The sequence below is a fragment of the Pelophylax lessonae genome, assembly GCF_965119305.1.
Source record: "Pelophylax lessonae genome assembly, chromosome: 5".
NCBI classification, from domain to species: Eukaryota; Metazoa; Chordata; class Amphibia; order Anura; family Ranidae; genus Pelophylax; species Pelophylax lessonae.
In genome coordinates this window covers 48,550,791-48,622,879 of record NC_138772.1, presented here as the reverse complement: position 1 = coordinate 48,622,879, position 72,089 = coordinate 48,550,791, and the positions used below count along the sequence as shown (strand labels likewise).

Sequence of the window (72,089 nt, the reverse complement as noted above, 5' to 3'; positions counted from 1 at the left end):
GGGATAGTCTGTGTTGGTACGTGTGAGAGAGATCCACCTTTCCAAGTTGTTGGGGTTCATCTCATACTTCTGAAGGTTTGAGGGTGCTGCCTGTTCCATACTCCCCCTACTCCTAGCCTTTTAGGGGTACAAACAATAGTAATTGGGGCCTAGTGTGGTTGTGTACGTGTGATATACATACACTTTTTTGGGATCATATTTTCTATTCCGCTATTTAATCAAAAACCTTTGGGGATCAGTTAAATTGGGGGATAGTCTGTGTTGGTACGTGTGAGAGAGATCCACCTTTCCAAGTTGTTGAGGTTCATCTCATACTTCTGAAGGTTTGAGGGTGCTGCCTGTTCCATACTCCCCCTACTCCTAGCCTTTTAGGGGTACAAACAATAGTAATTGGGGCCTAGTGTGGTTGTGTACGTGTGATATACATACACTTTTTTGGGATCATATTTTCTATTCCGCTATTTAATCAAAAACCTTTGGGGATCAGTTAAATTGGGGGATAGTCTGTGTTGGTACGTGTGAGAGAGATCCACCTTTCCAAGTTGTTGGGGTTCATCTCATACTTCTGAAGGTTTGAGGGTGCTGCCTGTTCCATACTCCCCCTACTCCTAGCCTTTTAGGGGTACAAACAATAGTAATTGGGGCCTAGTGTGGTTGTGTACGTGTGATATACATACACTTTTTTGGGATCATATTTTCTATTCCGCTATTTAATCAAAAACCTTTGGGGATCAGTTAAATTGGGGGATAGTCTGTGTTGGTACGTGTGAGAGAGATCCACCTTTCCAAGTTGTTGAGGTTCATCTCATACTTCTGAAGGTTTGAGGGTGCTGCCTGTTCCATACTCCCCCTACTCCCAGCCTTTTAGGGGTACAAACAATAGTAATTGGGGCCTAGTGTGGTTGTGTACGTGTGATATACATACACTTTTTTGGGATCATATTTTCTATTCCGCTATTTAATCAAAAACCTTTGGGGATCAGTTAAATTGGGGGATAGTCTGTGTTGGTACGTGTGAGAGAGATCCACCTTTCCAAGTTGTTGGGGTTCATCTCATACTTCTGAAGGTTTGAGGGTGCTGCCTGTTCCATACTCCCCCTACTCCTAGCCTTTTAGGGGTACAAACAATAGTAATTGGGGCCTAGTGTGGTTGTGTACGTGTGATATACATACACTTTTTTGGGATCATATTTTCTATTCCGCTATTTAATCAAAAACCTTTGGGGATCAGTTAAATTGGGGGATAGTCTGTGTTGGTACGTGTGAGAGAGATCCACCTTTCCAAGTTGTTGAGGTTCATCTCATACTTCTGAAGGTTTGAGGGTGCTGCCTGTTCCATACTCCCCCTACTCCTAGCCTTTTAGGGGTACAAACAATAGTAATTGGGGCCTAGTGTGGTTGTGTACGTGTGATATACATACACTTTTTTGGGATCATATTTTCTATTCCGCTATTTAATCAAAAACCTTTGGGGATCAGTTAAATTGGGGGATAGTCTGTGTTGGTACGTGTGAGAGAGATCCACCTTTCCAAGTTGTTGGGGTTCATCTCATACTTCTGAAGGTTTGAGGGTGCTGCCTGTTCCATACTCCCCCTACTCCTAGCCTTTTAGGGGTACAAACAATAGTAATTGGGGCCTAGTGTGGTTGTGTACGTGTGATATACATACACTTTTTTGGGATCATATTTTCTATTCCGCTATTTAATCAAAAACCTTTGGGGATCAGTTAAATTGGGGGATAGTCTGTGTTGGTACGTGTGAGAGAGATCCACCTTTCCAAGTTGTTGGGGTTCATCTCATACTTCTGAAGGTTTGAGGGTGCTGCCTGTTCCATACTCCCCCTACTCCTAGCCTTTTAGGGGTACAAACAATAGTAATTGGGGCCTAGTGTGGTTGTGTACGTGTGATATACATACACTTTTTTGGGATCATATTTTCTATTCCGCTATTTAATCAAAAACCTTTGGGGATCAGTTAAATTGGGGGATAGTCTGTGTTGGTACGTGTGAGAGAGATCCACCTTTCCAAGTTGTTGGGGTTCATCTCATACTTCTGAAGGTTTGAGGGTGCTGCCTGTTCCATACTCCCCCTACTCCTAGCCTTTTAGGGGTACAAACAATAGTAATTGGGGCCTAGTGTGGTTGTGTACGTGTGATATACATACACTTTTTTGGGATCATATTTTCTATTCCGCTATTTAATCAAAAACCTTTGGGGATCAGTTAAATTGGGGGATAGTCTGTGTTGGTACGTGTGAGAGAGATCCACCTTTCCAAGTTGTTGGGGTTCATCTCATACTTCTGAAGGTTTGAGGGTGCTGCCTGTTCCATACTCCCCCTACTCCTAGCCTTTTAGGGGTACAAACAATAGTAATTGGGGCCTAGTGTGGTTGTGTACGTGTGATATACATACACTTTTTTGGGATCATATTTTCTATTCCGCTATTTAATCAAAAACCTTTGGGGATCAGTTAAATTGGGGGATAGTCTGTGTTGGTACGTGTGAGAGAGATCCACCTTTCCAAGTTGTTGAGGTTCATCTCATACTTCTGAAGGTTTGAGGGTGCTGCCTGTTCCATACTCCCCCTACTCCTAGCCTTTTAGGGGTACAAACAATAGTAATTGGGGCCTAGTGTGGTTGTGTACGTGTGATATACATACACTTTTTTGGGATCATATTTTCTATTCCGCTATTTAATCAAAAACCTTTGGGGATCAGTTAAATTGGGGGATAGTCTGTGTTGGTACGTGTGAGAGAGATCCACCTTTCCAAGTTGTTGGGGTTCATCTCATACTTCTGAAGGTTTGAGGGTGCTGCCTGTTCCATACTCCTCCTACTCCTAGCCTTTTAGGGGTACAAACAATAGTAATTGGGGCCTAGTGTGGTTGTGTACGTGTGATATACATACACTTTTTTGGGATCATATTTTCTATTCCGCTATTTAATCAAAAACCTTTGGGGATCAGTTAAATTGGGGGATAGTCTGTGTTGGTACGTGTGAGAGAGATCCACCTTTCCAAGTTGTTGGGGTTCATCTCATACTTCTGAAGGTTTGAGGGTGCTGCCTGTTCCATACTCCCCCTACTCCTAGCCTTTTAGGGGTACAAACAATAGTAATTGGGGCCTAGTGTGGTTGTGTACGTGTGATATACATACACTTTTTTGGGATCATATTTTCTATTCCGCTATTTAATCAAAAACCTTTGGGGATCAGTTAAATTGGGGGATAGTCTGTGTTGGTACGTGTGAGAGAGATCCACCTTTCCAAGTTGTTGGGGTTCATCTCATACTTCTGAAGGTTTGAGGGTGCTGCCTGTTCCATACCCCCCCTACTCCTCATCTAGCCTTTTAGGGGTACAAACAATAGTAATTGGGGCCTAGTGTGGTTGTGTACGTGCGAGATACATACACTTTTTTTTATCATATTTCCTATTCCGCTATTCAATAAAAACCTTTGAGGATCAATTGAATTGCGGGATAGTCTGTGTCGGTACGTGTGAGAGAGATCCACCTTTCCAAGTTGTTGGGGTTCATCTCATACTTCTGAAGGTTTGAGGGTGCTGCCTGTTCCATACTCCCCCTACTCCTCATCTAGCCTTTTAGGGGTACAAACAATAGTAATTGGGGCCTAGTGTGGTTGTGTACGTGTGATATACATACACTTTTTTTGGATCATATTTTCTATTCCGCTATTCAATAAAAACCTTTCTAGGGCAAGATCTTAAATTACAGAAATATGAGGAGACCGTCAAATAAGGGCCGTGGCCTGGGTCGTGGTGCTGCTGGTAGAGCTCCTGTTGCAAGGAGAGGACATGGTCGATCTGTGCCAGCTACACGCACAAGTGAAACACCTTCCTCAAGTGTGAGTAGGCGACAGAACCTGCATCAGTATTTGGTAGGGCATCAAACGCCCCTAGAAGTGATGAGGCCAGAACAAGTTGAGGCGATAGTAGATTGGTTTGCTGCTGACAGTGCCTCCAGTTCCTTCACATTGTCTCCCACCCAGTCTACTGCAGAAAGGTCAGAGTTGGCACCTGCAGCCAATGTCCAACCGTCTTTCACCTCACCCCCTTGCAAATCAGGCCAGCAGTCTGAGCCCCAAGCCATACAGCAGTCTCTTATTCTTTTTGAGGACTCTGTCAGCAGGGTTTCCCAGGGCCATCCACCTAGCCCTGCCCCAGAAGTGGAAGAGATTGAGTGCAGCGATGCCCAACCACTTATTTCTCAAGATGAGTACATGCAAGGATCATCGCAGCACGTCTCCGATGATGACGAAACGCAGGTGCCAACTGCTGCGGCGTTCAGCATTGTGGAGACCGACAAGGAGGGCAGGGGTGAAGACTGGGTGGAAGATGATGTGGAGGACGATGAGGTCCTCGACCCCACATGGAATGAACGTCATGCAGGTGAACTGAGTAGTTTGGAGGAAGAGGCGGTGGTCGCACAGAGCCACCAGCACAGCAGAAGAGGGAGCAGGGTGCAGAAGCGGAGCGGCCGTGCCCTAGACACTACGCCCGCTACTGCCCAACGCAGCAAGGGAACGAGCGCACCAAAGTCAGCTCAAAGGAGTTCTCTAGCGTGGAAGTTCTTTAGAAAATGTGCTGATGACAGGACACGAGTGGTTTGCACCCTGTGCAATCAGAGCTTGAAGCGAGGCATGAACCTTCTCAACCTGAGCACAACCTGCATGATCAGGCATCTAAGTGCAAAGCACGAGCTGCAGTGGAGTACACACCTTCAAAACCAAGAAACGTCTCTGGCTCATCCTGCTTCCTCTTCTGCTGCAGTCTCGGCCGCTCCAGCCACATCTGTAGTGATACCGGCACCTGCCACCCCGCAAACAGACGATCTGTCAGCAACACCACCACCTGGGTCACCAACAACCATCTCCACAATGTCCCGTGGAAGCGTTCAGCTTTCCATCTCCCAAACACTTGAGAGGAAGAGGAAGTACCCCCCTACCCACCCGCGATCCCTGGCCCTGAATGCCAGCATTTCAAAATTATTGGCCTTTGAAATGCTGTCATTCCGTCTGGTGGAGACGCACAGTTTTAAAAACCTTATGTCGGTGGCTGTCCCACAGTACGTCGTGCCCAGCCGCCACTACTTTTCCAGGCAAGCCATCCCTTCCCTGCACAACCAAGTGGGGGAAAAAATCAGGTGTGCACTGCGCAACGCCATCTGTGCCAAGGTCCACCTAACTACGGATACGTGGACCAGTAAGCACGGTCAGGGGCGTTATATCTCCCTAACGGCACACTGGGTAAATGCAGTGGCGGATGGGCCTGAGGCGGATAGCAATTTGGCGCATGTCCTTCCACCACCGAGGATTGCAGGGCGCTTCAGTTTGCCTCCTGTTCCTAACTCCTCCTACTCCGCTTCCTCATCCTCTACCGCCTCCTCATCCGGACAGCGTAACACCTTCACCACCAACTTCAGCACGGCCAGGGGTAAACGACAGCAGGCAGTTTTACAACTTGCCTGTTTGGGGGACAAACCACACACCGCGCAGGAGTTGTGGAGGAGCATGGAACAGCAGACAAATGAGTGGTTGCTGCCAGCGAGCCTCAAGCCCGGCCTGGTGGTGTGCGATAACGGGCGAAATCTCATAGCAGCTCTGGGCCTAGCCGGTTTGACGCACATCCCTTGCCTGGCGCATGTGCTGAATTTGGTGGTGCAGAGGTTCCTTAAAAACTACCCCGATATGTCAGAGCTGCTGCAGAAAGTGCGGGCCGTTTGTGCGCACTTTCGGCGTTCTCACCCTGCTGCTGCTCGCCTGGCAGCGCTGCAGCGTAACTTCGGCCTTCCCGCTCACCGCCTCATATGTGACGTGCCCACAAGGTGGAACTCCACCTTGCACATGCTGGAAAGACTGTGCGAGCAGCAGCAGGCCATAGTGGAGTTTCAGCTGCAGCACGCACGCGTGAGTCGCTCTGCGGAACAGCACCACTTCACCACCAATAACTGGGCCTCCATGCGAGACCTGTGTGCCTTGTTGCGCTGTTTTGAGTACTCCACCAACATGGCCAGTGGCAATGACGCCGTTCTCAGCTTAACTATCCCACTTCTATGCCTCCTTGAAAAAACAATTCGGGCGATGATGGAAGAGGATGTGGCACAGGATGAGGAGGAGGAGGAGGATGAAGAGGTAACATTTCCAAGGCTTTCAGGGCAGTCATTCGCAAGGGGCTCCGAGGGTGGGTTCCTGCACACGCAAACGCCAGGGACGCAATTGTCCAGCAGGGGCACAGTTCTGGAGGATGAGGAGGATGAGGAGGAGGAGGAGCTGGAGGAGGAGATGGAACCATGTTCACAGCAGGGTGGCACCCAGGCCAGCTCATGGCCATCACTGGTGCGTGGCTGGGGGGATACAGAGGACACGGACCATACACCTCCCACAGAGGACAGCCTTTCGTTGCCTCTGGGCAGCCTGGCACACATGAGCGATTACATGCTGCAGTGTCTCCACAACGACCGCCGAGTTGCCCACATTCTAACTTGTGCTGATTACTGGGTGGCCACGCTGCTGGATCCCCGTTACAAGGACAACGTACCGTCCTTAATTCACTCACTGGAGCGCGATCGCAAGATGCGCGAGTACAAGCGCACGCTGGTAGACGCCATGCTGCTGGCATTCCCATCTGACAGCGGGGCCACAGTGGAAGCACAAGGCAGAGGAGGAGGAGGAGGAGGTCGCCAACGCAACCAGGGCACCGCCAGCACCTCAGAAGGCAGGGTTAGCATGGCCGAAATGTGGAAAAGCTTTGTCAGCACGCCACAACAAACAGCAGCACCAGCAGCTCAGATGGAACGTCTTAGCAGGAGGCAGCATTTTACCAACATGGTGGAGCAGTATGTGTGCACACGCCTACATGTAGTGAATGACGGGTCTGCCCCCTTCAACTTCTGGGTCTCCAAATTGGGCACATGGCCTGAGCTTGCCCTTTACGCCTTGGAGGTGCTGGCGTGCCCTGCAGCCAGTGTATTATCTGAACGGGTATTTAGCACGGCTGGGGGCGTTATAACAGACAAGCGCAGCCGCCTGTCCAGAGACAATGTGGACAAGCTCACGTTCATTAAAATGAACCAGGCATGGATCCCACGGGACTTTTCCGTACCTTATGCAGAATAGCAATGGATACCGACCTTACCCACCCATTGTTCCATTTTTGCTCTTTCTCACTCTTTTGGGGTGTACCCTCATTTAAAATTTGTGAAAAGAAGCAGTGTTGGCTACCTCGTCCTCCTCCTCAGGGCCAGATTAATGTAGGGGCTATTGGAGCTGCAGCTCCAGGCCCCTACCTTTTATATAGGCCCCGGGTTGGCCATATTCACTGTTACCGCTCTTCTGTCACTTGTAAACACAGAAGTCTGGCTTCTATGCTCGCTTCCCCAGGCAGCACCCTCAGAACCTCCCCACACAGCGTGAAGGCCGGACAAGGAGGGACAGTTGGCGATGCATGGATGTGTTTATGGGCTTCAGAGACAGCATCCCATGTTGAATTAGGCATGCATGGCTGCACCCTTCCTCCTCTGGGTGCATGGCAAGGCACGGCCCTAAGGCCCTTCAAAATCCTCAGCACCAAGCCCATGATGCTGTTAATCCGGCCCTGGTCCTCCTCCACCGCCGCTTCCACCTACACCGCCCATAGGTGTGCGCAGCCTATTGCATTAAGGTGTGCACCCCAAAGTTGAAATACACATGCATGTGTTTGCCAGCAGGGAGAGTAATGTATCGGGGCCATGTACCTGTAGGCAAGGAGAAATAGAGCAGAGCAGGTCCCAGGGAGATCTTTCCCATCTCCTCACTGGCAATGCTATGTGCCCTAGGTGATTAGGGTGTGCCCAGGCACACCCAGCACACCCTGTGCGCACGCCTATGTCACCGCCACATCCACCACCACCTCAACCTCCCTCCTACTCCATATGGGCCTCGTCCTTCAGAGATGAAGAAGAACATTGTTTTATTTTTCTGTTTTTTTTTGTTGTTTTAAGTTATTTCCCTATCCACATTTGTTTGCAGAGCACTTGCCATGCTCTTAATTACGTTTTGCTGCCATTTGCAGCACTCTAGCCCTTTCCTTTGGTGTTTTAGAGCCATTTTAGTGCCTTAAAGTTCGGGTCCCCATTGACTTCAATGGGGTTCGGTGTCCGGGAAAAGTTCGGTAAAAGTCCGGGACACGGACCCGGACTTTTTTTTAAAGTTCGGCCGAACCCGTCGAACACGGACATCTAGGTGTCCGCTCAACCCTAATCATGATCCTTATTCTAAGCAGAAAAATTGTGATTCTCATTTTAGCCAGAATCGTGCACCTCTACTGTATATATAAACAAAGAGGGGTAAAAAGGCTGAAGCTACACCTCGTTACTAGGTTTAGGGGAGAATATAAATATTCCAAGTAGACCCACACCTAAAGTTAACTGTCACTTCTCAAAATAATAAAAAAAAGGAGAGAGTGTGATCCTCTAGCCTAGTCGCAGCATGTATTTAACCACTTCCCGACCGTCATATTGTAAAATGACGGCCACAAAAAGTGGTTGTCCCATCCTGACTGGGCATCATATGACGTCCAGCAGGATAAGCCGCTCAGTGATCGGTGGTGCGGTCACTCTGATACACCGCATTTCCGATCCTGGTAAAGAGCCTATGACATAGGCTCTTTACCATGTGACTAGCTGTGTCCAATCACAGCTGGTCACATAGTAAATAGGAAGTGCAGTTGATCGGGTCTCCTCAGTTCGCACCCGACAGGCGCGAGTAGAGGAGAGCCGCCGATCGGTGGGGGGGGGGGGGGTTGGGGTCTGTGTCTGTGCAGAGCATTGATTACCAGTGCAGACCCATGGGGGATGCCACTAGAGCCACCAGGGATGGCCCAGGGGTGCCAGTCAGTGCTCAGGGAGCTCGTTAGTGCCCTCCTCATCAGTGCTGCCCATCATTGCCATCTATCAGTGCCACCCACAAGTGCCCATCATTGCCATCTATCATTGCCACCCACCAGTGCCCATCATTTCCCATCAGTGCCACCTATTAGTGCCCATTAGTGCTACCTATCAGTGCCCATCAATGCTGCATATTACTGCTACCTATCAGTGCCACATATCAGTGCCGCCCATCAGTGCTGCATATTAGGGTCTCATCATCAGTGCTACCCCATCAGTGCCTCATCAGCGCCTGCCAGTGCGGCCTCATCAGTGCAGGAAAAACTTATTTATTTACAAAATTTTATAACATACAAAAAAAACATTTTTTTTTTTCAAACATTGTTTTTTTTTTTATTTGTTTTGCAAAAAAGAAAAAACCTTGCGGTGATCAAATACCACCAAAAGAAAGCTCTATTTGTGGGAAAAAATGACAAATTGGTTTAGGTACAGTGTTGCATGACGGTGCAACTGTCATTCAAAATGCAACAGCACTAAAAGCTGAAAATTGGCCTGGGCAGGAAGGGGGTGTAACTGCCCTGTATGGAAGTGGTTAAAGAGGACTATAGGTCCACAAAAAGTTTTGTTAAGGGGGAATATTCTGGTATATCTAATTAATTGCTTGATAGTTCAATTGAGAGAACAAGCAACTGTGACCGTTTATTATTTAAGGCATGCCTTGGAACTGTAACAGTTTTAAGAAACCGTTAAATCAGTGGGTTTAGAGCCGCTTTAGGCTCCATTCACACTTGTATGGCTCCAAAGTTGCACGGACTTTGGAGTGCAACTTTGGATGGGTGCAACCTGGATACGACTTTGACCGATGAGAATGGACAACTGTTGCACACAAGTTGCATTGTATAACATTCAGGTACAACTTTTATGGAAGTCGGACCAAAGTAGTGCATGAACTATTTTGAAGCTGCTGCAACTTTAAGTCGTGCATATATGAAAGGTTATCATTGGAAAACATGGGGAAAGAAAAGTTGCAGAAGTCACACAAGTAAGGCCCCTTTCACACGGGCTTTCCAATCAGGTCCGCCTGCCAGTTTTTCCAGGCGGACCTGATCAAATGCTCTATGCATCCCTATGGAGCAGCGGATATCAGCGGAGACATCTCCGCTCACACCCGCTGCTATCCAATCCTATCTGTGAATTTCAGACGGATGGAAACCCTATTTTCCATCTGTCTGGAGGATCGGATGAGAATGGACAGACTGTCTGTTTTCATCTGATCTCCCATAGAGGAGAGCAGGGATCTGACAGGTCTGTCTCTGCACAGTGAGAGGAGATGGTCCCGTCAGCCGCCTGTTCAGCGGGGATCGGCAGATCGATCCCCCACTGAGCAAAAACGGAGTACGCCGGGTGGAAATCCCGTGTGAAAAGGACCCCAATTGTCTCCTCTTGGATTCACTTCCAATAAACTTTTTAGTGTTTACCATTCATTCTGGAGTCCTCTACATTGACTATATGCTAACATTGCTTATCACCATCGACACTAGTGGGTTCTTTCAGTGCTTTTTTCTGTGGTTAGAATTGTCTTGACTGTTCCTATTAGCACCGCTCCTGGTTTTGTTCCATTTAGCGGCTCTATGGCCCCTTGTCGAATTTTGGGCTTCAATCTGGAGAGAGTGACAGTCCTGGTTGTTTAGCGCCAGACTTGTTTTTTGCTCGAGTGGGAATAAAGCCTTAATGAATGGTGTGTCCAATATTTACCTCGCCATGAAAGAAAAAAAAAAAAACAAAGCTTAGACTTCAGTTCAGACAACTTTATTTTCTATTGAAAACATCCTAAAAATCGCATAACACAAAACCTAAAACAAACTTTACAACACATGAAGTGTATCAGCCAAAATGAAAAAAACAAAAAACAAAAATATATGTTATGCAAGATGGAGGCAGACATAGGATGCTGGATGTAATACCTTTAATAAATAAAAAAACATGAGACACATCTGGTCATAAAATAATTAAAAGCTTATTTGGAAAAAAAAAAAAAAAAAGATAAAAGTTACATCATGGGGCACTAAAAAGGCCTTCTGAAATGACAATAGTATTGAATGAGCAAACGTATAAGGCTTTTTTGTGAACTGGGAAATATTAAGTTTGTAATGGTTCCATAACTTAGCTAGTTATGAATGAAAAATACAGTAATGCGATTATTAGCAACCCACATTATTATAGCTGCTGCAGAACTACAACTCCCAGCATGCCATGCTAGCTGGAGGAAAGACATGGTGGGGCCTACGTATTCTACAACTGCTGGTGAGGCGCAGATTGCTCTACATATGGATAGTGTATAGGGAAGAGTCTATTCAAACCCTGATCACAGCTTATAAGTGACATTGATCTATTCTATATACGTTAATATCAACTTTCTAAATACTGTTCCACTCCATGAACCTTCGATATCGGAGTTACTCTCAGGCAGCCAATGAGAGAGCCAGATCATAGTGATGTTCAGCTACAGTTTAAAGAACTACTAAACACCGAGCACAGGGTTGTTTAATACGACAGAGCAGCTTGTAGAATTTACAGACTTGTTTTATTTTACATGTATAATGCCTATATGAGTCTTTAAAATATACCTAAAATAAAAGAACAAACATTTTTACAACTTCTAAGTCCTTTGATTTGGTGGCGGCATTCATTTTCTGGTTATAGTCCAAATCAGAAGAGAAGCCTGGGGTGACAACACTGCTTCTCCATAGACACAGTACAGGGGGATACTGTCACTGGGGGGGGGATCAGTAAGCAAAAAATAAAAAAAAAAAAAAAAAAAAAAGAGAAAAAAAAATAAAAAAATAAAAAAGGAGGAAAAAAAAAAAACAAACAAACAAAACGAGAAAAAAAAAAAAAAAAAAAGAAGAGAAAAAAAAAAAATTGTCTATCAGGGGCAACAGCTATAATGCTGCCTCCTTAATGCCCGTTTGTTTTACAATCCCAACGAGGATTTTACATTATATTAAAAGTGGAGCTCCACCCAAAGGATTCCGCTTTAAGCATCCCTCCCCTCCCCATGCCACATATGGCAGGTCATTTTTTTTGTGGGGGGCGGGTACCTAGTTTTCTTAAGTACCCTCTCCCACTTCCGCTGTGATCTGAGCGGAATTTCTTCTCTCCCCCTCCCTCCCTGAAATCTTCTGGGACACGTCACAGGTCTCAGAGGATTGCCTGGCTTTTAAAGAGGTGCAGCGCGACTCGCACGTGCGCACCCGGCTGTGAAGCCGCAAGCTGTCACAGCCAGGTGCCCACACTTGTAATGAAGGGGAGAGGCGAGGGAGAGAATCAAGGACTCAGGCGGCCGCATGGCTGAATCCTGGGACAGGTAAGTGTGTGTTTATTAAAAGTCAGCAGATACACTTTTTGTAGCTGCTGACTTAACACAAAACTACTGAAACTCCACTTTGAATAAACCGTGCCACGCAACATAAAGCACCACATATGTGCAATCTTAGCACTAGCAACATCATTCCTCCTAAAGACCATGCAAATACTGTGTAAAATATAAATTTCTGCAAAAAGAATGTTGTATATAGGTGTTGATACTCATGTTATATGTGCAAATATCATAAAAGTATAATATGAGTATCAACACATATATACAATTATTTTTTGTTTTTTTTTTTACTACACAGTATTTGCATGGTCTTCAGGAGGAATGTTGTTGCTAGCAGTAAGATTGCACATATAGTATGTGGTGCTTTATGTTGCGTGGCACAGTTTATTATATAATATTTTGTAGCACGCAGGTGTAAGTGTGAACATTTTTGTGTGCCAGCAGCAACACTTTGTATATATACGATATTCATTTTATTGCACTTTAAATAGGTTTATTTGCGCTGGAGTATTTCATATAAAATAAAGGATTTTACATTGAAATATTAAAGCACTTGGAATACAGTTGCGGTACAATCCTATTGACTTTAGTGGGCGCCTTTGCTAACCAGAATGCCTGCTAAGCGTGACATGCCAAGTTAAAGCGTTTGTTACCCCAACAATTCATATGCCTGATATGTGCCTGCTGTACTGTGTACTTGTATGAGAAATTATCCTGTTCTCTTTGTATTGCTTCCTTTGTGTGAATTCCCTGGTGTTCCTGCCAGTCCCTCTGATTATCTATTTAAAAAATGACCACACTAGGCATGAGAGCACAACGTGGTCAGTTTTCTAGCCGTGTTGGAACTCCCCCCTCCTCTCCTCCAATGATCATACTTGTGCCGACACGCCCCCCCGCTGTACAGCCATTCACTGGCAAGATCAGTGTACTGCTGCTTCTCCTCCCCCCAGCTCTTATGCCGCTGAGAACAGAGGGAATGTCATCACTTAAAAAAAAAAAGGGGAAAAGAATGTATTTATAATTTTTTTTGTTATATATCTATACAAAAATGTTTTGCCTTTCATTTCTATTTTAAACCGAATGAGTTGTTTTACAAGTTGAACATTTGCAATCACTTTAAATTTGCAGCACCACAAACTGAAGCATCATGGCCGTTGCAACGTTAAAGGATCTGAGCATCCACCAAGCAATTCTGGAGGATGAAGGGCGATAAAAATGTAGATCAACCATCAGGTTTTACGGTCCTTTTGCCCCCTGTTTGAACTTAGCCATGCAGCCACCACACCTAAGGACTGATTAGTTGCAATGTTGTACATTTTTGTTCTTAAGGATAGACAGGCAGAAGAACCCCAGGCACAAATTTCATTTTCATTATTGGTCATTTTTTTCCCCCCCAGAAAGCTTAGAACCTCTGTTGGGTGTTTATCACAGTCTGTGCCCTTTGCAGGGGAGATCTCCCCTCTTCTTCCTCCTCCTGGATATCATACAGGAAGTGAAGAAATCTTAAGCTTTAAGAGTGGTCATTATAACAGAATGCACATTGGGAATTTCTCTTTTTTGTTCACCAGGAGAGTAGAGAATAAATGTGCTCAACGGGGACACAGGCAGTGGCAACATCATAAGAGCTTCACAGCTTTCCCACCAATGGCTACTCAACCTGTGGCCTTCCAGCTGTTGTGGAACTACAAGTCCAATGAGGCATTGCAAGCTGCTGACAGTTACAAGCATGACTCCCAAAGGCAGGAACATGCTGGAGGGCCACAGGTTGAGCACTCATGGGCTAGGGCAGGGGTCTTAAAACTATGGCCCTCCAGTTGTTCAGGAACTACAATTCCCATCATGCCTAGTCATGTCTGTGAATGTCAAGAGTTTTACAATGCCTCATGGGACATGTAGTTCCCCAATAGCTGGAGGGCCGTAGTTTTGAGGATCCTTGGGCTAGGGTTTCGTATCAATGTGGTGTCACTTGATTGCCAATAAATATATCAAGAAAATTCATGGTAACATTAGCCGGGGTGCAGTCATGCTAGGCTTCAACAGGCTTACTGCTTTTCTTAACAGCAACAGTGCCAAGCATTTTAAGTACACCAAAGGAGGAGGTATACTGTAATACAGAATCTTCAGCTCAAGTAACTCCATTGAGAGGCTTAGGGCTTATTCACACTAATTCAGAGACCCATGCAGCGTGTGTTTTTATGTGCCAGATGTTCCATGCAGCTGCCGCTACCTGTTAGACAGGTGTCGCTGCATAACTGCTCCCGCACACCTGAGCGCATACATCTATAGGGGAGGGGACACATGCACGGCCCTGGAAACAGAATGGACCTGGCAGTGACTGCACAGAACATCGGTCACTCCCGTGTACACATAACCACATGCTGTAGGGGCCTCCGCAACCATGTGAATGAGCCCTTATAGGTCCAGCGATAAAAACTTTTTGAAGACTTTCACATAAAAATGGATTTTTGTAAGATCTTACCGTAAAATCCTTTTCTCTTAAGCTCATTGACAGACGTAGTCTTCTTGATTCTCAAGAGCTGGGTTATGTTGTCTCCGCAGGAGTAGGACTAGGCAGAAAGACAAAACGTTCTGGCTCCACCTTAGGGGCAGTCCCTAAGGGTATATCCTCCCTCTCTCTGCTACAGGGAATCAGTTCTGTTCTAAAGCAGTAACAGAGAATTTAACCCAACCCAACTCAATGATAGAGGGGCGGGTACTACGTCTGTCAATGAGCTTAAGAGAAAAGGATTTTACGGTAAGATCTTACAAAAATCCATTTTTCTCTATCGCTCATTGACAGACGTAGTCTTCTTGATTCTCAAGAGCTGGGACATCCAGAAGCAGTGCCACAAATGAGGGGTGGGATTGACAAAATCAAATCCAATCTAGAAGGCCCAACCGGTGCCAAACCAGAAGTTTTAAAGGCTCATTATAAACAAAGAATGAGACTAAAGAAAAATTTTCCAACGGAAAAAACCCTCGAGGTAGACCACTGGTCTCCTCAAATTGCGGCCTGCAAAACCTTGCGGCCAAACGAGGCATCAGATGATGCCATTACATCAACTTTATAATGTTTAGTAAAGGTATGCACCGACGACCAGGTAGCCGCCTTGCACACCTGGACCACTGACGCCTGATGGCGAAAGGCCCATGACGCACTAAGTGCCCGAGTGGAGTGCGCCTTAACAGGGAACGGGGGCTCTCGACCCTTAATAGAATAAGCCTGTACTACCGTCTGTCTGATCCATCTGGAAATGGTCGCGGCAGATGCAGGCAACCCCTTTTTGGGTCCATCTGGGATCACAAAAAGTGAATCCGTCTTGCGAAACCAGTCTGTCGTTTTCAAGTATACCCTGATCGCCCGGACCACATCCAAGGAGTGTAAAGCAAACTCTCGCGGATGACTGGGCTTAGGACACAGGGAAGGTAACACAATTTCTTCATTCAGATGAAATTCTGAAACCACTTTTGGTAGGAAGGATGGATTCGGACGAAGAACCACCTTATCTCTATGAACCACCAGATATGGTGAACGACAAGATAATGCGGCCAGTTCCGACACCCTGCGTGCAGAAGTAATAGCCACCAAGAAGGCCACCTTCTGGGACAACGTAGGTAGAGGAATCTCCCTAATATCTTCAAAGGGAGGTTTCTGAAGAACCGACAACACTAAATTAAGATCCCAGGGGGGTAACGGCACGTGCACTGGCGGAGCCAGATGTCGCACCCCCTGGATGAAATTCCGCACCAAGGAATGAGTAGCCAAAGGCTTCTGAAAGAAGATAGCTAATGCTGAGACCTGACCCTTGATAGTACTCAAGGCCAGTTTCTGCTCAACCCCTTGTTGCAGAAAAGCTAATATTCGACTAATCGAATAAGACCGAGGACGGAACCCCAAAGGTTCACACCATGCAATGTAGGACTTCCATGTGCGATGATAAATCTTTCTGGAAGTCGCTTTCCTTGCTTCAACTAGAGTAGGAATAACTGAAGCTGACAATCCCTTGTCCTTCAGCACCTGGGTCTCAATAGCCAGGCCGTTAAAGCCAGCGATCGTAAAGCAGGATGGAAGATCGGTCCCTGAGACAGTAGGTCCTCCCTGAGAGGAAGTCTCCACGGGACGTCCGCCACCAGTCTGACCACGTCGGCGTACCAAGCTCGACGAGGCCAGTCCGGAGCTACCAGAATTACTGGAATTCCTTCCTCCTCTATCCTGCGAAGAAGTCTTGGCAGTAACGCGAGAGAAGGCATACATTAGCTGGTATTGCCCCCACGGGGCGATCAGTGCGTCTGCGGTTTCTGCTAGAGGATCGCGGGAGCGGAGCTCTGGTCTGCACGCGCTCGTAGGCAGAAAACCGGGATGACCACTGGATCTCAACATCCAGCCCGTCGCCCGGCCCCGCATACTTACTTGAATGTGTCGCAGCCGACCAAGCGCAATGCCATGGTCTGCGCGCGCTCGTAGGCCGGCTGGGGTGACCACAAGTGTCGCCCAGTCCGGCATTTTTGCTTGAAGATCTCACAGGAAAAACACTGGAGAAAAACTACCTAAAAAATGTCTTTTTCTTAAAGAAAAGTCTTGCCAGGACCAAAAGATCCCAGCAAGGAACTTAGGTCCTTACTCCTGACTAGACAGAAAAAAACTGATTCCCTGTAGCAGAGAGAGGGAGGATATACCCTCAGGGACTGCCCCTAAGGTGGAGCCAGAACGTTTTGTCTTTCTGCCTAGTCCTACTCCTGCGGAGACAACATAACCCAGCTCTTGAGAATCAAGAAGACTACGTCTGTCAATGAGCGATAGAGAAAGTACCTTTGTTTATAGCAGTAGTTAAAAAATAGGATTCTAGAACATCACAGAAAAGAGAAAAACTTCAAGATAAAGACCAATCCTAATCCTTTTTTTTTTTTTGACACAGGTTCGAAAGATGAGGTGTGTCCTGCTGAACCTTGTGTAAGAAACGACTTAGCACAATAGACATGTCTTCTGTTCATATAGAAACGTCATTGTGGGTGTAGGCCGTCTCTAGGAACATCTAAAACATGAAAGGTTAAAGCTGGCCATACGTTATACAATTTTATTATTCCACTTCCTTTAGATTTACCCTCAACTATGTAGCGCAAGGGCCTGCCTGATTGCATACAAATTGAAAGGGTTTAGGATTGACCTCATATTATATGGTTTTGGTAAATCTAAAGGAAAATTGTACAAGAGACCTGTATAATGTATGGCCAGCTCAGGTCAGGGGTGGACAAATGAATACAGGAATCCATGAGCCAGTCTGTCCTATTGGAGGCAGTAGGATTTTTTTTTTGAGCCAGTTGCATTGACAATTAGGCCTCATTCACATGGGGTGTACTAAAGCCATGGAGGGCTGTTTACCTGCATGGGACACACAGGTGTTCCGTGTGGGTACCTGGTCCCAAATGCAGACCATGTACCTTTGGGGCTGTGCACACACATGGATGACAGATTCCGAGAAGCAGCTGTGTGTCAATTGCTATAAATTGAGATGCACGGACCACCTGTGCAGATAAACACAGCCCCCCCCACGGGTAGCAGTACACCCCGTGTAAACGAGGCCTTCGAGTAGTGGTCTCCAAACTGCGGCCCTTGCGTTTTTCCGGTCCCTGGGGTACTATTCCTCCCCCAACAATTAACAATGGGGCAGACTTCCTGCCATTGACACCAACAGTGGGACACTATTCCTCCAATGGACACCAACGATGGGGTACCATTCCTCCCACTGATACTAACAATGAGGCACTATTCCTCCCACTGACACCCACGATGAGGCACTATTCCTCCCACTGACACCCACGATGAGGCACTATTCCTCCCACTGACACCCACGATGAGGCACTATTCCTCCCACTGACACCAATGATGAGGCACTATTCCTCCCACTGACACCAATAATTGTGCAATATTTCTGTTACTGATGCCAGCGATGGGGCACTATTCCTTTCACTGACACCATTGATAGTGCGTTTTTACTGACACCAGGACATTTTTTACTCCCACTGGGCAAAGTCCAGCCCCTCTAGTCTAAAGGACAGTATACTGGCCCTTTGTTTAGAAAATCTGGAGACCCCTGCCTTAGAGCAACCATTTCTAACCAGGGTTTCGTGGAACCCCAAGGTTCCTCCAGAGGTTGCGGAGCTATGGCTGGTTGCCCTTCCATTTGATGGTGCCTGCATAATTCACAGACCAACACCACAAAATGGCACTAATTATCTTTTATAGCTGTCTCTAAGAGTTGGATTTTTCCTATTGACCCCCAATGCAAGGGGCCATTGACTCTCGATTATTTGGTTTTAGTAAGGCCTGGCAATTAATTTAGTGGTTCCTCTTGGCTAAAAATGTTGAAACTGGCTGCCTTAGAGAAAACCCCAAAATTTAGGCACCAGCTGTAATTTTTCAAGAACATTGGCTACCTGGTTCCTGGGATTTGTCCAGCCCTGGGCAAAGTGAATGGGTGCCGTATTTAACCCATGGCAATTCTCAATTGTGTATGGATTGTGCATTGAATAAACGTATCAAACGTTGCTCGATGTTCATAAGATCTACAGAAAAAGGAATTGTAATGCAAACACTTGTGCTATCTTTCAACCCAAGAAAAAAACATTCAGGTTTTATCGCACTGCTCCATGCTTTTTTTTTTTTATCCTCATATTTCACATCGTTCTATGACTGCATGGTGGTGACCTAACTGCAGCCTTACATACAAAAAGACTTCCTGAGAACCCTAGATTCATTTTGGCAATACTGAGAAACTCTCCTTCCAGCTCTTACAGAGGCTGGCATATAAAATTATTGACAGTTGAGGGAAGACAGGAAGGGGAATGACTACTTTCAGTTCAAGAACGGGTAGCGCTTTCAGAGTGGTCTGTGGTTTGTCCAAACCTCGTTCTCTCAAAATGTTTCCGAAGGAACAAAAATGGATGCCGTCAAATCTCATGGCACAAACCGTCTTCTTGATTTTTTTTGCTGCTTTTTTTTTTTTCTTAAAAAGGCGGTTTTCTTTGAGAATATGAATGCACAGTGGTACGCACTGCTACTATTCTAACTTCTGGACAATGAGGCACCAGAAATGGGCATAATATACACAACTAGGTTAAATGTTTTCATCCTCTTGTGACAATTTACTGTCTCTCCTTATTGCATCCCTGGCCAGCTCCAGCACAGTACAGTTTGCCTCTGTCTTCTGACACCCGCAGGTAGTGGTCCTGTGCAATTTAAGTGCTTGATCCCTTTCTTCAGCTCTGCGCACTTCTTCTAAATGGCAAGGTTCTTTGGCTCGCTGCTGGGAATACACCAGTCGTCCGCTTCTGTGCAGAACTTATAGTGCTTCCAGGCAGACTTGTTGAAAACCGGTAACCGCTCAATGGATTCGGAGGACAATGCCTGTGATAATTCAATGACAGAGTAGGACATCAGTATAACAATGCTGTCAAACTTTAACTCAGTTAAAAACAACATTAGAATTTAATATAAAGGGAGTTCATGTTTTCAACTATTATAATGTTTAGTGCAAAATATATTTCTTATTCATAGATGCATCTAAAGCCAGAACTTTTTTAAAGGTGAAAATTGTCAATTAAAAATATTTTTCTTAATTGCCACAAATGATAGAAATCCACTGTGTACGCACACCAATTGCCCTTGCAAGCCCAGCTATTGCCTTTTAAAACCGCAGTGACACCATCAGAGACAGCAAAGCTGTGGCAGGGACCCAGGGGAACCACCTACTACACGCAGAATACATTATAAATAGAGGAGGGGGCAGAGACAAGACCAGTCACCCTGCACAAGAAGAGAGAGCAGTGCTGTGGGAGGGGCCCAGCAGGCTCCACCCACTACAGGCTGCCTGCATAATACCACAGAAGGGGATGGATACAAGACCAGTCACACTGTACAAGGAAAGGAGCGCAGCAGTGAGCGGTCTTTATTACAGGAAGCGAACACACTGCTGAAAATAATTAAAGGAACACTTTTTAAATCAGAGTATAGCATCAAGTCAATTAAACTCCTGGGATATGGATCTGGTCGGTTAAGTGGAAGAGGGGGACGTAATCAGTTTTGGCTGCTTTGGTGTTAATGAAATTAACAGGTGCACTAGATGGGCAACCATGAGACAACCTCCAAAACAGAAATGGTTTTACAGGTGGAGGCAACTGACATTTTTCCCCTACTCATCTTTTGACTGTTTGACCCTAGCCAGATGCAAAACTAGTAATAAGTGTCACTACTGGTAGCATGAGGCGATACCTGGACTCTATAGAGGTTGCACAGGCAGTCCAACTCCTCCAGGATGGCACATAAATACGTGTCATTGCCAGAAGGTTTGCTAGGTCTCCCAGCACAGTCTCAAGACCATGGAGATTCCAGGAGACAGGCAGTTGCTCTAAAAGAGCTGGACAGGGCCGTAGAAGGTCCTTACCCCATCAGCAGTATCTGCTCCTTTGTGCAAAGGGGAACAGGATGAGCACTGCCAGAGCCCTACAATATGACCTCCAGCAGGCCACTAGTGTAAAGGTTTCTGACCAAACAATCAGAAACAGACTACATGAGGATGGCCTGAGGGCCCGACGCCCTCTAGTGGGCCCTGTCCTCAATACTGGCACTAAGCAACTCGATTGGCATTTGCCATTGAACACCAGGATTGGCAGGTCCGCCACTGGTGCCCTGTGCTTTTCACAGATGAGAGCAGGATTACCCTGAGACCATGTGAAAGATGGGAAAGGGTCTGGAGAACGTTATGCTGCCTGTAACATCGTTCAGCATTATCGGTTTGGTGGTAGGTCAGTGATGATATGGGGAGGCATATCCATGGAGGGACGCACAGACCTCTACAGGCTAGACAATGGCACCCTGACTGCCATTAGGTATCGGGATGAAATCCTTGGACCCCATTGTCAGACCCTAAGCTGGTGCAGTGGGTCCTGGGTTCCTTCTGGTGCACAACAATGCCGACTTCATGTTGTGAGAGCATGCAGCCAGAGGATGAAGAAATTGATACAACTGAATGGCCCTCACCTGACCTAAATCCAATAGAACACCTCTGGAACATTAGGTTTCGTGGCATCAGATGCTGCCAGATTGAAGCTCAGTGATGCCCTGGTCCAGATCTGGGAGAAAATACCCCAGGACACCATACGTTGTCTCATTAGGAGCATGCCCTGACATTGTCAATCATGCATACAAGCACATGGGGGGCCATACAAACTACTGAGGACCATTCTGAGTTGCTGCAATGAAATTTCAGCAAAATGGACTAGCCTGCTGCATCATTTTTTCACATTGATTTTTGTGTAGTCTTTGAATCCAGCCCTCTGTAGGGTGATGATTTTCATTTCCATCAAACAATGTGGCATCCTTTCCTTCCCAACACATTACCCAGTCCATATCAGTATAGGATATCCAGCATGAGATTTTCCCCATTGAGATCTGATCCGTTTTCAAAGTGTTCCTTTAATTTTATTTTTTAGGTGCGCGCGCGTGTGTGTGTGTGTGTGTGTGTGTGTGTGTGTGTGTATGTGTATACATTATATATATATATATATATATATATATATATATGTGTGTGTGTGTGTGTATGTGTATGTGTGTGTATGTGTGTATGTGTGTGTGTGTGTGTGTGTGTGTGTGTGTGTGTGTGTGTGTGTGTGTGTGTGTGTGTGTGTGTGTATATATATATATACACACACACACACACACACACATATACATACACATACACACACATATTTACACATATAAACAAGACATTGAATATAAGAATTACCTTTAAATAAATGACTGCATCGGTTCCAAAACCTTCCATCGAATGTAGCATTAAATCCCCTTGGAAATACTTGGCATAAAGTCGAGAGATGGGTAAACCATATCCAAAGCCCGCCTAGAGGATTAGAAATAAAAAAAAGATAAAATTTCTGCCTTTATTTTGTAACAAAAGGGGAATTTTCACCCAGTCTAGTACAATTAATTTTGCTGGACTTGTATGCTCCAAAACATCAGGATTTTTATTTATTTTTTAAATTTTTGTTCATGTCCCTGCTGGGAGAATCCCTCATTTCCTGCGAAAGAAAAAGGAAAATCCCACTTCCTCCTGTGTGGTCATGGGGGAATTTACAGTGTGCCCGTTGGAGAGATTTATCTTTCCTTCCCAGACCTCTGACCTGTCACCAGGACAGGAAGCAAGCAGAATAGTATCAAGGATGACGGGATTTTCTAACCCTTCGCTACTCTAAAACTAAAAATTAGATGTTGGCTGCAACTCCACTTTAGGCTGGTTAAAGGAAGAAGTTGGCACGGGCACAGCCAAAGACTTCCAGCCAGACACACCTAGATTAAATCCTCTCCCCACCTCCAGAGAAAAGTCAAATAAGATCATCCTCCAGAGAAAAATGCAGGGAGAGATGGTTTCACAATAAGAAATCTGATACAACTGTGCCACAATCTCAGTGTACAGGTTGGTGACAAACCCATTGGGGAACCTTGGGAGAGAAACACTGCGCAAAAAAGATCCAAGGGCTGGAACATTTAAAAGTAGAACTATAGGCAAAACTTTTTTTTTTTCTTCATTTTGGATAGAGCAAGGGAGGGTTCTAATCAGTCATATTTTTTTTTTTTTGGCCATCTGTGGATAGAGCAAGGGAGGGTTCTAATCAGTCATTTTTTTTTTTTTTGCCATCTGTGTCCCATTGCAAAGATTTTACTTCCTGTCTTATAGCTAAACAGGAAGTGAGAGGAAATCGCTGCAAATTAGGGGAATTCCTTGGGGCCCCCAGATCACCAGAACTAGCGTCCTCATTGGAAGATTTCCCCTCTATTACTTTTCTGGGGACAACCCAAAATTTTGGATTTTCCTTTACTTTTCACTTTCAATGACAAATAAAGAGGGGGATTCTTCATAACGGGGGCACAGACCACAATAAAAACTGACAGGTGTTCCAATCCCTCGCCACTCCATCCAAAACTAAAATAAAAAAAGTTTTGCTTTTTGTTAGTTATACTTTAAGGACTAAGAAGAGGGAAGTCGGCAGGACACTATACCAGGGGGGGAGGGCTCCCCCTACATGTATTAGACTGTATATTGGCATGTGAAATAACAAAGGTATATTCCGTTGATTTCATCGCTGATAAATAGGACCGATTTCCCCCGTGCCAGCTCAAGCCTTACACACTAGCACAGCAGCTTATGACCTGTTCTCGGCCCACATCCCAGCTAAACAATTTATACTTATTAAATGTTCCCCGTCAACAAAAGGGCAATTCATTAGTGTTGGAACAGTCTGCATGCTTCTGGGAGGGAGTTGAGGAGCAGCTGTGCCCTGCTATAGCCCTGCACAATCACAGCTTCATTCATCAAACCCCGTAAACAAATCAGGATCATCAATGTGTGCGAGGAGAAGGCAAAATAACCATCGCTCACCAGTGGTGCGTTACGAGAGTTGTCCATCATGGGCCGTGGGGCTGTGGAATACATATAGCTAAAAAGACGCTCTATTTTTCTTAAAGGAACACCTCCCCCGTTGTCAGAGATCTGGAAAACAAGGAGCACATCTGTTATTATAGATGTTTATATAGCGCCGACAAATTACACAGCTCATTACAGTACATTCACATCAGTCCCTGCCGTTAAGGAGCCTACAATCTAAGGGCCCCATCTTGCATGAATACCAAAGCCAACTTTTTTGAAAATGCAATATAACATGTCTTTAGAGCGTAGCATGCATAGTGTCCTGTACGGCCTGCAAGGCAGAAGTGCTAACCACTACAAGATCGATTGATATAATAGATAATATATTAGATCTTGGTGGTTAGCAATTTCATCTTGCAGGCCAGACAGGAGTAGGACACTCACTATCTGCATGCCACGCTCCAAAAGAAATGTTGGTAGCCTAATTTGCTGTTTTGCAAAAGAAAAAAAATGGCCTTAGCATTTAGGAATGATTTAGGCCAGGACAGGTCATGGATATTACAGATTATAGATAACCTATACCTGCATTATCCATGACTTTACCTGGCCCAAGCCATTTCCATTAACAATCATGCTGAAGAAGTGCAAGCACTGAGGTGCAATTACCCATATTACTCCAAACAGATTCCCGTTTCTTAGATCCGTATACATAACTTTTCCATCTCTCTGGTTACATCAGGATCGGGACAAGGGGTGGGCAGAAGGGAGAGGCTGTCCTGGGGCAACGGTTATTTGTAGGGATGGGGCGCCCTGTACCAGTTTTTATTACAAGGCTGACAGGAGTAGTGACAGTGACATCATTGCTAACCCTAAGGGAAAGGGGGGGGCCCAGTTCGGTATCTGTGCCCTGGGCGCTGGATGACCTTGTGTTTGCTCTTCATTTTAAGAGTCACTGGGGTAAAATCTGGACCTGGAATTCGTTTATCTGATAAATTAGACTTTAAGCTTCAACCGCTGCCATTAAAGTGGAAGAAAAGCCCAACACTAACTATTCCAAAAAAAAAAAAATTCCCTCCTCCCACCTATCCTGTATACCAGGTGTAAAAAGATTTGTAAATTTACCTTTTTTTTAATCCAGTTCAGTCATGTTATCGTGCAGCTCTGGCTTCCATGTGTAAGGAAGCGCTCGGCAACTGTTGTGAATTTCAGGAGCTCTGACGTCAACCATAGGCTTTGTGGCCCAGCCATTCAGCACCACCGCCTCTCCCCTGCAGCAGCTGCTCACCGACACAGGTGAGCTGGAGCTGCAGGACCATGTGACCAGACAGGATTAAAAAGGAGGTAAGTACACTGATCATTTTTACACAGGGTATGCAGGATAGGTAGGAAAAGAGGGAACATTTTTAAGAATAGTTACGTTAGCATTAGGCTTTTCTTCCACTTGAAAATGCCAGAGCTCCTACTGCCAACTGAGATATGGACATTAAAAAAAATAAATAAAATTTTCCCATACTTCTCTTTTTAAATCATACTCACCTAGGTGGATGCAGCTTCAGTTCAATACTGCATCTGTCCCCCGCCGGCTCCAACACTGAGAACCAAGCAATCAATCGATCAGTTTTCACGGCTCTCTGCTCCCTCCGCGCTCACTGGGGAGATGGGCACTGGAGGGGGCGGGAGCAGCCGGCTCACGCTTTTTAGAGGCTCGCTGAGAGGCTGAGCCGGATGCCAGTCCAGGCATGTTGGCAGATCCCAACTATATGGTTGCGATCCTCCCCAAGCCTGGTCTAGCTCTGGGACGTCAAGCCAACAGCAGGCTTTAGCAGTCCACAGGAGAAGTACAGCCAAACCAGCTTTGGCTGTAATTCTCCTTTATTTGCCGACAGGTGAGTGGTGCTTTTTACCAGGAGAGGTCGATGCTCTGTCAGCAAAGTGGTTACATTTGAAAAGTTTTAGGCCTGGTCAGGTTCTCCTAAAATAATTGCTTGTTATTATTCTGAAGGTAAAGTTATTAATAAAAACACAGCTTGAAGGTAAAGCTATTAATAACACAGCTTATTTGTGATCTGTCATAGTAAATATTTGCTCATGGATCTGGTTTTTGGTAAAGCTGAGCTGATAATGCACCATGTGTAGGCAGTCACTTACCTTAATCGTCAGGTCTTCATTTCCTAGAACAATATTGACTTTAACAGGTGGGAGGGATAGACTGTTTTCATGGCTCTCCACGGTGGCCCGCATGGCGTTCTGCAGGGACAAGAATATTCCTGTTATGTATTGAATTGCATTGTAACTGTACTGTCTGTCCTCACGCTGTAAAGTGATGCACAAACTGTTGGTGCTATATAAATCCTGTATAATAGTTAAGTATTTAGATATTGATATTATTTGCATTCATAAGCATAGTTGTTCAGGGGTCCTGTTCATCCTTTACATTTTATGCACTACACTAAAATACGCCCCTTTTCCAAAAAAACACCTGTGCTTTGCACATGCCAATCAAAATCTTTAGGCAAACGATATATTTTTACATAGTTACATTGGTCCAACTTGGATCATTTCAACTATGCATTTACCATACCTGGCCAATGCCCCTGGAAGCTGGAAATCACTGAAGTACACAGCGCTACTCCAGTGATCTCTACTTGCTTCCAGGTTCCGTGCCCAGGGGGTGGCCTGAGGCATTCTTGAACACAGGAGGAGGTCACCTGCTCTGCACAAGGCGCCCTTCATAGAAAGTACAATCCAGTGGGGCTATGTCGTGGCCGGCCTAGCGCGGAGCTAAGGTCTGTGCACGCTCGCTGGCCAGACTGGGGTGACCACTGGATCTAGATTATCCAGCCCGTCGCCCAGTCGATCTAGATTATCCAGCCCGTCGCCCAGTCAGGCAGTTGTTGGTAGATCTCACAGGAAAAACCAGGAGAAAAAAAAAAAGTTCTATCCAAAAGGAAAAAAATAAATAAATTGCCAGGACCAGACTTCACAGCAAGGCACTAGGTCCTTACTCCTGACTAGGCAGAAAAAAACTGGGTACCTATAGCAAAGAGAGGGAGTATACCACCTGGGACTGCCCATAAGCGTAGCCAGATTATTTTTCTGCCTAGTGTCCTACTCCTGTAGGGGGCAGTATAACCAATGGTTATAAAGATCAGGAGCTGTGTCAAACAATGAAAGAAAGAGAAAAAGTTTAAGATTTTGTTTTCTATCTATCCTAGATTTTAAACGGAATGGGTTGCTTTACAAGGTGAACATTTATAATCACTTTAACCAATAAAACTGGGTCACCTCCCTGCTCCCAGCCTGTGAGTGGACAGTGAAGCAGCTGATGAGGTCATATTTCTGCCCTACCCTTCTGTCAGCAAGCTCTTTGCCAACCAATGTGAATGCAGGTCACCTGCAGGGCACTCCCCAGTGCCACCTCTACCACCCCATGTCTGAGTGCTGCTGATACAAAGTCAAATTAAAAATACATTTAATAAAAGGATGTTCGCTACATCCAGAAATACAGTCACTGTATTTTTTGTACTGCCTGGAGTCCAGTTTTTTCATCTGGGCTCTGAAAACACATTGAACTTGAATGTCATCTGCCTGGCCTTGCTGTGCCACTATGAAATGCCAAGCATGAAAGGCAAGGCACTAAATTTAGCTGGATGCAGCCAGTTACAGGACAGGGCATGTGAATTATTGTGGCGTTACTCTAAGGGCGATACGTGATATGGAGGGATGTGTGAAAATATTCCTGACAGCTGACAGATAGGCCAGCATGCAAGACACAAGCTCAAATGTTTGCCATAAGCCTGATCCAATCCGATCAGACAAGACAAGATCATAAATACTCAATTTATAAACCTAACACACCAGGATAAGCATACCTCATTCTAATGATATGCATTTTGGTAATATTTATTTAGCAGATTTATATTCTTGTTATCATGTGGATATAGATTTTTTTTTATTAGGAAGTATGTGTAGTTTTGATGAATTCTAATAATTATTCTGCAGTAGAGGACTATGGAGAAAGGTTATTGTATGCATACAATGACAAGTAAGGCACATGATACTCCTGTTTGAGCATCTACTTTTTTAGCCTTGTTTTTGTATGAATTTGCATGTTTTTTCAAACATATGCATTTGCGCAATTTTGGGCAAATGCGCAAAAACCTTTTCTCGCGTTCTTGTTCTGCACAATATGCAAATGGGAATTTGCCCACTTTTGCACGCACGAGATGTAAATTGACAAAAAAAAAAAGAGCAGATTTTTATTTTATTTTTTTACTGAAGAATGCACAACGCTTGTTTACGCAGCTGTGTGTATAGGCACATTAAAATTATGGGGCCGTATGATTTGTGAAAAAAAAAAAAGCTGTACTGAGCTTTTTCAAGCTGCAGTGTGCAAGAGGCCTAAAGTATTTTATTTTAGTTTTTTTTTTCTTTTTATATATTGTGTTATGACAGTCATTCACAGTTGGGTCCAATGAGAATTGAAAATTACATGGCTAAAACAAGGATACTTGTCGCCATCACATCCAATGCATGGCTGTGGATTCAGCATTGTTCTTGATTACGTCAGGACCTTAGATTGCTAGAGCAGAAGGATAAAAATGCTGCAGGGACCAATCTGCCAGCATGGAGGAGCAGAAGACTGGCTAAGTACATTTACTTCAACAAGTCCCCTAGATTTAAACAAGCAATTAACCCTTGCAATGAAGATGCAGCCCCACTGCAAGGGATCATTTTTATGCCTAACGAACCAATAAAGAGGCTCAGAAGGTGCTTAATAAATAAAAAAGCCAGGATTTGCACAGTATTTTAGAGGTTTACTTTCAAAACATTCTGCTTTATATAAACATTACTCCTTGCATCCTTACCTTAAAAAGCTCAAAAAGCATGTGGTAGAGGTGAGAAGGAACGTACACAATATTGATCGGTTGTCCGAAGGATTTTGCTATTGGAAAATAAAAGATGAAGATTTTAAACCTATGAAGAACATGTATGTTTATCTACTATGAATTTCTGGAGTGGCTCTATATGTCCGTCATACATCATTGCACATATTGCTACTGGTCGGCTCAGGGACATGGGTAATTCTAGGGACCAAACGTGTACTAAAGACTTGTTTAAGGGCTGAACTACAGACAGAAACGAAAGCCCCATTTAATCCATTTATGGTTTCTTTAAAACAAAATCACTAAAGCCCCGTACACACGCACTGATTGTCGGCCGAACGATCGGCCGTCTTTTGTCCGTTGCTGTCCTGTCGGTTGAAAAGTGCTAAAGACTGCACACGAATTTTGTCGGCCAACAACAGCCGACTGCAGAAGTGATGTCATGTGATGGTTAACTTTCCGTGTGTTTTTTCTTCTCTGATAATGCCCAGTCTTGCTAATCTGCTGTTTGTCGGCCGAATTCTGTACTGACTGGCGAACAATCGGCCGTTCTGGTGACGGCCAACAAAAATTTTAAAGTCTGCACGGCAGATTCTGTTCGGCCGAAAAGTCGCAGTCGGTTGTCGGAAGCATCATACTAACAAGCCTACAATCGGCCGATCGGACGGTGGCCGAATATTTACGGCCGACAATCGGTACGTGTGTACGGGGCTTAAGTCTATTTTATGTATTCATCTTGTAGAAAAACTTGCTGTTGGGCAAGAAGCTGGCTAGGCTGTCTAAAAAGGGGCGTCTGAATCAAAAGACTGGCTAAGGAGAATTAGAAATCTTTTTAACAAATAAGGCCTAATTCACACTGGCTTATTGTTAAATGCTGTTTCACCCGACAGGTGGAAATCAGCAATAAAAACTCATCTAAGCTGCCTTTTTTCAAGCCAGTTTAGGCAAGTTTAGCAGCATTTGGTGTCTGGGTGCTTATTTCATTGGTCATTGAAATAGATAAGCGCTGAAGGGCTAAACGTGTCTAGTGCTTAGGCGTGTGACTTTTTAAGCCCAAAAGCTCCTCTCCTGAACACAATTCTTTTGAAGCTTTGACTGCTTCTAAACTCCTCTAAAAGCCTATGTATATATGGACACGTAGGCCTTTTTTGAGGCGCGTTCAGGGGCTTAGGTAAAAAAATGCCAAAAGCCTCAAAAACTTCAGTTTAGGAGCAGCAGTGTGCATGAGGCCTAAGGCTTCGTATACACTAGCAGCTCCTAAATTTAAGTTTAGGAGCGTTTGGCGTTTTTTGCCAAAGCTCCTAAACTCAACTCCATGAAAGCCTATATGTTCATATACACATAGGCTTTTATGAAGAGTTTAGGAGCTATCGTGTTTAGGTGAGCCTCAACCACCTTCTCTTGAATGCAGGAAAAATCAGGTTCAGGATAGGAACATTTTGACCGCCACCTGTGGGAAAACTCAATTTTCCACGTTCTGCTGCGGCCAAATGTACATTATATATATCTATATCTGTCTCTCTCAAATGTGTTAGGAGTAATCTGCCTTGAGAGTTCAGCTTTAACATGCATAGACCCCCTTTGATAAGAGTTCATTGAAATATGTGGCAAGCACCAGCCAGGTACCTCGCCTACAAAACAGTCGACCCACAATTTTAATTTTTTTTCATTCCTGTTTATATAACTCAACTCACCATTTGACTGTTTTATTTGTAGATCAGGAGAAGCCAGATAATACTGCTCACAGAGCATTTTGGCATTCTCAAAGGCATCTGAAACATAAAAGATAACCATTAATCAATTACTGAAATGACTTTTACAAATCATCGAAAATACAGATATTAGCAGAATGTAAATACCTCTCCACCAACACTTTTTTTTTTTAAAGGTTGACTGGAGTTCAACTTTAGAGAAATAACCCTAATTATCTATCTATCTATCTATCTATCTATCTATCTATCTATCTATCTATCTATCTATCTCTCTCCACACACACACACACACACATATAAAAACACACATATACATACCGTGTTATCCCGAAAATAAGCCCTACCCTAAAAACAAGACCTAGTGTGAGTTTCTGGGATGGCTTCAATATAAGCCCTACCCCGATAATAAACCCTAGTTAAAAAGCCTTTGTAAAATCATGTAATCTGTTCTGTAAAATTATTTCATGTGCAGTGTGTCTCCTTTTGTAACTTTATTGTGGACAATACATTAATTACAGCGCTGCTGGGCGCTCACGTGACCCTCCAAGGCTCTTCTCCTCCCGGCTGACATCAGCAGCCCCTTCCTCTGCAGTGCTCAGGGCGGGCGGACGTCAGCAGGGATCTTGGCCTCTCCCTCTGCAGTATTTGTTCAGAGCGGGGAAGAAGAGCTCCAGGGGGTCATGTGAGCGCCCAGTAGCGCTGCAAAAGTATTTCCCACAATAAAGTTACACAAAGACACATTTAATATTTTTACAGAATGGATTACATGATTTTACAAGGATTTTAACAAAGGTTTATTTTTGGGATTACAGAATTTCACAATGCTGACTCCTGAGCTGACAGGGGGAGGAACTGTTTTGTACATACCGTAAATAAATATTAGGACATCCCATGAAAATAAGCCCTAGTGTTGTTTTTGTAGCCAAAATTAAGACCCGGTGTTCCGTGAGAATTACCTACCCGTGAGAAAAACCTACCCTCATCACTTCCGGTTCACGGCAGTCTGTGTAACGCGAGCAGTTACATTAAAATAGCTGTGCTGCACTATGAGTCATCTCCGCTCCTGTCCCGGTCACTTCCCTGATCTCGGCTACTAAATATAAAAGCGGCGGCTGTATGAAAAGATAAATCACGGAGCCGCCAGCCGCTTTTATATTTACTAGCCAAGATCAGGGAAGTGACCGGGACAGGAGCGGAGATGACTCATATTGCTGCACAGCTATTTTATGTCACCGCCGCGTCGGTAGCTTTTTTTAACGGACACCGAGATCGTTTCAGACTAGTGCGCATGTGCACTAGTCTGATCCTCAGCTCTTCCATTAGGTCTCCGGGGCTGTGAGCATGCGCACTGCTGCGCTGCTCAGCTGTTCCTGGCCGGAAGTGACGAGGGTAGGTTTTTCTCACGGGGTAGGTAATTCTCACGTTACACCGGTCTTATTTTAGGGAAAACACAGTATGTCCTCAACCAGGATTTGTATCCTTTAATTGTATTGTATACATAATTTTCATATTTTTCTATAATTGATAGTGTGGTTCATTTTCTTTTTTTGGCTTTGAACACAGGAACACAAGTCTGCTTTACTTACCATGCACTACTTCCACTACTTCGCAGTTGGGGTCAATACTTCCGATGTGCTTTGGGTGGGCAGGGTTGGTTCCACCATCGAACAGAAGAGCTAAAACAATGAATGGACCAGTTAGGGCGACTAGCATTATACATTTATGTAAACATGACGAATATCACTGACTAAAGTGCAGACTCCCGACAGCAATCCAGGATCATTTCACGGTTCTAAAGAGTGTCATTAATTTACGCCTCATGCACGCAAAAGTGCGCAAATACCCATTTACATATTGTGCAGAACAAGAACGCGAGAATAAGTTTTTGCGCATTTACCCAAAATTACATATATTTGAAAATAAACGCAAAAACAAGGTTGAAAACGTGGATGCTCAAAAGGGAGTTTCATGTGCAAGGGGCCTTACTTGTCATTGTATGCATATAATAACCTAATAGTCCTCTACTACAGAATATTATAATTCATCAAAACTACATATACTTCCTATAAAAAAAAAAAAAAATGTATGTATGTATATTATATATATATATATATATATATATATATATATATATATATATATATATATATATATATATATATATATATATATATATATATATATATATATATATATATATATATTCAATTTATAAACCTAACACACCAGGATAAGCATACCTCATTCTAATGATATGCATTTTGATCATATTTATAGTCTTGTTATCATGTGGATAGATAGATAGATAGATAGATAGATAGATAGATAGATAGATAGATAGATAGAGGGTGTATTGAGATTATATATCTATCGATTTCTATATCCACATGATAACAAGACTATAAATATGCTAAATAAATGTGATCTAAATGTATATCATCAGAATGAGGTATGCTTTTATCCTGGTGTGTTAGGTTTATAAATTGAGTATTTATTCAGACAGTCTCATTATTGCAGGAGAGACATGCTAGATCTCTTCTGTAATAAAACAAACGTACCTGCCTGTTCACAATTTAGAAAGTACACGGGATGAGCAACTCCTGTGCGCATGGGTGGAATTTGCATCGTCCCAGCCTGGCTGAGGACCCTAAACATGCAAGAAGCTGTGGGATAAGACTCACTCTGGAAAGGGCGCTCACAGACTGGAGCAGAGACGAGTATTTGCGCATGGGCAAGAGCCAATCAGTATGGCTGAAGACCCTGCACCCAAAAGGGAAGAAAATGTTGGCTCCGTCAAGGGGACTCACAGGTGGTGCATCGCTGGAACCAAAGTATTTGCAAACTTTAGTTCTGCTTTAAACATCATGAAGTCAGCTAAACATAATCAATGAGCAAAGTTGTTTTCATTAGATTAAGCACGCATAGTGATAGTTCATAAAGTCAAAACAGCTCTTCTTTACCAAAGAAAAAACATTTTAGAAAAAGAAAAAAAAAAAAAAAAGTTCAAGAAAGGAGTGTATGAATGATTAATATAGATCAAAACCTAAACTATAACTGCCTTATACCTTGCCTACTGCTTAGACTTGTTTTGGACACAGAATCAGACACTAAAATAAAAAGCTACTACTAAGCAATAAATCCACCCCCAGGTTTCCTAGAAGGATACGCACTTTTAGCTGAAAACAAGGTGATTAAACTTTGTACTATGCTTTTTCTTAAAAAAACACCCTAACAAGACAAAGTTCTTTGGCTGAACTTTTTACTATCTGGCACGATAAGGGCCTAGTATATCAACGTGTTCCTACAAAGCGCTGATGCCATTTCCCCACCAGATTTAAACTTCTAGGGCAGTCTTTAATCTGATTGGTGGTTTACAATAGATGTTCCTACTCCTAAAGCCCTGTACACACGCACAGATTGTTGGCCGACCGATCGGCCGTCTTTTGTCCAATGTTTGTGGGTTAAAATGTGCTCTAGACTTGCACTGGACTTTTGTTGGCCAACAACAACCAACTGCAGAAGTGATGTCATGTGATGGTTAACTTTCCCTGTGTTTTTTCTTCTCTGAGCATGCCCAGTCTTGCTCATTTGATTTTTGTCTGCCGAAATCTGTACTGACTGACGAACAATCGACCGTTCTTTGTTGGCCAACAAAAATTTTATAGCCTGCACACCAGATTTTTTTCGGCCGAAAAGTCGCAGTTGGTTGTCGGAAGCATCATACTAACAAGCCTACAATCGACCGATTGGACGTTGGCTGACAATTTACGGCCAACAATCTGTGCGTGTGTACGGGGCTTTAGTGCATTTAATAATGACTTTCAAAATCACTGCCGTATATTCATGTCTGCAAAGTAGAATCATGTGTTGTGTATCTGCTGTGATTCAGCAGTCTGGGAACGTCTCAGGAAAGCTGCAAGCAATTAAAGATTTGGAAGGCAATATCTGAACCACAGCATGCAGCCACATAGCGTAGCTCTTCAGCAAAGCAAAAAGACAGAACTACCATGATGTGGTTAAATTGTTCCCAAGCAATTCAACCCCATCCTGAGATACCGGCTTTTTCAATATGCAGCAAGCTGCTACCATTTATATAAAGATACGTAGCTCTTAAGAAAAAAAAAAAAAAAGAAGAAGGTGGGCTATTAGTTTAAGAATCATGAAACAAATTTAATTAACAAACTGGTTTAAGTAATAATTAAAAAAAATAAAAAATAAATTGCGACCACAGCCGCAAGTGCCTTCGATGATTGGTTGCACTCTGCTGGAATGAGGAGTAAGGCAAGTATTATGCCTTATTCCTACACCCCAAGACATAACGAGTAGTTAACCCTTGCAATGCAGAGGATCCCCACTACAAGGGTAGACTCTGTCCGAATAATGGAGTTGGGCTTTAAAAGTACTGTGCCCTAGTGCAGGAACATGTGCTTTGATGGAAACAAAAAAAAGTCAATTTTTTCCATCTACAATACAGGGCAATCGATCAAATGTGCCACTGGGAAACTAGGTCAGCAGTGATCTCCAGACAAAGAGGACAGATCCTTACTGTGTTGGTTAATTAACATCCTGATGGAGATTCGGCTCATGTAGAAACGGTCTAGGAAGTACTGGACGTTCTGATTGGTCACGGGATCCACCCCGAAGGCTTCTTTGTATTCGATAACCCCTTGGGCCATTGTGGGGACGACGTTGTTGTGACGGTTCCGGATGTGGACCAGAGTCTCTGTAAAACTGGAGGTGAAACATTCACATTTAGTGCAATTTTTTTTTTTTTTTTAGGGTTACAAACACAACTGCCATCTAAATTTTTGTTGTAAAATTCAAGGATTTAAAGCATGAACAGCAGTACAGTGCTTTTGCTGTGTCATTTGGCCCATTGTATCATCTAAAATACTTGGTTGATCCTACCAGGTTCCGCGCCCCCCCCGTAAAGTGACCACGATTTATCATGGCTGCTTCTCGGTCCTCTCCCCCCACCTCCCTGCGCCTATCCTCTCCGATCCACTCTCCAGCCCTCCCCTTCTACTGATAAAATAACCGATTCTTCTTTCGACAATGCCCTCGGTTAAATTAACTGATCTGCCCCATTGTATGTGCTTTTTAAAAATAAGCCACTATATACCTTATCTTATAGCGCCACGCAGCACACACGTGACAGGCCACCTCTTTTCTCCTCTCCTCCACCTGACTGAGGACAGCAGGGGCTTCTTGGCCCTGCCCCATGTAGCTGTCAGATCGAGAGAGGCAGCCGGTCATGTAAGCGCTAAGCGGTTCTATAAAATAAAAGGTATATAGCGGCTTATTTAAAAAAAAAAAAAAAAAAAAAAACACATACACTGGGGCACATCAGTTAATGTAGCAGAGGGGATTGCAGAAAGAAGACTCAGTGGCTTAACAACCACGATTTTACTGTGCATATTGTGTATTTTTCATAGGTCATGTGACCCAAAATCCGCATCAAAATCTTAACACGGATAAGTTATTGATGCATTCTTGCTACGTTCTCATTCAATAGGGAGGTGCGTTTAGTGCATTTTTTTACCTGACCAAAAATGCAGCAAGCAAAATTTTTAATACCACAATGGAAGAACAGACCAGTGTGAAGACATACATAGCATTTAAAGGGATGCATTTTTATTGAGCTTTTCTTGCGCTAAAAAGGTTCCGATAATGGCCGACAAATTCATATTCATTTAAATTCATGATATTAAAATAAGTTGAATAGAATACAATAATATTAAAAAAATTTCTAAAAACTGTAGGTTTCAGTTAGGCACATCCTGAAATTTTTAGTTTTGGCACCAAATTTTCCATTCGGTGCAGCTCTAGTAAATAAAGTTTACTATATTGTTCTGCATAGTGTGTAATAGCAATGGGCAAATTAAATATCAAGTACACACAAAAAAAAAAAAAAAAAAAGAATGGATTTAGAATCATACCTATACTTCACCATTTTACAAGGTCGTCCTGGCCCAGGGAAAAGGTCATGGACTACCCTTTGTCAGTACCGTGAACTTGGCTTTCAAAAACCCCCTCCTTACATTTCATATGACACCGCCTTGGGGGAAGTGTACGGCTACATGGAAACCAGTCTGCCTTGTTGTGTAAACACTCCGCTTTCTCTTTCTGAACTGATCCAATCACTCGGCTGATTGGTGCACACTTGTGACAAAGTGACACTTTATCTCCTGTGCCTCCGGCGGTGACAACATTACAAACAACTTGGTCTTAATTTGCAAAAACAAGACACTTACTCAGACAGAACCCTCTGGTCATCTGGGCTCTTTTCCACAAATTCAATTAGTTCCATCAAACTCTGGATGTACCTGAAAATGAGAACAAATCATGAAATTTAAAAGGGAAGCAAATCAATGATACAAAAACCTAAAAAGAGAACTCGTCAGAAAAGTAAAATTAGAGCCGCCATTACATGAATAAGGCCCCTTGCACATGGTGCCTTCTAGGGGCAGTGCATTTCTCCTGGCGCGGTAGTGGGCTTGTGAGGGACCGGTGCAGCCCTGGTGCAGGCAGTCTAATGCCCCATACACGATCAGATTATCGAACGATCTGACGTCCGTTTTTTGTGGCATGCTAGTCTGATGTGGAAAGTGAAGAGGTAACTTTCATACGAATTTTCCCGTACGACAGAATTATACTTCAGAAGTGATGTCATGTGTTGGATTGCTTTGTATGTGTTCTTTCGTCTCTGAGCATGCCTAGTCTTGCTCTTAAGATTTTTTTTCCGTCGAAAACTGTACTAATGAGACGAAAATCGGATGTTGGGTTGACGGACGATAAAAATTTTATAGCCTGCACAATCAGGATTTTTTCGGGCAAAAAGTCAGAGTCGGCTGTCGAAAGCACCATACTAACAATCCGAAAATCGGCAGATCGGTCGTCAGACGAAATTTCCCTTCAGATTTTCTTATCGTGTGTACGGGCCTCAAGTCTATGGCAGGCTGTGGCTGGATGGGACTGAATACTACACCAAGTGCATTCAGGGATAAAGGCTTGTAAACCAGAACACCTGCATTCAGAATGCACAGGTCCCACGAATGCACAGGCCCCACCCCGCCGCAACCTGGCAGATATTTTGAAAGGCTGCCTGGGGCAAGGCTGGACTTTGCGCCTGTCCCTTCCAGGGGCACTAACACGCCAGGAGGAACGCACCGCTCCTAGACAACCCCATGTACAAGGGGCATTAAGGGGAGCACTTGTGAGGATAGAAGGAAAAATGGATGGGGCAGAATACCATCAAATTCTTGAGGAAAATCTGCTGCCCTCTGCCAGAAAGTTGTCAATGAGAAGAAGTGTTCCAACATGACAATGACCCAAAGCACACAGCAAACATGATCACACAGTGGTTTAAGGAGAAAAAAGGGGATTGTCCTTGCATGGCTTAAGCAGAGCCCAGACCTAAACCCCATTGAAAATCTGTGGAAGGACTTGAAGCCTGCAGTCCACAAACCATCACATTTAAAGAGGAAGTAAACCCTCCTCTGCAACTTGTACCTAAAGGTAAGCCTATGATAAAGGTACTGTGAATATCTCCCAAACATGTACCGTTTAGGAGATATTTACTTTGCATGCAGCCAGTGACATCACTGGCCCATGCGCTCTGAAAGAAAGGCCGCTCGTGCCGTTCCTTCAGAACCCTGTGCCCACGTGGAGTGACGTAATCGCAGAGACAGAGGAGCGGTCGGCACCTCAGGGCTTCGTTCTAAGGTAAGTATTTCATACCAGTATGCGATGCATACTAGCTCATTATGCGTTTATCTTTCAGGTGTTCGTTTTTTACAACCTCTCTAACTGAATTTGAGCAGTTCTGCAAAATTTGCAAAGACTAGATGTGCAAAGTTAGTAGAGACAAATCCCAACAGACTAAAAGCTATAATTAAAAGCAAAAGGTTGTCCAACAAAATACTGACATAAGGGGGTGATCCTTATTCCAAGCGATTCTGTTTTTTTTATTTTTTTCCCTGATATGTTGGTATTATATCTTTCAATTGGATGTTTTAAGTTACACCAGTAAATATAGCTGGATAAAACAAAAACTGTCTGTCTTCATTTCAGGCTGCATTGCAAGAAAATGTGAATATTTTAAATGGGGGTGATTCTTTTACACACCAAATTTTTTAATATAGGTCTATGAAAGCTGGAAGTAGAGGATTATAAAACATAGTCTTAAAATGGCAATTTCCTTTAAGAGCAACCTTGCATAGCATGCCATTACAGTGCAAGAAACTTCAATCTACTCGTTTGTATAAAAAGAGTCTGCTGATGCAAGATTTCAGGAAACGTCCCAGCTTCATTCAGAAACGTAAGATAAGACGTTGGGAACAAACTGTTCAGTGCCACCTGTGCCAGGTTAGATATAGTCTACACAACACAAGCTGTTTACATAGAGACGGCCTCAGAGCTGGGTGTGTGCCCTTTATTATTACGCACTCAGTCATGGAACAATTCCATTATTCCAAATTATAAGCCAGCATTAGGTTGTGGCCGGTTCAACGAGTCTACAAAGATGAGCGGTGCATGCTGGGTACATTTTGGTTTATCGGTGCATCACTAAGAGCCGGTTCACATTAGCGCGACACGACTCCTTACTACTTCGGGGGCGACTTGTGCATTACATTGCACCACGACTTCGGAGCGACTTGCAGGGACTTCACATAATGGAAGTCTATGCAAGTCGCTCCAAGGTTGCCCTGAAATAGTACAGGACCCCTTTTCTAAGTCGGAGCGACTTGTGTCGCTCCTATTAGAACGGGTCCTGTAGCGGTCAATGGACCGCGAGGGAGCGCGACTTGTCAGGCTCTAAATGTAAAGTGCTGCGTAAATTGATGGTCCTATATACACTGAGGCAAATGGTGGTCACACCAGATACGGACAATAAAACTGCACATTTTAGAGTGGCCTTTTATTGTGGCCAGCCTAAGGCACTCCTGTGCAATAATCATGCTGTCTAATCAGCATCTTGATATGCCACACCTGTGAGGTGGACGGATTATCTCGGCAAAGGAGAAGTGCTCACTAACACAGATTTAGACAAATTTGTGAATATTTGAGAGAAATAGGCCTGTTGTGTAGAAAAAGTTATTGAGTTCAGCTCATGAAAAATGGGGGCAAAAACATAAGTGTTGCGTTTATATTTTTGTTCAGTGTAAGTACCTGTAATAAAAAAAAAAAAAAAATACATTTCCACACTCCTGTGACCCAGATACAGCTGACAGCGGGCTAAAGCCTGTTGGCTGACGTCACAGAACCGCTCCAGGCTCTGGAAGGATCCCGATAATGTCGGGATCCATGCAGATGTCTGACTGACAGTTGGCTCTCAGCTGAGAGCCAAAGATAGCTGTGCCCACTCCCTCTTCTGCCCGGTGCAGCAGTGAGGGCTGTAGGGGCAGAGCAGGGAGCAGTGACTGACTGTCACTGCTCTCTGCTTAAAGCAGACCTAGAACTGAATGATCAGGGGTCATATGATTGCTCAGTTCTTAGGTTTAGAGTCGGCGGGGGGGGGGGGGGGGGGGGTCGGCTGTAGCATAACGCCAATGCTGCAGCATTGAGGGGAGTATGCATGTTTATTTTTTTTAAACCCCACATTTTCTTGTTAAATTACAGGTCCTTATGATACCATTGTCTGGACAAAATGTATTTTTTTCCATCTTATGCACCCCTTTAGAAGGGGGGGCCTCTGCAACCCTCAAATGTGTTGGATTTCCCTTGGAAACTGCAAATAAAAAAACTTATTCTGAATAATTGGAGAGGCGCTTTAATGACTTATCCTGCATTCATGCTTCCCGAAGGACTGTCCTCAAAGTCCTAGAAAAAAAAAAGGATTGATCAAAAAATATATTAAATGGTTGAGTTCACCTTTATGAACAGGTTACATCCTAAATACAGGTGTAACATGTCCAGTGTGCACCCCCCCCCATATGTGACAGCAGATGGGGGGGGGGGTGTGAATTCTCTCCCCATACCCGCTGTGCCAATTTTGAAAAACGTGCAGCAATGCGGAGCTCCATACACACGGCCGCGTCATTCATGCAGTTTCCGGTGAATGAATAGACTACAAGTACCATCAGCCATTGCCGCTGAGGGCTTGTAGCTCAATGAACTGCGAGGGTGCTGGGGAGCACTCTTAATCTTGCCTGCCTGTAATGGAGGTGCAGGCAGACAGCTATCCTGAGAGTCTGCAGGAGCCAGACATTGCACCCATGATCTGATGATCACGGATGCAATGCTCTGCAGGCCCCTTAGGAAAAAAATAAGTAAACGCACTTTTTTTTACCTGCAAAAAAATGTGTATTTTTTTTCTTCAAAAATGCAAACTTATCCAAGTAATCCAGAACATTTCACCACTTGAAAAATATTGACTCACATTTTGAGACCCAAATATTCAAAACTCTTCAAATAAAATTCTTTTTTTAGCACTTTCAAGGCTACGTGAAGCTTTCCACCTCTCCTTTGCACTACCGTGCAGAACTCAGAGAATCTCACCAGGTGTAGAAGGGTTTCTGCTCAAGAAAAATTAATAGTCATCAGTTCAGTATTTTGGACTGATGGTCTGATCTAATGAGTAACCAGAAGGTCAGGGAGGCGGCAGCTGGGAGCACCTGTGTGCCTGAACCCGGTCTGTCAAACATTAAATGGATCTGTAAAAACAATTTACCAGAAAACAGTTTTGTAAGATTCTGCTTATTTAAAGTTGAACGTCAGATGAACCACTGAATAAACATAGGGGAAACAACTTGCATTGCTGTCCATGCAGTCCAGCTAAGGTCTGGTTTACACTAGCATTGCCTTCTGAAGAGCGATCCAAAACGGTGAGGAGACCTATATTTTACCCTTAAAATAATAGGTACATTTTAGCAGGCTGTACTGCCCAAATACAACAGAGGGGATCATTTTGCTGCACCACACTATAAAAGCATTGTAATCCTGGCATGTATATAGCTCCATATGGCAGCCTTTGCGGCTTGGAGGGGGCTGTTGGGCTGCAGCAAAAATGTGGCTCAAGCCAGTGTTTCTACCCCACTCACAAGTGTGAACAAGGCCATACAGTCCTATCACACAGCACAGGAAAGCCTAGTGACCTTGCTTTTCAATACTGAAAATAAAGCCGGCTTTAAACAGTTTGAATCTCGGCAGGTTCAGCAGGGACCGGCGGAGACTCGAACCAAGCATGGGCAGGCTGAATGTACCCAAGTTGATCGATCAACCAGTTTGTTGGATTTTACATGCGATTATTGTTAGCCACCAGCAATAATCTCTCTGTTCCCCTAGTGGGAATGGCTTCCCCTGACCCCCCCCCCCCCCCCTCCGGGAGAACACAATGACTCTGCAAGAGATTCCCCTGTCCGTGTCAACACTGTTTGCGTTGATTGGGGAATCAAGCTTTTTCTTTGCAGGACAGAAAAATCGCTCAGTCTATGGCCAGCTTTAGTACCCTTGCTGGGTCACTTCCCTGCCCCCAGTCTGTGGCTGGACATTGAAGGAGCAGCAAGAGACTTCATAAGATCAGCTCTCTGTTCTCTCCCAGTTAGCAAATTGCCTGTGAACACATGTGAACGCAGCACACCTGAATGCTATTGCTACCGCTCCTACTTAGGCCCCTTTCACACAGGCGGACCCCGTTCAGATCCGCCTGTCAGTTTGTTTGGCGGATCTGAACGGTCCCCCCATGCATCCCTATGGGGCATCAGTTGTCAGCGGAGACATGTCTGCTGACATCCGATCCGTCAAATCTGGACGGATGGAAACTCTATTTTCCATCCGTCCAGCAGATCGGATGAGAACGGACCAATGGTCCGTTCCCATCCGATTCCCCCATAGAGATGTATGGGGCTCTGACAGCTGGGTCTCCGCACACAGCACGGAGAACAGCTGTCATTCTCCTGCTCAGCGGGGGAATCGGCGGATCGATAAACGGAGTCCGCCGAGGGAGCGGAGTGTGTGAAAGAACCCTTACAGTCAGAGCTGCTGTACAGGGGATTACAAGTGGCTAAAATCAAATCCAAATCAGTTATTTATATTAGATGCATTTTAAATAAATGTGCATATTTTGGTTAAAAATTAGTAACAGCATTCACTGGGCATTTTCCTTATCTCTGCTTGGAGTTCAGCAATGGTAAACTTAGATGTTCCCATTAAACTTGAATGCTCCTTTAGGAAATTCTAGCCCCCAGGCTGTCATGCTGACTTTTGTGTTTTCACTGACGCGTTTTACCACACAATTGGGGCTATGACAGTCAGTGTCTTTTGGGCTGCCTTAGCCGTTCACTGACCAATTTTATTTTAGCCCTGAAAATGCTCTCTTTCAAGAAGTTGGACATGGGCTTAACATTAACTACTTCCCGCCCGCCCTATATGCGATTGACGGCAGGAAAGTGGTTGCATTATCCTGACCGGACGTCATATGACGGCGGCAGGATAATGCGCTCTGCGCGGCACCGGGGGACGCGCAGAGCGGCGATCGGTGATGCGGCGTGTTACTCTGACACACTGACGTAGGCTCTTTACCATGTGAGCAGCTGTGTCCAATCACAGCTGTTCACATAGTACACAGGAAGAGCCGTTGATCGGCTTTCCTTAGTTCGTGCCTGACAGGGGGGGGTCTGCACTGGTAATCAGATCATTGATTACCAGTGTAGACTCTCGGGGGGGGGGGGGTGCCACTAGAACCACCAGGGATGCTCACCCATGACCCCAGGGATGCCCACCACGGCCACCAGGGATGGAAATCAGGGCTCAGAGAGCCCGCCAGTGCCCTCCCCATCAGTGCTGCCCGCCAGTGCCCTTCCCATCAGTGCTGCCCGCCAGTGCCCATAATTGCCATCTATCAGTGCCGCCCACCAGTGCAGTGCCCATTATTGCCCACCAGTGTCGCATATCAGTGCCAATCAGTGCCGCCCAGTGCCAATCAGTTCCGCCCATCAGTGCCAATCAGTGCCGCCCATCAGTGCCCATCAATGCCGCCTATCAGTGCTACCTATCAGTGCCACATATTAGTGCCACCCCATCAGTGCCTCCTCATCAGTGCTCCTCAGTGCAGGAAAAAACGTATCTATTCACAAAATTGTATAACAAACAAAAAAAAAAATTTTTTTTTTTTTTTTCAAACTTTTCGGTCTTTTTTTTAATTTGTTTAGAAAAAAAAGAAAAAACCTTGTGGTGATAAAATACCACCAAAAGAAAGCTCTATTTGTGGGAAAAAAAATGACATAAATTTGGTTTAGGTAAAGTGTTGCATGACGCTTCAAAATGCAACAGTGCTAAAAGCTGAAAATTGGCCTGGGCAGGAAGGGGGTGAAAGTGCCCTGTATTGAAGTGGTTAAAGAGGTTGTACACCGAAAAAAGTTTTTTTTTTTTTCTTTACATCCTGAAAGAGAAACCCATAATGAGCTAGTATGCATCGCATACTAGCTCATTATGAAATACTTACCTTAGAACGAGCCCCCGCCGTGCCGTCCGCTTACCTGTATGACGGGCGACATGTATAGTCGCCCGTCTTCCGGGATCGCGGCATCCGGCCATCTGATTGGCCGGAGCCGCGGTGACGTCACTCCCGCGCACGCGCGCCGGGAGCCGACGGTCACGGCACAGGGCTCTGAAGGAACGGCACGATCTGCCGTTCCTTCAGAGCGCATGCGCCAGTGACGTCACTGGCTGCATTAAAGGTAAATATCTCCTAAACGGTGCATGTTTAGGAGATATTTACAGTACCTATAGGTAAGTCTTAATATAGGCTTACCTATAGGTACAACTTCCTGAGGAGGGTTTACTTCCTCTTTAAACTGTCTCTTGCTCTACAAAATCCAATCAAACCCCTCCTTTAGAACTCTATATGGCACTAAGGGCATTAAAAAAAAAAGAGAACTATATAGTTTATGTTGGCTCCAGCACAGATTATTAGGTAGTTTTGCAAAACCACACCATTCACCGTTTGTTTTATGCGTGCATTTTCTGTCCCACACAGGCAGAAATGCAAGCAAAGTTTAAGCTAAATTCGAGTGGTAAAGGCCACAGAGGTAAATAAGCAGAATGTGATGGGGGCAGCCATGGCTGGAGCATGTCCCCTGACATTACTCACCAGCTCTGCACAAGCTGAACCGACGGGGTCCCAAGCAGGGGGTCCGGGAGGATGTAGATCTCACGCATGATATTGGCCAGCCTCACAGGTAACTCTTGCCGCAGGAAGACAAAAGAGGTCTTCTCACATCCATTGGCAGATCCTACAGAAACAGAAAACAAATGTGCTTAATTAAGATGTTAATCTGCACCCACATGTCAAAAGTGTATGCAAGCCCAAAAACAAATATAATATATTACAGCTCATCAGTCCTTAGATGTGGTGGCTGCATTCGTTTTTTTATTTTTCTTCGTCTTTTTTTTTACCCCCTTTTATATTTGAACCTGCTGACCCTGCCATTAACACTTCTTTCCTGGAGTGACAACGACCACTCCTGCACTCCAAGGAGGAGCAGTACAATTACCCTGGGATAGGACGGGTGTTGGGACTACACTTCTCATCTCAATAAAATGGGGGGGTTCTGTAGTCCACAGAGTACTGAGAACATAATTAACTGGTGGACGGAAAAGTCCCAAATGCCGCACATCCAGCAAAAGTCAATGGTATCTATAGTTACATAGTAGGTGAGGTTGAATAAAGACAATAGTCCATCCAGTTCAACCTGTGTCGGTGTGTGTGGCTGTAATCATCTCACATACCCCCGAATGTTCTGATCCTTGAGATGTACGTCTAAGAGTCTTTTGAAAGCCACCATACTACCCGCAGAAACCACCTCTTGTGGTAGAGAATTCCACAATCTTGTAGCCCTAACAGTAAAGAACCCCCCACGTTGCCGGAGGTTAAAACGCTTCTCCTCTAATCGCAATGTATGCCCTCGAGTCCTCATGCAATCCCTTCGACTGAATAGCTTTTTTTCTAAGCTGAGATCCCCATTGAGATATTTATAAATTGCTATCATGTCCCCCCTCAGGCATCTCTTCTCCAGGGAGAATAAATCAAACGATTGCAGACGCTCTTCATAATTAAGTTCCTCCAATCCCCTAATCAGTTTAGTTGCCCTTCTCTGGACTCTCTCCAGCTCCAACACATCCCTCCTGAGGACTGGCGACCAGAACTGGACAGAATACTCCAGATGTGGTCGGACAAGAGTTTTATAAAGTGGAAGGATTATAGTCTTATCTCTGGAATACATCCCTTCCTTTATGCATGCTAAGAAAGGGAAAGAAGCCTCAGACTCCATTCAGGACACGCCACCCCAACGCCCCCCCCTCCCCCCACCAATGTGTTTTTTACCCCATCCAAGCGGGTTAGTCATGGCTCTTCTATGATGAAGCCCCGTGAGTAGGGTGAAATGCATTAGCGACATGGCCTGGACAGAGTATATCCTTTTACTATTAGGCTTTGCTGGATGTGTGGCATTTAGGATTTTTATTTCCTTTGTGTTTACGCATTTTAAGCCAAGACCAGCTCTCCCCCAGCCTGCACCCTTTAGTGCAAGTCTTCTGACCTGGACAGATAAGGAGCCTGGATGGGCACCACCCCAACCCTCATTGTTAGTTTGCATGGTTAACTGGCATCACAACCATTTTTGAACTCACTGGAGATTAAGAGGGATTACTTTTTACACTTAACAGATAACAAAATGATTCCAATAGTATATTTAACAGACCAAAAAAAAAAAAAAGGAGAAATTAATTAGGGTCTACACACAATTTAAAGGTCTCTTCACATTTATAGGTCTCTTACTACATCTCCTTACAAACAAGGAATAGAGAAAATATATTTATACACACATGCACATACACTTATATTTTAATATTTCTTTGAGTTCACAAGGAAGTATCATCTCATATGGTATGATAGCATGAGAACTCTGGAAAATCTGGATAACACAGCATATTCCTGGAGATGCCCTCAAACATGGCCTTGAAGGCCAAAGCTGTACTTCTAGCTGCTGTCCAAACTTCACCCAGATAAGATTATAGAAGTGGTGTCAGCCAAGTGTAACCAGGGACAATAATTCAGACTGAATGCCCATAAACTACACTTCATTTAATTACATCTGTTGCTTTAGTTCACATGCTAGCTATTTATGGAAAGCCCATCTCCAACCAGGGCAATCCAGACTAAGCAAAAGAAAAGTGCATATCAAAATGATCAGCAGATCCAAAGATGTGAAGATACAGCGGGGAAAATAATTACTTGATCCCCTGCAGATTTTGTAAGTTTGCCCACTTGCAAAGAAATAAGGGGTCTATAATTTTTTATCACAGGTGTATTTTAAAGTGATAGAGACACAATATCAACCAAAAATCCAGGGAAAAAAATTGTAAAAATGTTATAAAATTGAATTGCAGTTCAGTGAGTAAAATAAGTATTTGATCCCCAAGCAAAACATGACTTAGTACTTGGTGGAGAAACCCTTGTTGGCAGGCAGAGGCAAGACGTTTCTTGTAGTTGGTCATCAGGTTTGCACACATTTCAGGAGGGATTTTGGTCCATTCTTTACAGATCTTCTCTAAAATCCTTAAGGTTTCTTGGCTTTCGCTTAGCAATTTGAAGTTTCAGCTCCCTCCCATCAGGAACGGCCTTAGGGGTGTGCGAGCTGTGCGGCCGCACAGGGCGCCATGGGCAACAGGGGCGCACTGCGGCCATCACAGCTCGCAGATGATCAGGCCGCACAGCGGGAGGTAAGCGGCGACCGTGGCCTGGAGAGGGTTAACACAGGCCGCGGCTGCCGCTTACTTCCCTCTGTGCTTCGGTCTCCTAGCTAAAGGGCTGAGCTGTGTATCTCACACAGCACAGCCTCCGATCCACCGCCGCTGACAGATCCCTCCTCCCCTCCCTTCTGCAGGGACGCCAGAGGAGAGATAGTCAACTCCTTCTCCTCCCGACCCTTCTCCTCCCGAGTCTGCCCCGCCGACACTCCCTGGGGATGTGTGGGCGGGAAGTTTAAAGAAAAAGAGTCTACATCCTGAATTAAGTAAGCTCTCTCTCCTGAAACAAAATGTAAGGGGGTCTCTGATGCAAGGCGGGCCCTGTGTGGGGATCTCTGATGCAAGGCGGGCCCTGTGTGGGGATCTCTGATGCAAGGGGGGCTCTGTGTGAGGGGGGGCTCTCTGATGCAAGGGGGGCAGTCTCTGATGCAAGGGGGGCTCTGCTGTATTTAGTGATCATAAAACAGAAAAAGTCAAATAAAGTGCAAAAAAAAGGTACAAGAAAATGTGCGGGGGGGGGGCACATGATTAGCTTGCACAGGGCGTCTGAACACCTAAGGCCGGCCCTGCCCTCCATGGATTTTCTATAAGAATAAAGTCTGAAAACTGGCTAGGCCACTCAATGACCTTAATGTGCTTCTTCTTGAGCCACTGCTTTGTTGCCTTGGCAGTATGTTTTGGGTCATGCTGGAAGACCCATCCATGACCCATCTTCAGTGTTCTGGCTGAGGGAAGAAGATTCTCATCCAAGATTTGACAATACATGGCCCCGTCCATTGGCCCCTCAATGCAGCAAAGTCTGCCTGTACCTTTGGCAGAGAAACAGCCTAAAAGTCTCAGGTTTCAACCTCTGTTCTTGACTGTAGGGATGGTGTTCTTAGGGTCATAGTCAGCATTTTTCTTCCCCCAAACATGGCGGGTTGAGTTAATGCCAAATAGCTCAATTTTGGTCTCATCTGACCACAGCACTTTCTCCCAAACCTTGGCATGACTGTACATGTACCTTGAGGAGGGGGGACTCTAAAGGAAATACCTGTAAATTAAGGGAATCTCTTGGGGCTACCCCAGGTCACCAGAACTAGTGTCCCCATTGGAAGATTTCCCCTCTATTACTTTTCTGGGGACAACCTAAAATTTGGGATTTTCTTTTACTTTCAAATGATAAAGTAAAAAGTAAACAGAACAAATAAAGTGAGAATCTCCCCAAAACGGAGGACATAGAAAGCAATAAAAAAGGACTCCACTCTATCCAAGACTAAAAAATAAAATGATATACTCCCGAAGATTAAATTTAAAGTGTAACTAAAAAGGCAAAAACGTGTATGTGTGAGATGGATATTTTTTTTTTTTTTTTTTTTTTTTATTATTTATTTTTAGTCTTTGCGCATAAGCAGCCAAAGTTTGCCGGCAAGGAATGATCTTCCGAGTAATTATTTGTAGACATGGGGTTATACATTGCAGGTTGTCTGAGTGTTGCAGCCTTGGACAATATTGGGCTTGTTTATTGCTAATGTTAATGTTAGATAAGACCGACATACAAAACAGACTTTCCAGGAAGAATAACCAACCTGAACTCCTGCTGACTAAGGGGATTTTGGTTGCATAATTGCATAGTACTCATGGAGCAAAGATTGCACCTTATCTTTACTTTTTATTCTCAGGAGTGGATCAGGATCAGGAGTTGTAGCTGCTAAAGGGCTGTTTTTGCCCCTGTACTTCCTGCATGCAGCCTGCTGGATCAATTTATTGGGATGTCTCCAGTATTGGAAAGGTAAAAAAAAAAAAAAAATGCCAGAGCGTGAGAGTGCTGGCGTTGTGAAGAAAATTCACATTGCCACAAACGTTAAGGGAATTTCTTCCCCACTGGCCAGCAACGTTAAGGGACATTCTTCCCCACTGGCCAGCAACGTTAAGGGACATTCTTCCCCACTGGCCAGCAACGTTAAGGGACATTCTTCCCCACTGGCCAGCAACGTTAAGGGACATTCTTCCCCACTGGCCAGCAACGTTAAGGGACATTCTTCCCCACTGGCCAGCAACGTTAAGGAGCATTCTTCCCCACTGGCCACCAACGTTAAGGAGCATTCTTCCCCACTGGCCAGCAACGTTGAGGAGCATTCTTCCCCACTGGCCAGCAACGTTGAGGGACATTCTTCCCCACTGGCCACCAACGTTAAGGAGCATTCTTCCCCACTGGCCACCAACGTTAAGGAGCATTTTTCCCCACTGGCCACCAACGTTAAGGAGCATTCTTCCCCACTGGCCACCAACGTTAAGGAGCATTCTTCCCCACTGGCCACCAACGTTAAGGAGCATTTTTCCCCACTGGCCACCAACGTTAAGGAGCATTCTTCCCCACTGGTCACCAACGTTAAGGAGCATTCTTCCCCACTGGCCACCAACGTTAAGGAGCATTCTTCCCCATTGGCCACCAACGTTAAGGGACATTCTTCCCCACTGGCCACCAACGTTAAAGGGACATTCTTCCCCACTGGCCACCAACGTTATTAAAGGGACATTCTTCCCCACTGGCCACCAACGTTAAGGAGCATTCTTCCCCACTGGCCACCAACATTAAGGAGCATTCCTTCCATTGTCCACCATTATTAAGGAACATTCTTCCACCACACTAGTGTACATATATCGATTACCACTAGTTCCCTGAGACTATAAAGTTAACGGTTCCTCTGTGTTAAAATGGCTGGTCAACTTCAGATACAGGTGGCCTGACTTTAAACACCATCTCCCAGCCTCTAGGTTGGCACAACAGCAATAAGGAAACTGGTAAAACCACGACAAAAGGTTCTAACCCTTCTTCCCCATCTCCCAAAATAAAATAAAAGTATTTTGGCTGGACATTCACTTTAAGACTTCACCAAATTTATGAGAAGAAAAAAGGGACTGTTCAGCCTTAATTCAACACTAAAATATTGACATTTAGCATCCTCCTTAAGTGCAATTGTCTGATGCTGAAGAGCTCCACAAAATGCTGTTTGGCTGCCATGCTGATCCTCTGGTTTCTGAAGGAAGCACAATTGCTAGTGCTGTCATGGCTGCCCATGCATTCATGACAGGTGTCCTTACTGACAGGACCATCACCATACACAACTGCAGCTCCAGTGGAACTCTTACTGGTGATCATGCGTTACTTATGGCCATCAAATCAACTTGACTAGGGATTGCACTGGAAGGTAAAACAAACCTTTTTTTTGCATTTCTACCAGGGGTTAGATAGTGCGATCTCATATCTAAACGGCAACCTTACTGGATGTGAAAGGCTTATCAATGCATGGCACTGGATTTGAACTCTGATCTTTTATCTCAGGTCAGTTCTTACACTTGTGAACCAGAACAGCTTACGTAAATGGTTTGGACAGCAGGATGAGCTGCTTAGACAGCGATAGGTATAGTCTGTAGTCTGTGGGGCTACTCAATATAAAGCAAAACACTATGGATGTGTGAAACTTTAAAGGGTCGAAGACCCCTAAACCCCTTTTGGACTGGAAGGTTTTGCCCCCTTAATGACCAGGGCATTTTTTGTGAAACGGCACTGCAAGATTTTAACTGAGGATTGCGGGGTCATGAAGTGCTGTACCCAAATAAAATTGATGTCTTTTTTCCCCCCCCACAAATAGAGCTTTCTTTTGGTGGTATTTGATCACCTCTGCGATTTTTTTTTTTTTTTGGCGCTATAAAACAAAAAGAAGAAGAGCGACAATTCTGAAAAAACAATATTTCCTATTTTCTGCTATAAAACACAGCCAATAAAAAAAAAAAAAATTTAAAAATCAATTTTTTTCATCAGTTTAGGCCAATGTGTATTATGCCACATATTTTTGGTAAAAAAAAAAAATCCCAATAAGTGTATATTGATTGGTTTGCACGAAAGTTATAGCGTCTACAAACTAGGGGATAGATTTATGGCATTTTTATTTATTTATTTATTTTTTATAGTAATGGCGGCGATCAATGATTTTTAGCGAGACTGCGACATTGCAGCATACACCTTGGACACCTGACACTTTTGAGGGGACCAGTGATGTTAATACAGTAATCAGTGCCAAAAATATGTACTGTTACTGTACTGACACTGGCAGGGAAGGGGTTAACACCAGAGCGATCAAATGGTTTAGTGTGTCCCTAGGGAATACTTTCTAACTGTGTGGGGGATGGACTTACTAGATTAACACAGGAGCCCTGTGTTCATCTGTGACAGAACGGCGGTCTGCCTTGTTTGGGGAGCGATCGGGATGTGTGGCGGACATCGCATCCGCTGGACCCGCTGATTGGCTCCCCCTCTAGCCAATCAACGCGCCCCCACTGCCATTTTGCATAATAGAGCTGACTTGCCGCAGTAAGTGTGCGGCGGCTGGTCGGCAAGAGCTGAATAGTGGTTGGGCTGAGGGTTGGGTTACAATTGTAACATTTTGGATTTCCCCTCACTTTACCTGAATAGTAAGGCCGGTCATAGACTGAGTGAACTTCTTTCCGGCAACCCACAGACAGTGTTGACTGGGGAATTCCTCCTGCCGAGCCATTGTGTTCTCCCAAGGGGGTGCAGCAGAGAGAACAGCCGCTAGCGACAATAGCATGTGAAATCCAGCAGGCTGCTTGTACCCAAGTTAATCGATTGGGTGCAATCAGCCTGCCCATACATGGTTCGAATCTCGGCCGGTTCCTGCTGCACCCACTGAGATTTGAACCATCTATAGACATCCTAAAATGTTACCAAACCCTGCACCTTTCATTCACTATATCTAGGGTACGGTTTGTACTACTGCGAGCCAATAAAAGACCCAACAAAGGCTCCAACCCCGCTCCACTATCCCCAACACGATTACAAAAAAAAAAAATAGCCTGGAGGATGGCTTTAAAGTAAGAATGGTACAAAATAGCTTCCGACTTGGTGTCATGAGGAATGTACTTTGCTCATGGTGCGGTTTGCTGGAGGGATCTGGAAGGATCACACAACTAGGGGATATTAGGTTACAAGACTGGACCTCTTGTAAACAAGCTGCGCCAAACTTACAGAGGTTCATTTATCACGGCTAGGACGTTGGGATAACTGTGGCAGCTGTAAGACACATCTGCTGTTTTTCAGCGAGTTGTATTCCTTAGAATACTTGGTCGGGGCTACTGGCAGAACGTCAAGTCATTCCACAGACAGACTAGAAGCCCAACTGCCCAGAAGTTTTCTAAGAAAAATGGAAAAAAGAAAAACAAAACCAGAACTCCTAATCATCCCCATGTTTCCTATGCTGTTAAGGATTTTTTGTCACAAAGCAAAACCCAAGGGATTAGGCTGTGATAGCCGTTCTAACCCAGACAGTCACTCTACGCCATATTGGTTCGGGGGAGGAGCAGATATACTCTTCCATTGCTGCCCTGGAACCAGAATGTCCCATTTGAAAGGATGCCCGCTTTAGCAACAGCGTTATTAAATGGGCGTTTTGCTTTGCGACAGGGTCTCTTTAGAAATGTTGTTCATATTTTTATTTTCTTGCAATGCAAGGAACGCATATTGATTTGCAAAGTAATCTTTTTCGCTTGTAAAAATAAAAAGCAGGTTACATAACTGCAGATTATAAGTACTACGTAACCCGGACTGCTTTCCTTTCAAGAGGTGAACAACCGAAGGTGTTGATAACGCAACGCCAGGGGAGTTTAATCAATAGATTTCTCCCCCTTTTTTTTTTATAAAGCGATCACATTCTCTCGTTCTCAGCTGCATAAGAGCTGGGGGAGGAGAAGCAGCAATACACTGAGCTTCCCAATGAATGGCTCTGCAGCAGGAAAACGTCAGGACAAGTCTGATCATTAGAGGAGCGCACATTGAGTTCCCAGCAAAACTAAAGAATTGACCATGGTGTGTTCTGCTGTTTAGTGTGGCAGAGGGACTGACAGGAATACCAGGGGTTTCACATAAAGGAAGCAATACAAAGAAACAGGATATTTTCCCCATACAAGTACATAGTACAGTGGGCACATATCAGGAATATTAAATGCTGGGGTAACAAACACTTTAACATTCCCCTCCCCCAAAGACTTCAAGGAGAAACGTAAATGTAATTTACGACGCCTTCCTCGGCTCGCCCGTGTCTCCCATCCCACCAGGAGACCCAGGCAACCAGCCTGCAAGGCCGCTAAAGACCCGATCAACGATGCAGTCGGCTCTGATTGGGTCTCCATGTAAAAACCCGGAAGTGATGTAAAAACCCGGAAGTGATGTCATGACATCACTTCCGGGTCCTCAGCGCCAGATTAAAAAAAAATGACAGCATTCAAAACAGCCAAACTTGGCGTTTGGAATGCTTTTAAGTGCAGAGGAGGGGTTTGGGGTCTTTTAGACTCCCCAGATCCCTCCACAAGAGTATCTGTAAAGTAAAATAAATTTTTTTTTTCCTGTACAAAAATATCGGCTGATACTGATATTCAATGGCCAAAATATCAGTATCGGTAACAAAAAACGATATTGGTCGATCACTAATATATACACACACACACACACACGTGCCTCAGCAAATTTAAGGAGAAACGTACATTTAAATTATATATATATTTCACAGATGCAGGTGAACAGCACAACAGCAATGGTTCGTTGAATTTGCGTGCAAAGCAATCAAGTCATCCCCCAGGCTGTATTATATATATAAGAAAAAGTCCACAGGGATTGCTGCACAAATATTCTTTCTTTTATTCGAAAAACATCCAAAAGTACATACCAGTACAAAGGCAGAGTATTTCAATAAGTAACGTTTCGGACTTCAAAGCTAACGTCCTTCCTCATACAGAAATACATCTAAAGCCCTGTACACACGTACCGATTGTCGGCCGTAAATATTCGGCCGACGACCGATCGTAGGCTTGTTAGTATGATGCTTCCAACAGCGCATTTTCGGCCGAACAGAATCGGGTGTGCAGGCATTAAAATTTTTGTTGGCCAACACCAGAATGGCCGATTGTTCGCCAGTCAGTACAGATTCCGGCCGACAGACAGATTAGCAAGACTGGGCATGCTCAAAGAAGAAAAAGACAAGGAAAGTTAACCATCACATGACATCACTTCTGCAGTCGGCTGTTGTTGGCCGACAAAATTCGTGTGCAGTCTTTTGCAGTTTTCAACAGACACGACAGCCCGCGGACAAAAGACGGCCGATCGTTCGGCCGACGATCAGTACGTGTGTACGGGGCTTTAATCTCTATACACATATAAAAGGCTTATATATGTTCACTATCAAATAAGAATCCACAAGTCAATCATTATTTAATTCACACAGGTATCTCTAATTGATCATTCAGAAGACACACACACACACACATATACATATATATACATACATACATACATACATACATACACACACACACACACACATATATTATATATTATATATATATATATATACATATATACACACACATACATACACACACATACATACACACACACTTCTAGATTGTAAGCTCTAATGAGCAGGGCCCTCTACTTCCTCCTGTTTTGAACTGTATTGTCTTCCCTCACATTGTAAAGCGCTGCGCAAACTGTGGGCGCTATATATATATATATATATATATATATATATATATATATATATATATATATATATATATATATAAAAAATGAATTACATTTACATTTCTCCTTAAATTCGCCGAGACACCTGTACAGTTCCCTTTAGCTGCCATGTGTGAACAAATCCTTGGGATATTTTGACTTTTATATAAAAATAGTATATAAAAGTATTTTGGGGCAATCAAATGAAAAACCAAGAGCTGTGAGAATGTAAATGGCAGTAATGTAGATTGTAGTGAATCTCTGGTTAAGGAATGCACAGATGTCAGCACCCAGAGGAGAAAAACTTGTTTACTCCACAAGGAGCAGGAAAAAAAAAAAAAAGAAAAAGGTTTGGCGTAGAGGAAGTTCCAGGTATAGCAACTGAAGCAAAAGAGAAAAACAACTTTTGTGCAGAAGACATGCTGAGACAGCGAGCAGATCCCCGCTGTACACCCAGCTAACAGACTGGAAGAAATATATCCTTCTTATCTATGGAAGGACCCAGAAAATATGAAAACTCAACTTTAAGCTTAAATTTAACTTTAAAACATAGAATTGTGCTGGGACTGCCTCTATGAACAGCTGGATACAATGTAACAGATAAATATTCATTTGCAGGTCTTTAATGTCGATTAGCAGTGTGTAATGATACATTTCTTCAGGCAAGGACATTGGATGAGGCACAGTATAAATGTATCCACTCATTCATAATTCCCATATAAATATGGACCGTGTAATAGAAGATACTCCGACACGGGCTATTAATATACACTGACCCAAACCTCTCTCTAGGTTTGGAATTTTAGAAGAGCGGCAGGTTTCAAGGAGCTACAAGGTACGGCACTTCTTGCTGTGAGGGCATGCTGATATTTGTAGTGCCCCCAAAGGGTTGCAAGTAACACTCAGAGTAAAGCTGGCCATCCACTACACAATCTGTCTGCTCTATCTCTGTGCCATCTTCTTTAAGGCTCAGGCCCCTTTCACACTTGTGCGACTTGTAATGCGATTTGGGACTGAAAAAAAAAAAAAAAAATCGCATGACAAGTCGTTCTCCATTATTTCCAATGAGCCTCATTCATATCTGTGCGACTTGCAGTCGCACCGACTTCAAAGTAGTCCCTGCACTACTTTGGCAGGGTTTTGATGAATTTTGAATTCCAAAGACATTCAAGCCCAGTCAAACTTGCATCAAAATTGCGGCATCAAAATTGCGGCAACATGCAACTTTGAAGTCACAAGTGTGCATGGGGCCTTATACACAAGAGGCTGAGGGGGGGGGGTAAAACAGCATGTTTTTTTTTTTTACAACTCCCCTTAAAAAGTGGTTGCAAACCCTTGCATATACCCAGTGAAGTGACCAGCTTTAGGTGACACACAGAAAATAAACAAATCCTCCTACATAAGTTTTACCGGTTTATCTGCAGCACTCTCTTCTCTACATCCATTCAAAGTGCTGAAATGTAAAGCATGTCTGAGCGTTCAGAAAAAAGGGGGCGGAGAGCTGAAATTACTCTCAGTGAGCCAATTGGAGGGAAGAGAGGGACACCTGGGAGGGACGACCCCCTGCACACAGGAACAGAGCTGAGGCTGTCAATCAGCTGGAGGTCCCTCCCGTCACCATTTTTCTCTTAGTGTCAGGAAATCTTGTCAGACGTGACTCATGCTGATAGACCAGGAAGGAGGCAGCAGATAGAAATGAGACTAAAGCCCCGTACACACGTACCGATTGTCGGCCGAAAATGTTCAGCCGCCGAACGATGGGCCGATTTTCAGCTTGTTAGTATGATGCTTCCGACAGCGCACTTTCGGCCGAACAGAATCTGTCGTACAGGAATTTAAAATTTTTGTTGGCCAACACCAGAACAGCCGATTGTTCCCCAGTCAGTACAGATTTCGGCCAACAGACAGCAGATTTGCAAGACTGGGCATGCTCAGAGAAGAAAAAAGACCAGGAAAGTTAACCATCACATGACATCACTTCTGCAGTCGGCTGTTGGCCGACTAAATTCATGTGCAGTCTTTTGCAGTTTTCAACAGACAAGACAGCCCTTGGACAAAAGACGGCCGATCGTTCGGCCGACGATCGGTACGTGTGTACGGGGCTTTAGTGCTGTGGATTGAGACAAGCAGACACTATAGAGGGATATGCTTTGTTCATATTTCACGACTGAGGTTTACAATCACTTTAAACTGCAGAGGTAGCGGCCGGTGCTGCACAGCTGTTACAGCATCACAGCCACGGCAGAAAAGTTTATTAGTTTAAATTCAATGTATGTCTTCACAATGGTCTGTTGCGCTTCCCTTGTGGTGTTAAGAAATCCTTCTTGCTGCATTTTTGGTCAGTTAAAAGCATGGTAAAAATCGCCTCGCAATTGCTGTAAAATCGCATGCGTTTTTTGGTGCCATTATCGACACCTTTTTCTCTTATTGGCAGAATGCTGAGAACACCATTTTTGCCCGATATATTTCAGCCACCAAATTTTTGGTTCATCTATAGTGATGCATGTTGCAGTTACCCCAATGTGTAAATGGGCCATTATTTATTCATTCACATTTCTTCTACCAATTTCCAGCTTTAGTTAGGCAAACTCAGCACTCCAACTGTTGTGGAACTACAAGTCTCAAAAGGCATTGCAAGCCTGACAGCAACAGCCATGACTCCCAAGGGAAGGGGGTTGATGAGATTTGTAGTTTCAGCACAGCCGGACTGTCAATGTTGCCCATCTCCGCTTTAGAATGTTTATTCCCAAAACTGTCCACCAGGGGTCTCTCAGCCACATATGACCCTCTACCTCTCCTCACTAAACAAGTTGCTGGGACTTGTAGTTCTAGAAAGCCAAGTCTATGTGTTCTTCACTGTGTTGAACTTCCATTAAGAACACCTCCCCCGTTGTACTTTGTTGTGATTTGTATATACATGTTCTGCTATACAGTCATATATACTTATGCAAATTGAGCCTGCATCATCTACAAGACTCGTGTTTGTCTTTACACAATGACATGAGCAAAATAAATCATGAATCATCTGTCACGGCAATTTAATGTTCCACAAACACCAACTTAGAAATCAGATCTTAATCATTTGTTGCCGAGATGTAATGGGCTGGACTGAGAAATAAAACTTAAAGCATTTGTTACCCCAAAACGTCATATTCCTGTTATGTTGCTGCTGTACCATGTACTTGTATGAGAAAGTCTCCTGTTCTCTTTATATTGCTTCCTTTGTGTGAAATCCCTGGTGTCCTGCCAGTCCCTCTGCTTTCCTATTAAAAACTGACCACACTAAGCAGAACACATTGTGGTCAGTTCTCTAGCAAACTGTATGGCTGAATTTGCACCGCTTAGAGATCGCATGTAATTTTAGGAGCAGTGCGCTCTGAATTACATGCGATCTCTGTGATCGCACAAATGTGAACCGGCACTCAGTGTTGATATGGGAATCCCTCCCTCAGCCTTATTGTGTTCTGCCAGCAGGGAGCCTTCCCAAGCCGGCAGAACCCAATGATTGATGCTAGCGGCTATACCCACAGGGAGTAATTGCATGTAAAATATCCGATAGGCTGGATGTACCAAAGTTGATCAATGGATCGACTTTGGTACAATCAGCCTGCACATAGATGTAGCAGATCTTGGCTGGTTCCTGCTGATTGGATCCATCTATGGCCAGCTTGGGTGGCAGTGATGATGCATCAAGACCTCAGCTTAGGGTAGTTGGATCGTCCCAATGATATGATTGCCAATTGGGGGGTGGTCACTGCCTGTCATTGCACTGCACTGTCTTACCCCTCATGTTCACAGATGCCAGGGTCCATACAACATAACATTTGGGCACATTTCCATGCCTAGTAGCCACAGGGTGCTGCGTATCTGCCCATTGTACTCAATGGCTGTACATTGGTATAGGCTGGTATTGGCTGATATGCACGTCAGGGGTTTAACTACAGGGGTTGCAATTGGGCCCCATGCTCCAGGGGGTCTGTACAGCTCCCCTGTACACCTGGATAGGATAGAATGTCGCAATAGAGAACCAGGAAGGGAGGGTCGGTAAATAAGTAATTTACCAGCTCCTTCCTTTTCTGAATGGACAGAGTCATAGTCAGTGACATTGTAATGATAAAATAAATTATAATAATTAGAATGTCAAAAAATAAAAACTACTGACACCAGTGGATGAACTAGCAAGATTGCAAAGGTCACACTTGTGACCGGACCCCAAGATGGCAGGAAGGGAGCCCACTGCAGAACTTGTGAAAGGGTCCTTGCAATGAGAGTAAAGGGCCCCAGGATCAGTGGGAAGAGCCCCAGGCTTGAAGGGAAGGGCCCTGGCCAGAGATCCGGGGGGGGCCTTCACGGTTTCTTGCACCGGGGCCCCTGAAGGTTCTAGTTATGCCTCTGGTACATGTGTACACCCCTGGATACAGGTAGCCTGAGTCCAAGGTTGTATGTCCCTGCGCATGCACATGTTTCTACAGCCATTGATTACTCTAGGTATGTATTTGCATCTTTGGCTTCGAGGTGCGGAAATACACCACACATTTATGTCGGATGGCCCCGTGTACGACTTATTGATTAAATCCACCTGAAAAGGTCTAGAAGCCGGAATAGACATGGACATGCATTAAAAAGGAAACGGATTGCGCTTACCGAAGTCAATGAACTGCTTCATGGAAAGAGGGGATGGAGAGTAGCGGCTGAACCTCTCGATCTGTTTCGGCGCATTGGCCAGAGCCGCATTCTTCAGCAGGAACCGGGCGAACTTCATGGTTAGGCACCACGGTGGCTTATTTCACCTATAGGAATAAAAAAAAAAACGTGGTTATAAAATCAGATGATACAAAATATACATTACTAGGTGAAAAGACACTCAGGATGACTGAGCAAGCATTGTGCAGATATCTATAGCAGCCAATCAGAGTTCAGCACTCCGACTGCCCGGCTGATACCTGGCTGCCCTGTATTCAGCACATCACCGGGCCCCCGGAACTATCTGCCAATGTGTGACCCGGCGCTAAGACAAAGTCATGGTTATTAGGAAGTGATTGGGAGACGCACATAAAATTAATGAGGCGTAAAGTTCAATGTCAAACCTGCGCTCCGTACCGAGGCAGAGCCAATGATTGATAGGACAGGTCGCAGGATTATGGACCATGTGACCGATAGAGAGATCAATGTGCGTAATATGTCACAACTGCCCAGCGTGTAAAGAGTTATAGGGACGGGGCAAAGTGTGCCGATAAATCATTATATCCTGAGATCAGATATGTCATGAGCCGACCAATGGGAGGGAGGGAGCCGATCTTCATGGGTGAAAAGTTTTACACGTGGATGTCAGAGTGAGCAGCAAACTGCAGATGGAGTTCTTTTTATACCCCCAGAGTCTCCCTCACTATTTATTCTGTGTACCCCCAGAGTCCCCCTCACTATTGATTCTGTGTACCCCCAGAGTACCCCTCACTATTGATTCTGTGTACCCCCAGAGTCCCCCTCACTATTGATTCTCTCTACCCCCAGAGTCCCTCTCACTATTGATTCTCTCTACCCCCAGAGTCCCCCTCACTAATGATTCTGTGTACCCCCAGAGTCCCTCTCACTATTGATTCTCTCTACCCCCAGAGTCCCCCTCACTAATGATTCTGTGTACCCCCAGAGTCCCCCTCACTAATGATTCTGTGTACCCCCAGAGTCCCCCTCACTATTGATTCTGTGTACCCCCAGAGTCCCCCTCACTATTGATTCTGTGTACCCCCAGAGTCTCCCTCACTATTGATTCTGTGTACCCCAGAGTCCCCCTCACTATTGATTCTGTGTACCCCAGAGTCTCCCTCACTATTGATTCTGTGTACCCCCAGAGTCTCCCTCACTATTGATTCTGTGTACCCCCAGAGTCTCCCTCACTATTGATTCTGTGTACCCCCAGAGTCCCCCTCACTATTGATTCTGTGTACCCCCAGAGTCTCCCTCACTATTTATTCTGTGTACCCCCAGAGTCCCCCTCACTATTGATTCTGTGTACCCCCAGAGTACCCCTCACTATTGATTCTGTGTACCCCCAGAGTCCCCCTCACTATTGATTCTCTCTACCCCCAGAGTCCCTCTCACTATTGATTCTCTCTACCCCCAGAGTCCCCCTCACTAATGATTCTGTGTACCCCCAGAGTCCCCCTCACTATTGATTCTGTGTACCCCCAGAGTCCCCCTCACTATTGATTCTGTGTACCCCCAGAGTCTCCCTCACTATTGATTCTGTGTACCCCAGAGTCCCCCTCACTATTGATTCTGTGTACCCCCAGAGTCTCCCTCACTATTGATTCTGTGTACCCCCAGAGTCTCCCTCACTATTGATTCTGTGTACCCCCAGAGTCTCCCTCACTATTGATTCTGTGTACCCCCAGAGTCCCCCTCACTATTGATTCTGTGTACCCCCAGAGTCCCCCTCACTATTGATTCTGTGTACCCCCAGAGTCCCCCTCACTATTGATTCTGTGTACCCCCAGAGTCTCCCTCACTATTGATTCTGTGTACCCCCAGAGTCTCCCCTCACTATTGATTCTGTGTACCCCCAGAGTCCCCCTCACTATTGATTCTGTGTACCCCCAGAGTCTCCCCTCACTATTGATTCTGTGTACCCCCAGAGTCTCCCCTCACTATTGATTCTGTGTACCCCCAGAGTCCCCCTCACTATTGATTCTGTGTACCCCCAGAGTCTCCCTCACTATTGATTCTGTGTACCCCCAGAGTCTCCCTCACTATTGATTCTGTGTACCCCCAGAGTCCCCCTCACTATTGATTCTGTGTACCCCCAGAGTCCCCCTCACTATTGATTCTGTGTACCCCCAGAGTCCCCCTCACTATTGATTCTGTGTACCCCCAGAGTCTCCCTCACTATTGATTCTGTGTACCCCCAGAGTCTCCCTCACTATTGATTCTGTGTACCCCCAGAGTCTCCCTCACTAATGATTCTGTGTACCCCCAGAGTCTCCCTCACTAATGATTCTGTGTACCCCCAGAGTCTCCCCTCACTATTGATTCTGTGTACCCCCAGAGTCCCCCTCACTATTGATTCTGTGTACCCCCAGAGTCTCCCTCACTATTGATTCTGTGTACCCCCAGAGTCTCCCTCACTATTGATTCTGTGTACCCCCAGAGTCCCCCTCACTATTGATTCTGTGTACCCTCAGAGTCTCCCTCACTATTGATTCTGTGTACCCCCAGAGTCCCCCTCACTATTGATTCTGTGTACCACCAGAGTCCCCCTCACTATTGATTCTGTGTACCCCCAGAGTCTCCCTCACTATTTATTCTGTGTACCCCCAGAGTCTCCCTCACTATTGATTCTGTGTACCCCAGAGTCCCCCTCACTATTGATTCTGTGTACCCCCAGAGTCCCCCTCACTATTTATTCTGTGTACCCCCAGAGTCCCCCTCACTATTTATTCTGTGTACCCCCAGAGTCCCCCTCACTATTTATTCTGTGTACCCCCAGAGTCCCCCTCACTATTGATTCTGTGTACCCCCAGAGTCCCCCTCACTATTGATTCTGTGTACCCCCAGAGTCCCCCTCACTATTGATTCTGTGTACCACCAGAGTCCCCCTCACTATTGATTCTGTGTACCCCCAGAGTCTCCCTCACTATTGATTCTGTGTACCCCCAGAGTCTCCCTCACTATTGATTCTGTGTACCCCAGAGTCCCCCTCACTATTGATTCTGTGTACCCCCAGAGTCTCCCTCACTATTGATTCTGTGTACCCCCAGAGTCTCCCTCACTATTGATTCTGTGTACCCCCAGAGTCCCCCTCACTATTGATTCTGTGTACCCTCAGAGTCTCCCTCACTATTGATTCTGTGTACCCCCAGAGTCCCCCTCACTATTGATTCTGTGTACCACCAGAGTCCCCCTCACTATTGATTCTGTGTACCCCCAGAGTCTCCCTCACTATTTATTCTGTGTACCCCCAGAGTCTCCCTCACTATTGATTCTGTGTACCCCAGAGTCCCCCTCACTATTGATTCTGTGTACCCCCAGAGTCCCCCCTCACTATTGATTCTGTGTACCCCCAGAGTCCCCCTCACTATTGATTCTGTGTACCCCCAGAGTCCCCCTCACTATTGATTCTGTGTACCCCCAGAGTCTCCCTCACTATTGATTCTGTGTACCCCCAGAGTCTCCCCTCACTATTGATTCTGTGTACCCCCAGAGTCCCCCTCACTATTGATTCTGTGTACCCCCAGAGTCTCCCTCACTAATGATTCTGTGTACCCCCAGAGTCTCCCCTCACTATTGATTCTGTGTACCCCCAGAGTCCCCCTCACTATTGATTCTGTGTACCCCCAGAGTCTCCCTCACTATTGATTCTGTGTACCCCCAGAGTCTCCCTCACTATTGATTCTGTGTACCCCCAGAGTCCCCCTCACTATTGATTCTGTGTACCCCCAGAGTCCCCCTCACTATTGATTCTGTGTACCCCCAGAGTCCCCCTCACTATTGATTCTGTGTACCCCCAGAGTCTCCCTCACTATTGATTCTGTGTACCCCCAGAGTCTCCCTCACTATTGATTCTGTGTACCCCCAGAGTCTCCCTCACTAATGATTCTGTGTACCCCCAGAGTCTCCCTCACTAATGATTCTGTGTACCCCCAGAGTCTCCCCTCACTATTGATTCTGTGTACCCCCAGAGTCCCCCTCACTATTGATTCTGTGTACCCCCAGAGTCTCCCTCACTATTGATTCTGTGTACCCCCAGAGTCTCCCTCACTATTGATTCTGTGTACCCCCAGAGTCCCCCTCACTATTGATTCTGTGTACCCTCAGAGTCTCCCTCACTATTGATTCTGTGTACCCCCAGAGTCCCCCTCACTATTGATTCTGTGTACCACCAGAGTCCCCCTCACTATTGATTCTGTGTACCCCCAGAGTCTCCCTCACTATTTATTCTGTGTACCCCCAGAGTCTCCCTCACTATTGATTCTGTGTACCCCAGAGTCCCCCTCACTATTGATTCTGTGTACCCCCAGAGTCCCCCTCACTATTTATTCTGTGTACCCCCAGAGTCCCCCTCACTATTTATTCTGTGTACCCCCAGAGTCCCCCTCACTATTTATTCTGTGTACCCCCAGAGTCCCCCTCACTATTGATTCTGTGTACCCCCAGAGTCCCCCTCACTATTGATTCTGTGTACCCCCAGAGTCCCCCTCACTATTGATTCTGTGTACCACCAGAGTCCCCCTCACTATTGATTCTGTGTACCCCCAGAGTCTCCCTCACTATTGATTCTGTGTACCCCCAGAGTCTCCCTCACTATTGATTCTGTGTACCCCAGAGTCCCCCTCACTATTGATTCTGTGTACCCCCAGAGTCTCCCTCACTATTGATTCTGTGTACCCCCAGAGTCTCCCTCACTATTGATTCTGTGTACCCCCAGAGTCCCCCTCACTATTGATTCTGTGTACCCTCAGAGTCTCCCTCACTATTGATTCTGTGTACCCCCAGAGTCCCCCTCACTATTGATTCTGTGTACCACCAGAGTCCCCCTCACTATTGATTCTGTGTACCCCCAGAGTCTCCCTCACTATTTATTCTGTGTACCCCCAGAGTCTCCCTCACTATTGATTCTGTGTACCCCAGAGTCCCCCTCACTATTGATTCTGTGTACCCCCAGAGTCCCCCTCACTATTTATTCTGTGTACCCCCAGAGTCCCCCTCACTATTTATTCTGTGTACCCCCAGAGTCCCCCTCACTATTTATTCTGTGTACCCCCAGAGTCCCCCTCACTATTTATTCTGTGTACCCCCAGAGTCCCCCTCACTATTGATTCTGTGTACCCCCAGAGTCCCCCTCACTATTGATTCTGTGTACCACCAGAGTCCCCCTCACTATTGATTCTGTGTACCCCCAGAGTCTCCCTCACTATTGATTCTGTGTACCCCCAGAGTCCCCCTCACTATTGATTCTGTGTACCCCCAGAGATCCAGCACATTCATAGTTACATTTCCAGTGGTTCCTCTTGCAGTACAAGGCTTTTTATCTATTTTTTTTTCACCCAGAAACCCTCATGGGCTGTTGTGCCCCCAGCTTTTTGCACCCCAGGGGCATTTAGTACCAACAACTGATACATAGTAATTATTCAATTTTCCTTCCCACAGTATAATGGGGGATTTCACTACCTTGATTTGAGGGCCTCCAGGAAAGAAGGGGGGGAGGGGGGGATTACAGTTGCACCATGGAGGGATGTTTGTGTTTAGTTGTAAGTCAAGGTGTTGTATATCAGAACACTCTGTATAGTCTGCTCTGATATTACCCCCACCCCCCTTTCTGGACCATCATGACTCCACTTCTTCATTCCACTTCATGCTTAACTTGTAGTGCTTATTGGGGTACACTGCTCCCCACAGACAAACCCCTTCCCCTCCACCGGTGACACCAGCACCTCACTTGGCCTGGTTATGCAAACAACCCGCCAGTACAACCCCCCTGTTGTACTGGCGACACCGACATGCCCCACCACCTGCACCGGTGACACCGACATCCCCCACCACCTGCACCGGTGACACCGACATGCCCCACCACCTGCACCGGTGACACCGACATGCCCCACCACCTGCACCGGTGACACCGACATGCCCCACCACCTGCACCGGTGACACCGACATGCCCCACCACCTGCACCGGTGACACCGACATGCCCCACCACCTGCACCGGTGACACCGACATCCCCCACCACCTGCACCGGTGACACCGACATCCCCCACCACCTGCACCGGTGACACCGACATCCCCCACCACCTGCACCGGTGACACCGACATCCCCCCCCTTCACCTGCACCGGTGACACCGATATCCCTCACCACCTGCACTGGTAATACCATCATTCCCCTTCACCTGCACTAGTGGTGATCCCAACAACCCCCCGCCCCCCCTTCACATGCATCGGTGACACCGACATTCCCCTTCACCTGCACTGGTGACACCAACACCACCCACCCCCCTTCACCTGCACTGGTGACACTGACAACCCCCTCTACTAATAACACCAGCACCCCCGCAGTCCCACACAGACAGACTGTTACCTGTGGCACAACAGAGGGTCAGCAGTGTCCGGCTTCTCAGCAGTCACAGACAAGCAGTGGTGTGTGCAGGGCACAGCTCAGTATACACAGTACAGGACACAGCTCAGTATACACAGCACAGGACGTGTCCTCTATATATGATGTAACCTTCTCCCGGGGTGTCACCTCCTCAGTCCCAGCAGCTGCACACAATGCACACTCTATAGCTCCCCTCTCTCTGTTTACTCTCCCCTCTTACCCCTCTCACTCTTATTATCCACTTCCAAGAGGCGTAGCTGCAGCTCCGGGCCCCGCCCAGCACCTCTGCAGGCCAATCAGGAGGGGAAACCGCGAGATGAAACATCTGCGGACGGAACAAACAAGTTACGAGCTGCGTGTGGGGGTCGTCTGTACGGAGGGGCGGGGCTACGGGGAAGATGTTGCTGGGGCGCAGTATCCCCGCCGCTGATTGGCTGACGGGAAAGGAGGAGGAGTGGGGACTCTGCGACAGGGGTTCCTGCTATACAGCGCCTCATCTCCTGTGTGTGGGGGATGGGGGGTTCTGTCATGAAGTCAGTCCTCAGGTGAATGTTAGGTAGGTGGTACTGAGGTCTGTGTTCATAATGTGAAGTCATGGCGAATGTGTGAGGGAATAAGTGACGTCACCCACTAACAATCTTATTTCTGAGGTAAAGTGTCCGCACAGAGCGCCCTGGGATCAGTCTATGTATTGGGGGGGTCTTCATACAATGTCACACAATGTCATTTCTACAAAGTACGCTCCCAGGAATCATACTGGATGAGGTGAGGTCTCCCTACATCCTCCATGCAGCTACATAAACACACACAGGGGGGGATTTACTAAAACTGGAGAGTGCAAAATCTGGTCCAGCTGTGCATAGGAGCCAATCAGCTTCCAGTTTTTTTGTTGTAGATTCACCGCCTCCCACCTGCGCTATACCCAAAGATGACTGCCGGGAGGGCGTCTATGGATGTCATTGCACTCCTCATTCACCCCCTTCACTGTCCTTCAGACACCGCTCATCACAGATCGGGGTAAAGGGCCAATCACAGATCAGGGTAAAGGGCCAATCACAGCTGATCACATATCGGGGTAAAGGGCCAATCACAGCTCATCACAGATCAGGGTAAAGGGCCAATCACAGCTGATCACATATCGGGGTAAAGGGCCAATCACAGCTCATCACAGATCAGGGTAAAGGGCCAATCACAGATCAGGGTAAAGGGCCAATCACAGCTGATCACATATCGGGGTAAAGGGCCAATCACAGCTCATCACAGCTCATCACAGATCAGGGTAAAGGGCCAATCACAGCTCATCGCAGATCAGGGTAAAGGGCCAATCACAGCTCATCACATATCGGGGTAAAGGGCCAATCACAGCTCATCACAGATCAGGGTAAAGGACCAATCACAGCTCATCACAGATCAGGGTAAAGGGCCAATCGCAGATCAGGGTAAAGGGCCAATCACAGCTCATCACAGATCAGGGTAAAGGACCAATCACAGCTCATCACAGATCAGGGTAAAGGACCAATCACAGCTCATCACAGATCAGGGTAAAGGGCCAATCGCAGATCAGGGTAAAGGGCCAATCACAGCTCATCACAGATCAGGGTAAAGGGCCAATCACAGCTCATCACAGATCAGGGTAAAGGGCCAATTACAGCTCATCGCAGATCAGAGTAAAGGGCCAATCACAGCTGATCACATATCGGGGTAAAGGGCCAATCACAGCTCATCACAGATCAGGGTAAAGGACCAATCACAGCTCATCACAGATCAGGGTAAAGGGCCAATCACAGATCAGGGTAAAGGGCCAATCGCAGATCAGGGTAAAGGGCCAATCACAGCTCATCACAGATCAGGGTAAAGGGCCAATCACAGCTCATCGCAGATCAGGGTAAAGGGCCAATTACAGCTCATCGCAGATCAGAGTAAAGGGCCAATCACAGCTCATCGCAGATCAGGGTAAAGGGCCAATCACAACTCATCGCAGATCAGAGTAAAGGGCCAATCACAGCTGATCACATATCGGGGTAAAGGGCCAATCACAGCTCATCACAGATCAGGGTAAAGGGCCAATCACAGCTGATCAGGGTAAAGGGCCAATCACAGCTGATCACAGATCAGGGTAAAAGGCCAATCACAGCTAATCACATATCGGGGTAAAGGGCCAATCACAGCTGATCACATATCGGGGTAAAGGGCCAATCACAGCTGATCACAGATCAGGGTAAAGGGCCAATCACAGCTGATCACATATCGGGGTAAAGGGCCAATCACAGCTCATCACAGATCAGGGTAAAGGGCCAATCGCAGATCAGGGTAAAGGGCCAATCACAGCTCATCACAGATCAGGGTAAAGGACCAATCACAGCTCATCACAGATCAGGGTAAAGGACCAATCACAGCTCATCACAGATCAGGGTAAAGGGCCAATCGCAGATCAGGGTAAAGGGCCAATCACAGCTCATCACAGATCAGGGTAAAGGGCCAATCACAGCTCATCACAGATCAGGGTAAAGGGCCAATCACAGCTCATCGCAGATCAGGGTAAAGGGCCAATCACAGCTGATCACATATCGGGGTAAAGGGTCAATCACAGCTGATCACAGATCAGGGTAAAAGGCCAATCACAGCTGATCACATATCGGGGTAAAGGGCCAATCATAGCTGATCACATATCGGGGTAAAGGGCCAATCACAGCTGATCACATATCGGGGTAAAGGGCCAATCACAGCTGATCACAGATCAGGGTAAAGGGCCAATCACAGCTGATCACATATCGGGGTAAAGGGCCAATCACAGATCAGGGTAAAGGGCCAATCGCAGATCAGGGTAAAGGGCCAATCACAGCTCATCACAGATCAGGGTAAAGGACCAATCACAGCTCATCACAGATCAGGGTAAAGGGCCAATCGCAGATCAGGGTAAAGGGCCAATCACAGCTCATCACAGATCAGGGTAAAGGGCCAATCACAGCTCATCACAGATCAGGGTAAAGGGCCAATCACAGCTCATCGCAGATCAGGGTAAAGGGCCAATCACAACTCATCGCAGATCAGGGTAAAGGGCCAATCACAGCTGATCACATATCGGGTTAAAGGGCCAATCACAGCTGATCACAGATCAGGGTAAAGGGCCAATCACAGCTGATCAGGGTAAAGGGCCAATCACAGCTGATCACAGATCAGGGTAAAAGGCCAATCACAGCTAATCACATATCGGGGTAAAGGGCCAATCACAGCTGATCACATATCGGGGTAAAGGGCCAATCACAGCTGATCACAGATCAGGGTAAAGGGCCAATCACAGCTGATCACATATCGGGGTAAAGGGCCAATCACAGCTCATCACAGATCAGGGTAAAGGGCCAATCGCAGATCAGGGTAAAGGGCCAATCACAGCTCATCACAGATCAGGGTAAAGGACCAATCACAGCTCATCACAGATCAGGGTAAAGGACCAATCACAGCTCATCACAGATCAGGGTAAAGGGCCAATCGCAGATCAGGGTAAAGGGCCAATCACAGCTCATCACAGATCAGGGTAAAGGGCCAATCACAGCTCATCACAGATCAGGGTAAAGGGCCAATCACAGCTCATCGCAGATCAGGGTAAAGGGCCAATCACAGCTGATCACATATCGGGGTAAAGGGCCAATCACAGCTGATCACAGATCAGGGTAAAAGGCCAATCACAGCTGATCACATATCGGGGTAAAGGGCCAATCATAGCTGATCACATATCGGGGTAAAGGGCCAATCACAGCTGATCACATATCGGGGTAAAGGGCCAATCACAGCTGATCACAGATCAGGGTAAAGGACCAATCACAGCTGATCACATATCGGGGTAAAGGGCCAATCACAGCTCATCACAGATCAGGGTAAAGGGCCAATCGCAGATCAGGGTAAAGGGCCAATCACAGCTCATCACAGATCAGGGTAAAGGACCAATCACAGCTCATCACAGATCAGGGTAAAGGACCAATCACAGCTCATCACAGATCAGGGTAAAGGGCCAATCGCAGATCAGGGTAAAGGGCCAATCACAGCTCATCACAGATCAGGGTAAAGGGCCAATCACAGCTCATCACAGATCAGGGTAAAGGGCCAATCACAGCTCATCGCAGATCAGGGTAAAGGGCCAATCACAGCTGATCACATATCGGGGTAAAGGGCCAATCACAGCTCATCACAGATCAGGGTAAAGGACCAATCACAGCTCATCACAGATCAGGGTAAAGGGCCAATCGCAGATCAGGGTAAAGGGCCAATCATAGATCAGGGTAAAGGACCAATCACAGCTCATCACAGATCAGGGTAAAGGGCCAATCGCAGATCAGGGTAAAGGGCCAATCACAGCTCATCACAGATCAGGGTAAAGGGCCAATCACAGCTCATCGCAGATCAGGATAAAGGGCCAATTACAGCTCATCGCAGATCAGAGTAAAGGGCCAATCACAGCTCATCGCAGATCAGGGTAAAGGGCCAATCACAACTCATCGCAGATCAGGGTAAAGGGCCAATCACAGCTGATCACATATCGGGGTAAAGGGCCAATCACAGCTGATCACAGATCAGGGTAAAGGGCCAATCACAGCTGATCAGGGTAAAGGGCCAATCACAGCTGATCACAGATCAGGGTAAAAGGCCAATCACAGCTGATCACATATCGGGGGAAAAGGGCCAATCATAGCTGATCACATATCGGGGTAAAGGGCCAATCACAGCTGATCACATATCGGGGTAAAGGGCCAATCACAGCTGATCACATATCGGGGTAAAGGGCCAATCACAGCTGATCACAGATCAGGGTAAAGGGCCAATCACAGCTGATCACATATCGGGGTAAAGGGCCAATCACAGCTGATCACAGATCGGGGTAAAGGGCCAATCACAGCTGATCACAGATCGGGGTAAAGGGCCAATCACAGCTGATCACAGATCGGGGTAAAGGGCCAATCACAGCTGATCACAGATCGGGGTAAAGGGCCAATCACAGCTGATCACAGATCGGGGTAAAGGGCCAATCACAGCTGATCACATCGGGGTAAAGGGCCAATCACAGCTGATCACATCGGGGTAAAGGGCCAATCACAGCTGATCACAGATCGGGGTAAAGGGCCAATCACAGCTGATCACAGATCGGGGTAAAGGGCCAATCACAGCTGATCACAGATCGGGGTAAAGGGCCAATCACAGCTGATCACAGATCAGGGTAAAGGGCCAATCACAGCTGGTCACAGATCGGGGTAAAGGGCCACTCACAGCTGATCACAGATCAGGGTAAAGGGCCAATCACAGCTGATCACAGATCGGGGTAAAGGGCCAATCACAGCTGATCACAGATCAGGGTAAAGGGCCAATCACAGCTGATCACATATCGGGGTAAAGGGCCAATCACAGCTGATCACATATCGGGGTAAAGGGCCAATCACAGATCGGGGTAAAGGGCCACTCACAGCTGGTCACAGATCAGGGTAAAGAGCCAATCACAGCTCATCACAGATCAGGGTAAAGGGCCAATCACAGCTGATCAGAGATCGGGGTATAGAGCCAATCACAGCTCATCCCAGATCGGGGTAAAGGGCCAATCACAGCTGGTCACAGATCAGGGTAAAGGGCCAATCACAGCTCATCACAGATCAGGGTAAAGGGCCAATCACAGCTGGTCACAGATCGGGGTAAAGAGACAATCACAGGTGGTTACAGATCAGGGTAAGGGGCCAATCACTGTACTGGTTATCAGCAGCCCTCTCCTCACGCTGGCAGCACATAAGGAGAGCCGATAACTGGCAAATCCACACAGTGGACATCTACACTGATAATCAGTACTGCCCACAAGTAGTGCCCATCAGTGCTGCCTGTCAGTGATGGCCATCAGTGATGCCTGTCAGTACCCATCACTGCCGCCTGTCAGTGCCCATCAGTGATGCCAATCAGTGCCGTTTGCCAGTGAAAACCTATCAGTGCTGAAAATGATACAAAAGAGTGGGCGCACCGACCTAATGCTTTACTGACAAAATCATTTATCCAAAAGTAATCTACTTACAAGCGTTTGGCAAGTAAGTAAATTGATTTTAAATCAATGATTTTGTGGGTAATGCACAAGGTCGGTGCTGCCTCTCTTTTGTATCATTTTCAGTGCATAGAAGGATACTCGCAAATCCTGAGAGGGCAGCAAGTCCCCTGGCATCACACGTATCATTTGGAGAGAGAGAGATATACATAGACACACCCCCAGACACCAGTTCTGAGCACAGGAGAGATTCATCTGTTTGTTTTCCACCTATCAGTGCTGCATATCAGTGTAGTCTCATCAGCGCACATCAGTGAAGGAGAAAAATGACTTATATAGAAAATTTTATAACAGAAACTAAGAAAAAACTTTTTTCAGTCTTTTTTTCGTTTGTTTAGCAAATGGTGA

The 72,089-nt window shown here is 45.5% G+C and overlaps 1 protein-coding gene across 1 annotated transcript; it reads right to left on the bottom strand.

The window, feature by feature from the left end:
• Positions 1–19,269: 19,269 nt before the first annotated feature.
• Positions 19,270–59,371, bottom strand: PDK4 (pyruvate dehydrogenase kinase 4). Its single transcript, XM_082257468.1, has 11 exons — positions 59,230–59,371; positions 44,374–44,515; positions 36,536–36,607; positions 34,828–35,012; positions 31,868–31,957; positions 30,264–30,341; positions 28,552–28,628; positions 25,832–25,930; positions 23,696–23,806; positions 22,046–22,159; positions 19,270–19,665 (listed from the first exon to the last, which is right to left on the bottom strand). The coding sequence occupies exons 1-11, from the start codon at positions 59,345–59,347 to the stop codon at positions 19,537–19,539; spliced, it is 1,215 nt and encodes a 404-aa protein (XP_082113594.1). The 5' UTR covers positions 59,348–59,371; the 3' UTR covers positions 19,270–19,536.
• Between the last annotated feature and the right edge of the window lie 12,718 nt (positions 59,372–72,089).

What these genes read in the sequence shown, in the direction of transcription:
- PDK4 (XM_082257468.1), bottom strand. Translation starts at nt 59,347, where the DNA reads ATGAAGTTCGCCCGGTTCCTGCTGAAGAATGCGGCTCTGGCCAATGCG. An exon ending in GAAGCAGTTCATTGACTTCG is followed by an intron (nt 44,516 to 59,229) that starts GTAAGCGCAATC and finishes CTGTTTCTGTAG; the next exon opens with GATCTGCCAATGGATGTGAG. An exon ending in ACAAATAAAACAGTCAAATG is followed by an intron (nt 28,629 to 30,263) that starts GTGAGTTGAGTT and finishes ATTTTCCAATAG; the next exon opens with CAAAATCCTTCGGACAACCG.